This window comes from Rhinolophus sinicus, chromosome 12 (assembly GCF_057876585.1).
Source record: "Rhinolophus sinicus isolate RSI-liver-muscle chromosome 12, RSI-T2T, whole genome shotgun sequence".
NCBI classification, from domain to species: domain Eukaryota; kingdom Metazoa; phylum Chordata; class Mammalia; order Chiroptera; family Rhinolophidae; genus Rhinolophus; species Rhinolophus sinicus.
The window spans coordinates 37,492,046-37,561,768 of NC_142512.1; the positions used below are offsets into that span (position 1 = coordinate 37,492,046).

At 50.1% G+C, this 69,723-nt stretch overlaps 2 protein-coding genes and 1 long non-coding RNA gene across 6 annotated transcripts; 1 reads left to right on the top strand and 2 right to left on the bottom strand.

The window, feature by feature from the left end:
• Nucleotides 1-1,196: 1,196 nt before the first annotated feature.
• Nucleotides 1,197-7,880, bottom strand: PNPO (pyridoxamine 5'-phosphate oxidase). Of its 3 annotated transcripts, XM_019740603.3 has the most exons (8): nt 7,595-7,880; nt 6,527-6,651; nt 5,236-5,335; nt 4,312-4,365; nt 3,933-4,061; nt 3,539-3,609; nt 3,118-3,323; nt 1,197-1,756 (listed from the first exon to the last, which is right to left on the bottom strand). In XM_019740603.3, exons 1-7 carry the CDS (start codon nt 7,730-7,732, stop codon nt 3,155-3,157), a joined length of 786 nt encoding a protein of 261 aa, XP_019596162.1. In that variant the 5' UTR covers nt 7,733-7,880; the 3' UTR covers nt 1,197-1,756; nt 3,118-3,154. The 3 variants fall into 3 exon arrangements, with proteins under 3 accessions (XP_019596162.1, XP_074176697.1, XP_074176698.1); XM_074320596.2 differs by having other exon boundaries at nt 1,197-3,323; XM_074320597.2 differs by lacking the exon at nt 4,312-4,365 and having other exon boundaries at nt 1,197-3,323.
• A 53-nt stretch (nt 7,881-7,933) lies between these two features.
• LOC109451972 (uncharacterized) lies at nt 7,934-33,250 on the top strand. 2 transcript variants are annotated; one of them, XR_002138068.3, is made up of 5 exons: nt 7,934-8,052; nt 8,745-8,950; nt 18,475-18,697; nt 22,819-22,932; nt 29,552-33,250. It is a non-coding gene; the product is annotated as an uncharacterized LOC109451972 (long non-coding RNA). The 2 variants fall into 2 exon arrangements; XR_002138067.3 differs by lacking the exon at nt 18,475-18,697.
• On the bottom strand, nt 14,536-39,724 carry SP2 (Sp2 transcription factor). Its single transcript, XM_019740602.3, has 7 exons — nt 39,607-39,724; nt 25,714-25,790; nt 23,952-24,926; nt 18,815-19,127; nt 17,540-17,714; nt 17,114-17,307; nt 14,536-15,761 (listed from the first exon to the last, which is right to left on the bottom strand). The coding sequence occupies exons 1-7, from the start codon at nt 39,611-39,613 to the stop codon at nt 15,661-15,663; spliced, it is 1,842 nt and encodes a 613-aa protein (XP_019596161.2). The 5' UTR covers nt 39,614-39,724; the 3' UTR covers nt 14,536-15,660.
• Between the last annotated feature and the right edge of the window lie 29,999 nt (nt 39,725-69,723).

The following is a 69,723-nucleotide window of genomic DNA, read 5'->3' on the forward strand; positions in this document are numbered from 1 at the left end:
GAACTTTCTAGGGTCCCAACAATTACCCAGTCCATAAAGCCTCCCATGGAAGAGCAGACTTTCCCCATACTCCAGCCCTAACCATTGTCAAAAGCTGATGTTGACAGAGGGTTTACAAGGGGCCAGGCCCTGCTGTAAGTACTCCCTGAGGCTCCTCATTTAATCCTCTCATCCCCCAGAGACTTGGACTATCATTATCCCCATTTTCCAGGTGAGTTAGCTGAGGCTTGCAGGGGTTAAGTCACTCCCACTAGGTCAGGCGCTTGCAGTGGCCGAGCTGGGACTGAAGCCAGAGCTGTCCTGTGCATGTGACCACTGTACCACACAGCCCCTTCCACTCTTGATTTTCATCTGCTTGGGGGATGGGCAACTGAGGCTCAGGACAAAGAAAGGAACACCTTCTGCTGAAGCGGCGCTAGTGTGAGAGAGGACAAGGCCTGGACCTTGGGATCCTGGGAAGTGAGCACCATTTGAGGGTGCTGGACGGACTCTGGGACCAATGGGGAAAAGCCAACCAGCTTTCAGGCTTAGCGTACCCCGAGACTCCATATCGTAGGGACCTCCCACTTCAGCCCACCCTGAGCTTCCCTGAGGCTAGGGTGAGGGATGAGGCTGGGCCCTGGGGCAGGGACCCTACCAGTGGCCTAATGCTAACCTACAGGGTAACAACGCTGGCACCCCATTACCTCCTCTCAGGTGAGAGGGTCTGCGGGCCCCTTTGCCCCATGCATGCTACTCTACTCCACAGCCCCAAAGCGATGTCTGCAGAAATCTTCCAGGGAAATACTATATACCCCTAAGCTGGGTATTGGTGGATGGGTGAGGAGGTATGGTGGGTACCTAGGAAGATCTGGCTGCCCAGGGATTCAGAGCCCAGGCAGCTGCAAGTTTTCACGAGGCCGGAGGAGGAGGAACCGAGAGTGCAAATATGTGCAGGAGCCGGGAGAGGCTACGGGTTATCGACCACAGTTTCACTGGGACGCTACCCAAGGGGGGAAGGAAGGGGGAGGCAGGAAGGGCCGGCTAGAACTGGCCTGCGCTTCCCAGAAGGGGCCAACCCTGAGCAGCGGGCTCCCCCTGCTGGACTCCCAACCTCCCAAAAAAAGAGAAGCGAGGTGGGATAGTCGCTTAAATTCCCCAACTCCCCTCCTTCCAGGGGTGGTGGTGACCAGGCCAGACTGAAAATCAACACCACACATGTTCGATGAGTTTTTATTACAGACTTGGCAAAGTGATTGTCCGACAGAACAGGAAAGAAACAGCTGAGACCAGGCTCAAAGCTGGGGGATACACAGCTTCCGGTAACACAAACAGGACAAGGTAGGGGAAGGCACTCTACCCCTCTCTCCTGTAGGTGGCTGCAGGATTCGCTTTGTGCCTTCCTGCACTCAGGCTTAACGGGGGGTCAACACCAAGAAGGTGGCCCTTGGGGGAATTGGTCAATAATAGAGACATTGAAGCACACACCCACTACAGTGGAATGAATCACAGTTTAGAGTGGAAAGTTCAATGCCAACGTGCACAAATAAGTTCTCTAATCCTGGCTTAGTCACAGCAAACATTTATCCAGCCTGACTCCTCTCTGCAGCCTGTAGGCCACTCATCCAGGCTGTCTCCGGTCACCAGACTTGTGTTCAAGGAAAGCAAACACAGTTCAACACAGGCCTCAGCCAAGGGTTATTGAAGAATCCAATTGTGAGGGTGGGAGGCCGTTGGTTTAGAGGTTGAGGCCAGTGCATCCAGTCACCTAGGGGTCCTGTTAAATGCAAGAGGAGATCCAGTGGGTCTGGGGTGGGCGCCCAAGTGATGCTAATGCTGCCCGCCTAAGGCCACTATGAGTAGCAAAGATCTAGACCAAGGGGTCTCAACCTTGACTGCACAGAGTTCCCTGGGGAGCTTTTAAATTTCCTAAAGCCCAGGCTTCACTCGTATGGGTTAAATCATCTCTAAGGGTGGGACCCAGGCATCAGGATTTTTAAGGCTCCCCAGATAATTCCAGCATGGATGAAAACCACTGATGTGGGAGCCATAATCAGTAGAGATAGGGAGTAGGGGAAGGGGATGTGTGAGTAGTTAGAAAGGCATAGTCTCTATAAAAATTTTATACCTAGAAAGTGAAATAAATAAATAAATAAATAAATAAATAAATAAATAAATACTGCTGTTCATAAGTAAACATGGAAAGTAAAGCTTGATTAAAATTTTCCTGGCCTGTAGGTACCAGCAAACAAATCCTTCTACAAAACTCCTGACTGTATCGAATACTTCCAGTAAGAGTACACTTACTACCTAACAGGTAGCCCACTCCCTGTTAGGCAGCCCCGATTGCTTGAAATCTTTCCCCATATCGAGATGAAATTTCCCCATATCGAAATTTCTGTGTAATATCCACCTATGGGTCCTTTGGAGCTACCGAGAATAAATTTAATGTCTTTTTTCACATTGCTGTGCTTCAGATAATGGAAGGCAGCTATCAGTAGGGTAAGAGCTGTAAAAATATCTATTAATAAATTAGTTAAGGTTCTTTTATTTGTGAGCAACAGAAATTGATTCTGTTAGCTCATGTCAAAAAAATTTTTTTTTTTTTTTTTTTTTTTTTTGAGACAGTGGGTGTTTGAAGCAGGAAGAGGAACTGCGCAGTCCAGACATGAAAAGGAGGGATCCAGGGCCGCTCAGGGAATTCCAAGCAGCAGCCAGGGCCTATTACTTCTTGGCCGCCATTAATGACTTGGCTACCATGACTCCCGCTCTCTGGGTCTCTCCATTTCAAATTTGAAATCATTGGCAAGAAAAACTGATTGGCTAGATTGGCTCAGGGACTCACGTGGTAACAGACAGGGTTGCTGGGGAACCACCCTGTGTTACCAGAAAAGGGACTCATACCCGCTGCTACCCCTAGAGGGAGCTATTCCAATAAATTGTTAAAATCAAGAAAATCATCACGGGATTATTTTCCATTTGTGATTCTCCATGCCACCATTACAGTCCACTAGACAACTTGTTGAGAGCCAACTGTGAGAACCTGGAGGATGAACTCTGAAGAACCCTAATATAAGGGGTAGGGAGGGAAATGGGTTGAGTGTAGAAGGGCCTGGATCCCATATCCTCTCTCAGCACCTAGCCCCAGCTCCAGTGGACTCCGACAGACTGGGAGTCAGGGCGCAAGTCTCTCATAGACCCAGTCTTCCTCCCCGCGGTGGGTCATAGGTCCCAAAGGGGAGTCTCCTGTTGGGAGGCCCCGCCGAAAGACGATCCGGTCATGCAAACGGTTGGTTTGGCCTTGCCAGAACTCCATCACCTGCGGGTATAGAATGTAGCCACCCCTACAAAGACAAACAGAGGTTTCAGTGCTCTGTGCATTTTTCCAGCCATGTCACCCCGCCCCCAACCACATCCCAGGGCCCCCTGAAGGAAGTTGCTGGGATGTATGTGATGAGGGATGACAAGCAGGAGATCTGTAATTCCATAGACAGGGTGCCTTCAAGTAAACACGAGGGTCCTGGTGTCCCTTTCTAGATGACTACTAGGTATCACTCACCAGTATTTTGGCTTCGGCACCTCTTGTTCCTGGTAGAGCTTCTCCAGTTCCTGATTTTTCTTTCTCAGATACTGTCCAGGGGAAGGAGATGGAGGAGGGCCAGGCCCAATCAATGATTCATTTAATAACGATTTACTGAGCGTGTGTGCTGAGCCAAGCGCTGGGGACACAGGTGACCAAGGCAGGCTGGCCTCTGATCTCCGGGAACACAGTCCAACGGGAGGGTCAGATAGACAGAGGAGTCCCCTATCCGCATTCCCCATCCCCATTCCCCCAGGGAGACCCTCCTTTTCACTTTGCTGGAGAGAGAAGGCCCTGGCATCCCCTGGAGACAGCCTCTGGGGATAAAACCAGGCCCTCACCACCTGGAGGACTAAGAGGGAGACCCACTCACCTCTCGATCGGGGATCACAGAGCTCTGGTGACTGACCACAGCCCCAATCTGGCTGCTCTTGGGGCGGGAGTGGAAGTAGCATGCAGTCTCCTCCTCTGGCAGCTTCTTCACGGAACCCTCCACACGCACCTGCTCAAGGATGGCCCAGGCTACATGGCATTCAATGCCACCTGCCCTCCCCACAGCACAAGCACCACTCCTCTCTGTCGTCTCCTTATCCACTGCCCCACCACTGTTGGCTTCAACTAGACCAGCTAATTGAGAGCAATTTGAGAGGCAGGATGTTTGCTCAGCCTGAGGACCTCCACTGGGCTCATCAATAAACTCAGGCCTCTCCCACCCCAGCCCACCCCAGGCTGTCCTGGGAATGCTCACTCACCTGGCGGTTTAGGGGTTCCCAGTAGAAGACAAGAGAAGCAAAGGGATTAGAGTCCTGGAAATGAAAAAGAATCCATAGATAGCCATCAGGACAGTGGGGAAGATGCCTTAAGCATGCAGGGGAAAGGCAGGAAGTCTGCAGCGTGCAGGCCCACAGCAGAGGAATTCAATGTAGTATCTCCTTTAAACCCTCAAAGGTAGGCCTACTTTTACAGGTGTGGAGACAGGCTCAGAGAGGTTAAGTAACATGCCCAAGTTCACACAGCAAGTGGCAGAGCTATGCTGGAAACCTAAGCCAGTTGGACCCCAAAGTGAGGCTTGCCATTTCTCAAACCCATAGATTTGCAAGTCCTCAGAAGTGCAAGTTTGGCTGACCTGGACTCAGGGAGGGTTACTCATTTGGATTTATGAATTGAATGCATACAAAGTGCCAACTCTGCGCTTGACACCAGGAGAGGTCCTGGGGGTATAACAGAGATACCACAGATGCAGCCTCTGCCCCCACAAAGCTTACCATGTAGCAGAGGACACAAACATTAACCACATAATCACATACATAAATGTAGTGAGAAACTGAAAAATGGCAAACAGGAAAGTTGCAAGTTATAATGACAGCGAACAGCATGAGTGGCTGACTCAGTGTAGGAGCTGAGGAAGGCTTTCCTGCAGAGGTAACACTGGAGCTGAGACTGAAGGGACAGGAGTCACTTAGGTAAGCAGGTGACAGAGGTGGCGGTGGTTGGAGAGACCACTCATTCACAGATAAGAAAATGCAAGTGCAAAGGCCCACAGGCAGGGCAGCAGCTGAGCACAGATCAAAAGAGGGTTGGGGTGGGGTAGCATGAGAAGGTGACCGGGGGTTGCATGAGAAGGAGACCGAGGCAGCGAGAACTGGACTCTGCAGCCCTAGGAAGGATTTACTCACCAGCTCTTTTCCCTTTCGACTCTCAAAGTTAGTGAAGAAGCGGAAGCCATCCTTGCCAAAGCCCTTTAGCAGCACCATGCGGGCAGAGGGCTTCCCATCTCTGGGACAAGGAGCAGAGCGCTGAGGTCAGAGCCCACTTCAATGTCCTCACTGCTGCCCCTCCACACAGGATGTCTGAGCAACCCTACAGCTGGGCCCCTTTATTCTGCACTGTCTGGGCACTCAGGCCACCCATTCCCACTTGCCCCTGGGGATTTGTCCTGCAGGTATAATATGATATTGTTGCCTGGGGCCATTAGGGAATGAACTGGGTCCCCCCTAAAATTCTATAGTGAAGCCCTAACTCCCAAATGTACTTGGAGATAGGATCTTTAGGGAAGTAAGTAAGGTAAACAAGGTCATAAGGGTGGGACTCTAATCCAAAAGGACTGGTGTCCTTATAAGGAGAGGAAGAGACACCAGAGACCTCTCACTCACTCTCTGCACGCACAAAGGAAAGGCCATGTGAGGACACAGAAAAAAGGTAGCCGTCTACAAGTCATGAAGAGAGGCCTCATGACTGCATCCTGATCTTGGACTTCTAGCTTCCAGAACTGTGAGAAAATAAATTTCGGTTGTTTAAACTACCTCATCAGTGGTATTTTGTTTTGGCAGCCGTAGCAAAGTAACAAGGCTCTAAGGGCAGCAACCAAGAACAATGCAATCGGCCAGTGCTTAGAGATCACAGAAGTTGTAGTTACATCACACCATCTGCTCAGGGCTCTGGGGGATGGATACCGAGGGCACAGCACAAGAGCCCTGCCTTCAAGGCCTTACATTTTAGTGAGGGGGGACAAGAAGAGCTAGATAAGAGGCTAATACAAGTAATGTCTCAAGGAGTATACGATTGATTATCAAATGAATGGTATAGTCGAGCACTGTGCTAGGTTTCGAGAGAAAGAGAGAGAGAGCATCATGGAGAGGTCCCAGGAGATATAGCTCATAAAGGGCTGCTGGGAATAGGGTAGATGGGGAAATAAGGGAGGCAAAGGGGTGTGTGGGGGGGGTACATCAAGGACGCAGATGAATGAGGCATTGAATTTCATCACTGAAATGGAATTGAGTGAAGTCTGATCTTTGGTTTACAGGTAAGGACTCTGAGGCCCAGAAACGACAAGTAACTTGCCTGAGGCCACACAGCATGTTAATAACAGAGCTGGAACCATAAAGTTGTCATCCATCAAATTGAGAGCTTTCTAAGTTTCCTATTTCATCTGTACCCACCCACAGAAGGGCCCACAGCTATGCCTACCTGGTGCAGGTAGCCAGACACATGGCATTGGCTTCCCCTATGTCAGGACACTGAACAGCCTCTTCGAACCAGGCAGCAAACTGCTTCATGGGGTCCAAGGAGGACAGTTGAGCTTCCTCAAATGCCTGGGAAGGGCGTTTCATTTTATTTAATAAACACATATAGTGCTTACTGTGTACGAAATACTGTTTTAAGCACTTTTCAAATATTAGCTAACTTAGTCCTCATAACGATCTCATAACAAAAAACAGTACCCAGGAAGTAGGTTCTGTTAGCCCTGTATTACAGGTGAGGACATGGGCATAAAAAAGTGGCTTAACTTGCTGGGTTCCACAGTTAGTGATGGATGAATCAGGGTTTCATGTCATGGATGTCAAACCTATCACTTGGGGAGGCTTTAAAAAAAAGACAGATTCTGGGCTCCCCCCTTGTAAATACTCAGTAGGACTAAAGCTCAATGAAAAAACTGCACGTATAACAAGAATTTCCCTGGAAATGCTCACATTCAACCAGAGGCTCTGGGCCCCGATTCCAAGACAGTTCTCTTGAATCCTCTTCTGAGGCGGGAAAAGGAAAAGAACTCCCAGTGGTAATGAAGGGACTGAAGGCAGTAAGGAGTTAGGAGCATCCCCCTCCCCCATGTTTTACTTATTTATGAAACATTTATACACCGATTATCACTGTTCTAAGCATTTCACAAACATCTGTGTCTATCCTATCACTTCACAAGTGAGGAAACCGAAGCCCAGAGAGGTTAAGTAAACTGCCTAAGGTGACGTACCCCGTGAACGGCAGGATTCCAGCCCAGACAGGCTCCAGAGTCCGTACCCTTATCCACTACCACAAGCTTCCTCCTGAACCCATCTTCGTTCTGGCTTCCCCAGAACCTCTTTCCAGTTGGTTAACTTTAAACCCTCTTCTCCCACGGGGAGACCCCCCAAGTCCCCTCGCCCCACGGGGTGGCCCCTGAAACCCCGTGGGGTTCCTCCTACTCCCCCTCTCCTCCACAAATGACTCAGGACCCCCTGTTGCCCCGCCGCTGCGGGAGACCCCTCCCGGGGACGGCACCTCTCGGTCTCCGCGGTAACTCTTGCGCATCGGTCCCAGGTCCATGACTGCTCCGCGGCCGCACAGGTGACGAAGGTAGTGGGGCCACTCGGCCGGTCGCCAGAACGTCACGGTGACGCCCCGCAGCCCGCACGTCATGGGGCCGCCGGCCACGTGACCCGGCGTCGCCCGGCGCGGGGTTCCGTTGGGTTCGGAACCACTTTCTCAGCCCGGGATTCTACCCCGGAGAGGGAATAATTTGTCCGTCGCCTAGCCCAGCTACCTTAAGTCCTTGGAGCCAATGGGAGCCCAGGGTCGGAGGAGGGAGACAGCCGCTGAGAGGCCATTGGTCAGAGTTACACGGAGCGAGGCCAATTAAAGCGAGAAGAGAGGAACCCAGCGACCAATGGGCAGCGCCTCCGGGGGCGGTAGCAGGGAGACAAGGAAATGCTGTCACCGCCGTTAACACGCACGTGGAGGTTTGTTAAAGATGTAGGGACTCCTGTGGCCCGGGCCGGGGGCGGGGGATGAGCCGCTAGGGGCTTCAGGGGAGTGGTCAGTATTAAGTGACTGGCCCCTAGTAGGTGCCTGAAGGCGAGCCTAGTGCAGGAAGTAACCCCTGGGGGGAGGCTGGTGGCCTGGGAAACGACAAATGGAAAAATGGAATTAGGGGTCAGACCCTGAAGCACGGTAATGGGGAGACACAGAGGAAGGGGCCATCTGGTTGAGGGAAGAAATTGGGGCTTGAGAGTGGGAGGTTGAAGTGACTTGTGATCGCTCCAGATAGGTGCTGGGTAGTGTGTATGTTTTGTTGGGGTGGGGGGATACGGGGGGGGGGGGGCAGAAAGACTGTGGGGTGAGAAGGAAGACAGCTGAATGGGAAAGGGGAAGAGGAAAATTTGGGATCAAGCCATCCCAGGCCAGAGCCATCTTTCCCATCCAACTCTGAACCCGCCCCTCCCTCCCCCCCACCCCCATCCCCCTCATTTCTTTAACCCTGGGTCACAGCCTGCTGCTCCCTTTGCTCATGGCATCCCCTTTCATGGTGCAGTGGAGTTCACACTAGCCAGTGTTCAGGTAGATGGAAAGGTTGCCACTGCCCGACCTCTCCTGGGCCTCCCTCCTCTTTGCCAAGTTTCCCCCTTTTCACATTTTGCCCGTCCCGTCCTAGGTAGTTGGAGTCTGGCTCCTAGGCCAATGCCAGCCATAGCTGAGGGCACAGGAGAGCAGGTGGCTGTGCAAAGCCACTTCCAGGCTGTGGACGCAGGGCTGAGAAATGGGAAACCTGCTGGTGCCCATCCAGTCTTGACCTGGCTAGGGCAGCCTTGGGTCAAGGCCGCTCTAATCCTGGTTTCCATCATCATCAGGATGTGCCAGGTAAGGGAACTTCCTGTCTTACCCAGATGTCTGCATTACAGCCAAGCTTCATAAGTCCCTACATAGGTACCTATCATCCTGTATCATGTGCATGTAGCTTGAGTCAAATAGAATCTGCAAGATAAATTTGCAGCAAAGAAATAATACATATCTCAAGACTTAATAATGTTGATCTATGAATTCTCCACTAGTTGGAAATTTTTTTTTGCTACATCATTTTTCCTCCCTCAACATGATTGAGAGAGAGTTGACTGGACTTTCTTTCTTGTTGAGGTTGTCTTTCCACATATATGAACATTGCTGTCCTCCCCTCCTCCCAAGCACCTGCACTTGAACGCATGTAAGCAGTAACTAGTGCCCTTCAACTCAGACGGTTTTGTTCATGGGTCCATACTCAGCATTCCTGGGTTATGCTATCCTGGATCTGGGATTCTATGGCACCAAGACTAGGATCATTTAAATCCTAGTCTTCAAAGCCAAGAGCTCAGTACAACTGACCCTTGAACAACACAGGGGTTAGGGCCGCTGACCCCCCCCACTCCACCCCGCACAGTTGAAAATCCACATATAGCTTTTGACTCTCTAAAAACTTAACTATCGACTGGAAGCCTTACCAATAATATAAATAGTCAACTAACACCTATTTTGTATGTTATATGTATTATATACTGTATTTTTACAATAAAGCTAGAGAAAAGAGAGTGTTATTGAAAAAATCATAGGAAAATCAACAGTATTTATTGAAAAAAAAATCCATGTGTAAATAGACCTGTGCCATTCAAAGCCATGCTGTTCAAGGGTCAACTGTATAGATAATATATTCATTCAGGAGACATTTGTTAAAGACTTCCTTTGGACCAAGTACTGAGCTAGGTCTGAACATACTAAGATGAAGATAACATGGTTCCTGCCCACAGGGGTTTGTAGTCTATAGGGGGAATCAGATCTGTAAGCTGAACAGGTACAGGTACTTCTGTGAGGAAAGGAACAAAAAGGAGGAAGTGGTTTCCAGGGGTCCAACAGTCAGGAAAGGCTTGGTAAAGGGAGCAGACATTTGATTTGTCTTAATGAGTAAGTGTGTGCCAGATGGACGATGGAATGGGTATACCAGAAAGAGGAAACAACATGAGTAAAGGTTGTGTGCGTTGAGAAACTTGGAGCTGTGTGATCCTACTCGAGTAGGTAGTGAGAACACGGGGCTGCACACACAGGCAGGCAGGGGCTCCGCGTGCCTACAGATGGGGCAGGTGGTGCAGGCCAGGCTTTTAGACAACGATTCTTTCTTACCCCGTGCTGTTGTCAAACCAAAGTATTTAATTCCTATTTTTTAAATTAAAGACCAGGTAGGGAGAAAAAGTACTAGATTCTAACAGCCTCTCCCGCTCTTGGCGATGAGTGAGGAAGCTCGCAACTGGTTGCCTTTTTATATTTTCCCCTTTGTCTTGAGATAACAAATAGGCTTGTGTTGTGCTTTTCTGCCTAGTGGGATTTGGTGTCTGGATCACAAAGCAACCCTGCTGTGCAAAAAGGAGAGGGGAACTACACCCTCTGGCTGTGCTTCTATTGCTGCAACGCCAGCAAGGGTTTTGCCTGCGTGGGAGAAATGAATTTTTTATTGTTACTGCTTTTTATTAAATACTTTGCCACCCTCCTCCCCCCCAACTTTGTAAATTTATTAATCTTTTCTCAAGAGAGTCTTAAATGAATAGAAAATATATTGGGACCGGCCCGGTGGCTCAGGCGGAAGAAAGGGGGGGAATATATATATATATATATATATATATATATATATATATATATATATATATATATAGCAGTATTTCATTGTACAGAGGCACACTGTTTTCTCCGCATGAAACAGAAAGGCTACATATGGGTTTGGGGACTATGCCTTGCCTATTTTCTTCTGATGCTTTTGCATTTATGTTCTGAAATCATCTTTTAGTCTGTTTGAATTAATGAATTTTAATTATAGCTTAGTGGTTGTGTTTTGCTACCTGGCTCCGGTGATCAAGTGGATGGTGGGTGAGGGAGGTCAAGATGCTGCAGTGTTGTCTAAGCGGAAGTGGGAGCCTGGTGCCTGAGTATGGGGGCGGGGTGGAGAGGAGGGAATTGACTCACCAGGATGACTTTAGGCGACATGGATAGTGCTATTCATTGAAGTGGCGCATGTTGGAGGAGGAGGTGCAGGGGAGAAATCAGACCTGTTGAGTGTGAGGGTTTATCAGACACCCACATCTATTGGGTTGAATAATCAAGTCTGGAGATTAGGGAAGAGGTCTAGGCTGATGAGACCGGTTTAAGTGTCATGAGCCACCAAGGTGGCACTTGAAGCCCTGGGAAGGATGAGAATGTCTGAGAAGGAAAGAGAGCCTGCGAGGGTTAAGGACAGTAAGGAAGGAGAGAGGCCCAGGAAGATGGAAATGATGCTGGTGAAATAGTGCCCAGCTTTGCAGGAGGCTGATGGCACACTCAAGGGTGTGTGTATTGGGGGCCCTAAGCTCAGGGATTCTTGGGCCCAGCCTTGTGGTGAACTCAGGACACACAGAACGGAGGGTACTTGGTACTCTGCTACAAGATGCCCCGAGTATGGTCCTCAGAGACTTGTGGTGGGACACAGAAAAGGTTGACTCTCACCCAAGTGTCCTGCCTGTGTTATGTGGTTGACTCACACCATGTGCTCACAGGTCACTTCCCAAATACATCCAGTAGTTTTTGTATGTGTTCCCCTTTAGAAGCTCCTTCATGGGATGGACCGCGTCACTTACTTTCTCTAGCTCCTTCTCCAAGTGCCAGCCAGGAAATGCTAATCTGTCATGTTTATGCATAACTGTTTTGTTAAACCTCTCAGTACCTGGGTGCTAGGCACGGTGAGTGGTGCTTTGGTGCGAGGTTGGCAGCTGGTGGGAGCCAGGCCGAGTGTCTTTGTTGGCTAGAGGGATGTTAAGTTTTCCCAGGCTGAGTGAGGTCGTAGGGCATCAGTCTCAGGCCTGGCACTGGCTGCCTTGGTCAGTAGTGTGTGGGCCACAGGTAGAGGGAGGAGGCCTGATGGCAGGTTCCCAGGCTGGCCCAAAGGATATGACCTGGCAGCTTCTTAGTTTCATTGAGAAATCCTGGTTGCTCCTTGCTTTTGGCCTGCCCTGTGGCCATTTCTCATTTCCTCTCGGACGGATATCCCCATGAGCAGATGTTTGACTCTCCTCTCCAGCCCCTATTCTCTGCCATTTCCCACCATGGTTTGCTTTCTTTTCACCCACACCCCTGCTGTTTATTCCATCTCCCCAGGCTCACTTCCTGCCTCTTCTACTCCCTGAAGACCCCTTCTGAGGAAACCCAGCTGCCACCTGTCCTGAGATTACTATAGTTACTTTAGTAGCTTCATCCCAGCCCCCAAGACCATGGTCAGGTCTCTGTCCTGAAACAGTGTCTCACTCGGCGTTAGATTCCCAGAGTCGACCATCACATATATCAGCCAGGATGGATGCAGGGCCCTGAGATGCTACAGGTCCCTCCCATCATCAAACTCAAGTGGGGGGCCTCAAAGGGCCCTCAAAAGGTGATTGTGAAAGTGGACTGAGTAGCTTGAAGGAAGCCTGGGTTTTATTTGCTGGTTTGATTTTTTTTTTTAAAGGTACTTTGCCTGGATTTGCTTTCAGGATGGGGGGAACCTTCCCCAGCCCCCTTTTCTTTCCGGCTTATAATCCTAGGATCTGGGATCAAAGAGCTGCTGTGTTGAGCATCACTGAGCAGACAGGAAGGGGCAGGGAGGGGTGGCTGTGGTGCAGATGACCCTAAAAAGGGAAGGGGCAGAGGAGGGAACTTGGGCAGCATGGCCCCCACTCTTGAGCTGCTGGGGATGGCCTGCCCCCAGGTTTTCAACCCGGTGTCTTGGGGAGGCCTCTAGCCTGGGGTGAGCTTGGGCTGCACCGCAGCAGCAGTCCCCACCCCTTGCAACTCGAAGGTAATTAAGGGGTGGGTTACAGCAGATGAGAGCTAATTTGCTACCAGGTCTCTCCATTCTGTCCTCATGCCATCACCTGGGTTGGGCAGAAGACATTCTCTTGCTCCCTTTCTAACTCAGGCATCCCATGGGAGGCAGAGATGGCCCGTGCCTCCCATGTGTCTCCCTGGAGAAGGGAAATCCCAAGTGTCAGCATGCAGTTCTGCCCGCTGGGAGCTGGCACCCTCATTTCCAAAGGATGCAGAGGAGTCAGGTCAGTTTCCGCACTTGAAGTGTAAAAGCAGATGACTTGGAATCAGCTCTCGGGAAAGGATAATTAATTATTTGTGCCTGAGAGCAAAGCCAATAGGGAACATGTGGCAGAAAGAGGTCAATTTCTTAATATTCTCCTCTCCACCAATCCTGACTCAGAACACAAGGCAGTTTTCCAGTCATACAAGCCATGCGTGAGGAAGAGAGAAAAATACCTTCCAACTTCCTCCTGCCAGTACAGCGATAAGATGTAGGGCTGATGGGCTCGTTAAGAGGCTTCTGTGCCAGAGTAGATTCAGCTGTTGGTCTGGTATCGCCCAAAGGACTTAAGTATGAGTAGGACGGGTCTCTCTGCCTGTTAATCAGGGAGAGAGAACCTGTGATCCATCTGAGAGCCATCTCCCTTTTGTTTCTCTGGCTGATGTGAGTCAGAAAGGACTGGCTCTAAGGAAAAGCTGTTTGCTTGCAAATGCAGGCGGCTGGTGACAAAGGAGTGTAGGGGAATGGATAGCTCTAAAGGAGCCTTGCCACTCCTGCACAGAACCACCACCTTGGCTGTGTGCTTTAAGGGTGAGTAAAAGGCACCGTCGTTATAAGGAGACAGCATACTATTCTCTGAGAACCACTCGCCTCTGCCTTCAGCCCAGATGCTCGCAGGCCCCTGCCAGTGCCCTGAGCTAGCTCCCGTCTCAATCTGCACAGCCTCACAACCCACATCTCCTTAATAGCTCTCTGCTCCCCCCAAAACCCCCCACCAAAATTTCAGATCTGCAGCACTTGCTAAAACCAAAATAAGCTCACTGCCCTCCTTGGTGCTGGGGTGAGGGGATAGAAGAAAAGCAGAATCTGTGGCCCTGGTCCTCTCTTGGACAGAGGTGGGCTCCGGCATGGTCCTCCACCCTGGGAAGGGATCCTGGCCTTAGGGAATTTTCTCCAGACTCTTTAGCCCTCTGGAAGTGACTGGCCTCTTTGGCTCTGTCTCACATGCTTCTTATTAGCAGGCTCTGAGACCAAAGCCTTTGTCTGGGAGTGAGAGTTGAGTGGACGAAGTAGCGTGCTGGTAAGGAAGGTATTGCTGTGACTTCAATCTGGACAGAGTGTGCCTGCTTTGATCTGGGCAAAACTGGCTTATAGAAGAGAACAAAGCGGAACACCTACACTAGGTCCTGCCCCCCTGGAGGTCCCACCCAGGTGCTCAGGGCGCTCATGCCAATGCCACAAGGTCTGTGTGGCCGCAGCCCTTTTCGGGTCAGGAGAGCAAGGTCCTACCTTCATTCCAGTGTGGAATGCTCTGGGAGACCCAGGTTCCCTCCTGTGAGTCTTCTCTCTGAGCTCTCTGAGGTGAAAGACAAAGGAAGCTGTACTGCCAAGCTGCAGATTTTGCCTCAGGCAACTAAATTTATTAGCAAGAGAAAAATTTTTATCAGCCCAGTGCTGAGCAACAAAGTACATCGTTAATAAAGGATAACAAATCCATCACTGAATTCATAAAACATACCTCAAGCAGTTACAACTAAAAATAAAGTTGGATTTTGTTTAATTTAAAAGCCTCAAAAATAACAAGCAATATGTTTTTAAACATGTAGTAGACACAATTGTCTATTATACAATATACACTGTACATAGTAGAGCTTGGGCAGGTAGGGGTGGGTGAGATGAGAGGAAAGGAGAGCGGTTCAGGCTGTGACGTTTTTATCTGAATCCAGATTCGAGTTGAAATGCTGTGTCATTTAGAAAAGAGAATTGCTAGAGTGAGAAAAATATTAATATGCTCATCATTGCCCCCCAAAACCCTAAACTGAAAGCAGGCATGAGGGGTGAGTAACAAGGACAGGAAGAAGGGAGCAATTAAATAAAACTTTTAAAGCACACACAATACACAGTGTTCATCATCTGAAGTAGAGTATAAGGCAACGTTCTCCTTAGAAAAAGGGGGATCAGGGAGTCTGTGGGTAGCTTTACTTTTTAAATAGAAAGTTGGAATGTGCTGGAGTAGAGTTGTGGCAGGGCTGGGGCATGTGGAGTAGAGGCGGCCTCTTGAGCCTCTCTGGAGGTGGATGCCAGTGGTGCCCTAGGTGCAGGGCCTGGGGCGTCCGACATGGCCGGGGGGCCAGGGAGGTACAGGAGAGAGGGGCATGGCACGATGATGCGACTCCGGCAGTGTTGGGGGGTGGAGGGGGCTCACTTTGCTCCTCGACGGAGTGAAATTTGTTTTTCCTTTGGAAATAAGGGTTCCCACTCGTCCTGGTTTAGAACGTCTCATTGGGCATGGCCAGTGTCCACGGTCTGGTGAGAGGAAAGCGCCAGGGCAGAGCCAACAGGCTTCAGAAGGAGGCGAGTATGGGGCAGCAGAGCCCCGTCCTGTGGGGACAGTCGCAGAACAGGAGGGAGGGGTTGGGGGAGGACCCAGTACAGCCATGGGCCTCTTTTCCACCAGGGGCCCAGGCAGGACACAGACGGGGGATTGCATCTTCAGGGCTTCCTGCCTCAGTTGGCCTTACAAGTTCTTCGTGACCAGGTGGGTCTTGTAATGCTTGGTGAGATGGTCACTCCTCATGAAGCGCTTCTGACACTGGGCACACTCGAAGCGTTTGTCCCCTGGGAAGAGGAGATGCCCATCACTCACAGAGCCCATGTGCAGACACTGTCCCAGCCCCGAAAAAGGAGGGGCACCCTGTAAAGCTGATGTCACCTTGTCACCACACTTGGCCCACTTCCTGCTCACATGTTTGCTCCCTATGCTCTACTGATCTGAAGTCTCTGGTCGGTTCTCATTTGCCCCACCCCCCGTTTGACGTCACTCTCCAGTCTACCTGTTCCCATGCATCCCGTGCCTGAAGCGCTGTACTTGTGCCCCTGCACCCAGGCCTCTTCCCTTGTGAGCTGTCACCTGCTTTCTTCTGATCTGCGTCCCTGACTCCCTCTGGCTCCAAGTCTTCCCTCTGGCAGGAAAACCCTCTACTCTGACCTGCCAGCCCCCAGCACTTACTTAGTCCAAACCACACTGACCGGGCTAGGTCAGCTGCTGTTCTGAGTGTTTATTCTTCAGAGTATTTATTCTGAGGGGTGGGCATGACCCACACCGCCACACTGGCCAGGAACTGGAGCTTTGGGTCCCGTGTCCCCATCCCCCATTCCAGGACAGGGGTCAGCTCACTGGGAGCAATCACTATAGCAGCCGTTCTCAAAGCACATGCTGTGTGTGGACCACTGGAGATACCCAAGACAATTTTAGGTGGTAGATGGATGAACATTTTCACTTTTATAGTTTTGTATTTATTTGCCAGTGCATTAAAACATGTAACTTTGAGATCAACATTGTGATGTCAAAAAATAATAGTGATTGGACATCAATGAGTAAAAATAGTAAAACAATGTCAGGAAAATCAGTAAGTAGTTGTAGGAAAGGCAGTGTGGGGTAGTGAGTAAGAGTGTGGAAGTGGGAGTCAGAAGGCCTGCGTCTGAACCCAGCTCCACCCGTCACTAGCTGTGTGACCTGGCCTCAGTAAAACGGGCATAATCCAAGTTCCCTCCCATAGAATCACTGTGAGGATGAAATCAGTCAGTCTGCAAAGTGAGCAGTCCAGTGCCTGGCACGCTACGTCAGTGCTTGTTAAATAAGTACCTATGCAGCTATGGCAGAAGTCAGCAAGGCTACGTAACGCAAAGGACATACATCACTTGGGGAAACACTGTGGATAGAATGGCTTGCAAATATTTCCTGGGCAGTCCTGGAACCCTGAGAACCCTGAGCTACAGGCAGTCTGTAGCTCTCGCTCAGTGTGGCAATTCCTTGGCAGGGCCAGGAATCTTGATGTCACTGAGGGCCATGGAATGGGGGGGTGCAAGGCCAGGAGCAGACCCCTGTGGGTGCAGGCGTGCCAGGGGAGGGGCGGGGGGTGAGGAGCCCCGTGTGGGCAGGTGTATACCACTGCGGAGGGGAAGCAGACCTGTGTGGGTACGGGCATGCCGCTGGAGTTCGTCACTCCGCGTGAACCTCTTCCCACAGAAGAACCAGTTGCAGACAAAGGGCCGCTCGCCGGTGTGCAGGCGCACGTGGGCACGCAGCAAGGACGTCTTCCGGAAAGTCTTGCCACAGTCGGGGATATGGCACACGTGCTTCTTCTTGCCCTGCTCTCCAGACCTGAGGATGGACGGTGGGGTAGAGGGAAAGGGAAGAGGAGTAAGGGAGGAGGTAGAAGGTGGGGGCAGGACAGGATGGAGAGGATGAGTCCGGCCAGAGAGCACAGGAGAAGGGGAGGGGGCCAGGTGGTATGGAGCCGCTACCTGGTACCCTCTCGGTCCGTGTCCCAGGGAGAGGCCTGGGGAACAGGGCACCTGCCAGGCTGGCAGTCTGGCTCCTGCCCTCCTATTACCTCTTGTCCCCGTCCTTGCAGTTGGGACATGTGCAAGCCATGCGGCGCCGCTTCTCGCCGGGCTGGGCCTCTCCAGACAGGGCCTGCTCCATCTGCAGCTGGATCTGGGTGGGGCTCAGCCCACTTATGGTCAGGTTGTTCCCAGAAACATTCTGCACTGTCAGCTGCTGCTGCCCTATGGGAGAAGGAGGGCAAGGTTCCGGGTGAGGAAGCCTGAAGGGGCAGAAGAGGAAGCCTGACACCCTTCTTCCCTTCTGCACATGATAGGAGGATAATCACAGCAGCAATATTTTCGAGAGCCTGTTATATACCAGATACCGTTTTAGACTCCTTAAATGTATTAACTCATTTAACTTTCATAATCCTATGAAGTAGGTACATCATCCCCCTTTCACAGTTGAAGAAACTGAGGCTCAATAACATATCAAGGTCACACAGCTAGTAAGTGGGACAACCGGGATCTGAACCCAGTGGTCAACTTCAGAGTCAATGCCCTGACCACTACACCACACAGACCGAATCCACTTCCAGACACTGCCCACATATTTCAGTTGGGAAGGGTCTTCTCTTGGAGTGTTTCTTCCAGAATCTCCTCCAGCATTAGGCCTTTGTGAGATACCAACTCTGCTCTCAGGAAAGTGTCCAGGATTTTTGTTAATAAGAGTAAGGAAGCAGTTCTAGTGTTCTAGGACTTGCAGAAAGCCAGTCAAAGCAGGGGAGTATCGCTGACCTATTGCTGGTGTTAAGGTGCCACCACCCTGAAAAGAGCCCTTCCCCAGCTAAAGACAAGGAATCATTTTTGTTAGGTAGCTAAATGTCCCTTTGATGATTTGCAAGGCGGCTTTCACACTGTAATTACCAAATAGTTCCTCTCAACAGAAGTGCAGCACCAGCCACTCCTTCCCACCTTAACTCAAGGCTTTCTTCCTTTCTAGAAGCCTTCAAATTTCTTAACCTGGGGCCTCTCTTGAACATCATCTTTGATCTGGACAAAACTAAGTGTGTTTGTGTTAGTTGGAGAGTTTTCCGGAGTGGATCTTATTTTCTCCACCACATTCAAGGCCTTCAGCTGTCAGGTGGGGCCAGCATGCATTTTAACCTATCTCACGGGGCTGCGTAAGGACCAAGTGGACATGCTTTTAAGCTGGAAGGGATGAGGTGAGTGTCCGGAAGTATCCTCGCAGTGGCTATTGGGAAGCCCGGGGCTGGCCCCCAGTTCCCGCGTGCAGGGGAACAGGCGTACTGCCCACTCCCGGCCCTGGGGCCTTTCCTCACCTCCAGTGTTGGTGATGGTGACCGGCACGCCCTGGACCTGGACCCCGTTGATGTTAATGGTCTGCATGGCCTGGGCCGCTGCGGCCAGCTGGGCTGCGTTCAGGCTGATGATGCTCCCAGCAGGTGCGATCTTTGGCAGCGGCCGCTCTTTCCGGAGAATTGCGGCGGAGTGTTTTTTGCTGGTTCCGCTCTGATGGGGAGCACGGGACGCAGGGCTGCTACAAGTGGTGGTAGCGGTGGTCGCAGCTGTTGCTGGGGTGCTGTCCTGGACAAGGACCGTCTGCACCTCACCGTTAGGCGTCCGGATGTAGACCTGGGAGGGGCCAGAGAGAAGAAGTCAGTGCACCAGGACAGACCGCGCTTGCCGCTTTCAGGGCAGTGTCATCTCCCTGATCGCGTTGAGAACTGGGAGTCCACCCAAGTCTTCTCCAACTAAACAGACCCTACTTCCGTACACAGCTGACACCCATAGGGCTGCTAAGCTGGCAAATGGTGACTGCTGGTTTGAAACCAAACATTTAATTTACTTAGCATGGAAAAACAGAATTGCCAATTCTCAGAACTGGAGAATTAGAAGGCAACTAAATGGTGACTTCACAAAAGATGCACTTTGAATGACCATCAAACAAATGAAAACAGCTCATAGGAGGCACAATTAATGAAGAACGGTTTTTTTCCAATTCAGATTGGCAATGCTCATTGCTGGTGAGACAGCAGGAAAATAGGCACTCACTCACACAGTATGACTGAGAGTGTGAAGTGGTCTAGATTTGCTGGAGGGAAATTTGGGAATATGTATCAAAAGGCTTAAAAATACGCATGTTAGAGCTTGATGGGACGAGGAGGGCATTTGAGGGGGAGTGGCAGTAGCAGCCTGGTCTGGGTGTTAGAGCCCCCGCAGGCTGAGGTGTCCATATGGGAAAGCTGAGACAGCTGTGGGAGACCGGTTATGTACACGGGATGGACTCAGACAGGAAATATATTACGGATAATGGAAGTGAGGATTCTCACTGTCAGAGAAGGGAGTTATAAATATGGAAAGGGGGAAAACTAGAAGGAACCCTATGGGAATTAGAGGTATTAGTAGAAACTCAGGTTTTCATATCAATAGATACATAGATACATATAAATGTATGTGTGTATACACGTATGTGCATGCAAATATCTTTATCTAGGTAATACATACGTATACATATGTATGTATATTTATAGATACTTCTTAGCTCTGTCGACTGAGAAGGGCTGTGAGCAACAACACTACAGGAACAAGGAGCTCACCCAGCACCCAGGTTTTAGCTCCCAGTCCCATGCTCTACTCAAAGGAACCAGGTCTCCTTGGAAGAATAGCTGAGTCCAGGATTGGGGGCAAAGAAGAGCTTGGAAAAACTGTTGTACCAGAAAGTAAGGAAGTGTTTAAAGAATGGCGGTGACATGTGAAAAGGACACAAGAGCCAACCTGAAAGGGCTCCCACTGGCCAATTATGGGACAATTTGAACATCAAAAAAAAAAAAAAATACAAATGGATTTTAGCCCATCGAATAAAATAGGAATCTGTAAGTCCATATAGACATAAATAAACAAATGGAGGAGAAGAGAATGACAATTAAAAATCTGCTATCACATCCTTCAATAAGATGAACCAGGACTCCGAGGAAAAGTGGTTGATCCCAGGGCTGGGGCTGGAAAAATACAAGGAATGAAGGACTGACACATGTTACAACATGGATGAACCTCAAAAACATCATACTAAGTGAAAGAAGCCAGACACAAGAGATTACTTATTGTATGATTCCATTTACGTATAAGAAATGTCCAGAATATGCAAATCCATAGAAATAGAAAATGGATTAGTGGGTACCAGGGGTTGGGGAGAGGGGGAAACAGGGAGTGACCATTAAATTCAAGGTTTCTTTCTGTGGTGATGAAAATGTTCTAAAATTAGATAGTGGTGATGGCTGCACAACTCTGTGAATATACTAAAAACCCCTGAGTTGTACACTTTAAAAGGGCGAATTTTATGATATGTGAGTATCTCAATAAAGCTTATTTTTTTTAAAAAAAAAAAGAGACTGAGAGTATGTCCTAGGGATACAGGAGACAAACTGAAAGAGCTCCAAATGGCCAAAGCTGGAACAACGTGAGCAACAAAATAAACAGTATTAAATTATAACCTTTAGTATAAAATAAATATATGAGTCCATACTGATATAAATGATTGAATAGAGAAATACATGTAGAAGAGACAAATCTGCCTTACAGAAGAATTCCAAATAATATTATGCAGGTACTTTCCCTTCAAGGATGTACAGCTTAATTCTCAGCCCCTACTCCCACCTAAGAAGGTGGGAGACTTAGTGACTAGTTTCCAAAGAAGAGAGAAAGGAAAAAGCAGCAACTTACAATGAAGAAACATGCAAACACCACGTTAACCAAGTGATAAAGGTTCGCCTCAGGGGTGTCGTGTGGACACCATGTACCCCTCGTATAATGTAATGAGAGGGGCATTTTGCCTCTGTGCTATTCTTTCCAAAAACCCCTAACCCCAGACGGGGACACTCGATAGGATACCTGACCAACGTGCCTCAAGACTATCCAGATCATGGAAAACAAAGACTGAGAAGCTATCAGACCAGAGGGGCATAGGGAGACATGCCATCCACGTGTAATGTGGCATCTGGACTGATTCCTGAAACAGAAAGGATATTCATGGAAAAACTGGTAACATCCAAATCAAGTCTGGACTTTAGTTAACAGTAATGTACCAATGTCAGTTTCTTAGTTTTGACAAATATACCCTAGTAATTAAAATGTTTAATAATGGGGGAAGCCAGGTGAGAAGTGCACTGTACTACCTTTGCAAACTTTCTATAAATACAGAGGGTGCCCAAAAAATGTACACATTTTGAGAAAGGAAAAAACTGTGTTAAAATTGTAATACTCAATATATACTAATAACAAAAGATGAATACAAATCATGTGTATACATTTGTTTGTCATACAGTCATGAGGAAACATCATACAAACCTACACTGAGGAACATTCTACAAAATACATGGCCTGTAGCCTTCAAAAAAGTCAAAGACTGAGGCACTGTTCCATAGCGAAAGAGACTAGGGAGACGTGACAACTCAATGCGATGTATTATACTGGATGGGAACCTTTTGCCACAAAGGAATTATTGGGGCAAGTGGTGAGACTTGAACAGGGTCTCTGAATGAGACATTAGTGTGTTTCATTGCTGGTTTCCTAGGTTTGATGGTTGCCTTGTTATGTAGAATGCCCTTGTGTGGATGAATTACACTTTCTATAAAGCATTTGGAAGTGATAGGGGATCATGGTGGCAACTTATGCTCCAATGATTCAGGGGAAAAAATTCTTTGTAAAAAAAAAAAAAAAAAATCCTGCTGTGATCATGACTGGGGTTATTTTTGATCCCCTGGATTACTTACGACTGTGTTTCTCAGTTAAAGGGAAGCAAACAAACTTCGTGTCATCTCCTAATAAACACACAAATTTCATTTCCAATTTTGTGGTATGTGTCCCTTTTGCAAATCGTTGCTGTTTTCTGTGCATCTGAAGTTTTCTGTTACTAGAACATTTTTTGTTCATAACGTAGAGCAGGGATCAGCAAACTTTTTCTGTAAAGGGCAGATGTTAAATATTTCTCAGCTTTGCAGACCACGAGGTCTGTCTTGTAGTGCAAATGCAGCACAAATGGGCATGTCTGTGTTCCAATTAAACTTTATTTACAAAAACAGATGGATGGGCTAGCTTTGACCTGAGGCCCACGGATTGACAAACTCTGATACAGAATACATTTTTTGAAAATATGCATATCCTTTAACCCACTTTAGGAATTTATTTCGCTCTAAGGTTGGAAAGAGCCTAGATATATAGTTAACAGGGTATTAGTTGTATAGTAGATAGCACCTCCAGATAATGGAAAAATATGTTGTTATTAAGAAAGCTGAATCTTTCTGCATGTGTATGATTATTTCCTTAGAAAGACCTGCCTCCATCAATCTCAAGATATGGAACCTCAGGGAACGGAGGAGAGGCACTGCTGAGGATGTCTGCACCTGTGCAGGTATCTTCACCCAGTTCTTCACCTTTTAAGGTACGTGTGATAATGGAACCTCACAGATATTGTAATAAGTAAGTGAAACAATTTAGAGAAAATCACTGGGCAATACATAACGTGCTGGCAGGGAGAAGGCATTCAAGGGCAGGCCCTTATGACTTACACGTCTGCAGCTCAAACTCAAGGGCACTTCTCCACCCTGCAGATCGCCCACCTTCCTACTGTCACTCATTGTGATGCCTTGGTTCTCTATAGAAAACTAGATTATAAATTCCTTAATAGAAAGAGGTTTGTTTAATATTAAAAAAGAAATCCTTGTCCTGAATTTTAATTGAAGCACCTGCCACACATTAGACATGAGTCCAGGTGAAAAACGAAGTGTGGGGTTTGAAATTTGAGTTGAACCCTGGCTCTTGTCATCTATGTACCATGAGATCTGGATACTTTATAACTTCTCTGAGTGCCAGGTGCTCCGTCTGAACCATGGGCATAATCTCTGGCATTTGATAGGCATACACAAAGAATAAAACCTGCCTCACAGAGCCAAGTAGATCAATATCCCAGATGAATCTAGCCTAAGTGTTCCTATATCAAGGTAGGCACCTGCTCCCTGGTTTTTTCTTGTCATTTTTCTCATTAATTGTCTTACTTTGTATCAAATTCTATGGTTCTGACCATAATTGTTTCATTCTTGCTACTGTTCTGAGTATATAATTCTATAATTTAAAAAAAAATTATTAAAAAGTAGGTATTTGCCCCCTACATATCCCCTACAAAAGACTCCCATAAAGAAAAAGTGGGCCAAAATGTAGGTATATAGATATGTTTCATCTGATTTCTACAGATAAGCTGTACTTGGCCCTCTGAACTGAGGACAGCCCGGCTGTCAGGCTCAAGTAGCCACTTACTGCCCACCCCAAACATACTGACTCCCAACACTCAGATCAGATCAGGAGATGAGTCAGCATCGTTTTTGAAAGCAAGCTGAGAGGGATGGATCGCTAGCCAGGTAGTGCTAAGGACAGGAAAGCAGGTGCAGAGGGTGTGCGTGGTACCTGAGTAGACGTCGGCTCAGCTGCCTGGATCTGAAAGTTCTGGGAAGGCTTCTGGGGGACGGTGGGGAGGGTGGCAGATGCCGCCTGCACCACCCTCAGGGCCTGCTGGGGTATCTGCACCACCTGCTGCTGCTCGGCCTTGGGTGGCACCACCTGGACCTGCTGGACCACAGCCGGCTGGCCCCCGCCAGGGCTCTGAACGATGAGCAGGTTGTTTCCTGCCTGGATGATGTTGTCTGCCGTGGTCTCAATCAGCACCGTCTCCACCTGCTCAGCCACGGCCACAGAGGGCTGCGAGGCAGGAAGGCTCTTCTTCCTGGCTTTCTTATTAGTCTTGGACAGCGGGGTGGGGGGGCTCTCTGTGAGGAGCTGAGTGGGGGCAGCGGTGTCGCTGGTGTTCACAAGGTTGTTGACAGGCAGAGTAAGGGTCACGTTGCCACCTCCACCTGTCAGCTTCACCACATTGGCCCCACTCTGCACTGGGGTGGTGGTCGTACTCGACTTCTGGACAGGAGCTGGCTTGATGGGGACAGGCTTGTGACTGGACGGTGAGGGGGTGATGATGGCTTGGTTGGTACCAGGGATGATCTGGATCTGGTTGGTGAGACTGGGCTGTACTTGGATGGTCTGGGAACTGCTCGCCTGAATCTGAGGGACTGCCTGGTACTGGATATTGGCATTTGATCGGGTCCCTTTGTTGATCATGGTGGGATTCTGGATAGCGAACACCAGCTGCCCCCCAGGATAGGATGTGCTCAGTTGTGACCCCTGAATCTGAAGTATGTTTCCTTTGGAGGACAGGATTCCAAAGCTATTCTTGCCGGGACTGAGAGGGAGAGGGGCAGGTTTGATAGGGACGAGTTTCCGTGGTGTGGGCTGGGGAGGAGCAGGAGGTGTCACAGCAGCTTCAACAGCTGGAGGGCCAATTTTGCTACATGTCGCAGCAAGCAGGGCCAAGGGAGACGGCTGGGAGTCCTGCAGAAAAACCAAGTGGAGAAAAGGAGTGAGACACGAGAGCCTGAAGCCGGTTTTGATCCTGTCCTCTTGGCAGACTCCTCCCCGCCTCTGTGGCAGGCAGGGCGCCAGCATCCACTTCCTGCAGTGGTTCTGTCTCCCCTTCCCTGCTGCTTTCTCCATTGAGTAAGTAAGGAAGAAAGGGGGAAATGTCTTTTCAGGAAGGAGCTGCCCAGAAGCTCTTGGTGACAGGGTGAACGAACAGCGTGAGCTGACCAGTTACTCCCCACTGGCCAGTTTCTACAGGAACCACCCTCTGCTCTCAGGTGGAGTTCCTGTTGGCCACCGGGATTAGGGATCCCAATTCCTCAACGGAGGAAGGATTAAAGAAGGGAGGGAGGGAATGAGAAAGGGAGGGGCAACAGGAGGAATAAACCCTCTGTTGAAGTCTTTTCTAGTGCGGACATGACTTCATCCACTGGGGAGAGCTGCTCTTTGGAGGCTACAAGCAAAGAGCCTCCGGGGTGGAGGGACACAGTCTCTATTTTCCTCATATGATCACTGGGGTCCAGCAGAAGGACCTTGAGTCTAAGCCTGCTTTTCCGCCTGACCCAACTATGGCACCTCTGGTTAAGTGGCCGTGGTTTCTTAGTTCAAAAACAGTGATGACTGAACCTTGCCCTGCCTCCTACCCTCGGGTATTTGTAGTGAGCCAGTGTAGTGTTTTCAGTTGTGGTTTAATGGCAGCGTCAGTGAGTCCTTCCAGACGGATGTGCCCCCCCCCCCCCAGAGCCCACTGCCCACTCACCTGGGTGGTGGAGGCAGCGGGCTGCAGGTAGTCGCTGGGGCTGACAGCGGCAGTGGCAGCCATGCTGGTCTGTGGATCTGGTGGAAGAAAAGAGAGTCAGGCACAAGATGCCCATAAAGAACCCAAGCCCCCTCGCCTCAGACTTTCTTTTGGTCTCTATTCGCTGCTGCTTGTCCAAGAGATGTTCATGACCTTTCCCTATGCTTCCCCACTCAAGGTTAGCAACCCTACAGCTCTTTTCAGTAGATGCCCCTCGCTCTCCTCAGACTCAGCCGTCCAAGCCTGTGGACAGCTAATCCTACCTCCCCTGGACTATCCCCTCCAGCCACCATAAAGCCGAGGATAACACGAAGGTACCGAGACTATGCCAAGAGTGGCTTCAGTAATAAGCTGTGCCACCTAACGGAGGCCTCTCTGGGGGGCACTGCTGACTCTCCCTAGCGAGATCGGAACCCCTATATGGTGGGTGGGGGAACTCCCCCAGCGAATCCTCCACGCTTCCTGTTCACTGCTGCTATAGCCAGATGCCAAGCCAGCCTGGGAGAGAAGCTTTGCTCAGCCAGGATCCCTGACAGGGACACACGTGCTCCATGCTAAAGCCTTGGGTGCTCAGCCTTCACCACAAGGGCCCGGTGGTCCAGGTACTGATCTATAGCACATGGGGAACAGCTTTAGTGAATTTACACTTTTACGTAGGACAATAGGCATGGCACCACACTAGGTATCACCTAGCCGACCTCAGAGGTATCGCCAAGACTAGGAAGCTACTCACTGAATATAATGAGAATAAATTCTACTTTTGTTTAAATGTACATATTTCTACATATGAATATAGCAGGAAAAAGTCTGAAAAAAATGCTAAAATGTTAAAAGCCATTATCTCTTGGTGGTTGAATTTTGCTTGACTAACAAGAATTTTTCTCCTTGTTTTGCTGTATTTTGTCATTTTCCCACAATGAATACACTCTTCTATACTTTAAAAAAAAAAAAAAAGCATTGAGGAAGACAGGTAGAATGGAAATCATGAAATTTGGGGAAAAGAATCGAAGCAATCTCATAGTTCATAAATATTGAGGGAAAGGACACTGGGCAGAGTCAGGCTTGTATCCTAGACCTTTGCAAAGCAGATTTCGGGGAGTACAGAAACAAGAAGGGTATTACTTCAGAGACTTGAAAAGGCAGAATGGCTGAGGCATTGAGCCCCTGTTGGGCATCTGCGGAAAAGAGGACAGAGGTTGGGGAGAAAGTGGAACCATTCAATTTGTCTGGCCTCTGGCTTCTCTCTTTGGGAGAAAGATTCTTAATGGGAAAAGGTAAAGAGAAGGTGAAAGAACTGAATCCAGGCCCTAAATGGTTTCCAGACCCAAAGGCCACACAAACTGCACTCCAGAATAGGAGAGAATTTGCAGCACACTTGTAAATTGTGTGAGAGCTCTGGGCAAAATGCAGAGTATGGGTAGATCCTGAAATATTAGACACTGATCCTGGGCAAAATCCTAGAACAAATAAATGGCTGGACAGTACTACACTCATGGAGGTAAGGAAGCAGTGATCAGAAGGCAAAGGCACAGGGTTGCAAAAAAAACATGTCATGCTGAACAAACCTGTTCTGTGGGGTTTTGGATGGATACACTAGCAGAATGGTATAACCTGTGCATTTCCTTTCAACAAGGCACCTGACTGACATTTTCATAATATTCTTATGAACAAGAAGGGAAAAAACTGCAGGCAGGATGATAGTCTAGTTTGGGGGCTAAGCTGAACATGCCTCCACGTTAAGTGCTGAGATCCACACTATCCTGAGCAGTTTGGCTGCTGCAGGTCAACTGGGGTGTCTCCAACTAGGGGTGGGTCCCAGGGCCAGGGTCTGCAGGGTTTTCCTCAGAGGCTTATGCTTTCTCTACCAGAACGTTTCATTCTTATGTTTTCACTGTGAAGATCATCTTTTTAAAATGAACAAATACTACAGACTGCTGGGTGACTGCTGCTTACCCAAGATTTGCACATTTCAGGGCCTGTGAGTGTTACGGTGCCGCTTGGCACCACTAACTGCGTGGGCTAATCAGGACAACTTGATTCTGCCCATTTAACTCAGGATACATTTGCGCAAAATGAGGGGTGACAGCTCTTCAGAAACGTGGGAGGACTGTCGCTCGGCACTCGACACTGCAGGGTAGGCGTGAGGAACTCAGGCAGCTGGGTGTCGTCTGTGCCGTGCTTATGCTCATCCGGGTTCAACCAAATGTCGTCCTCCCAGAATGAGGCTGTGGATTTGAATTTTACTGGCTTTTCTGTAGTTATTAATTTTATAGGGGCTACATCAATGAGTTGATACACAGATTTGTGTGTGTAATTAAAGTTGTAGCATCTTGAAAACAATCCAAGTTGACTCAAAACATTTTTTCTTTAGAGCAGCAGTGTTCAAATTATTTAGACCGTAAACATTTATCAAAACAATTTACATCAAGACCCAGTGCGCATGTGCACCCACCCACACACACATAACACCCACACACTTCCCTGTCGTGTGCTCACACAATAAGAGTTTCCAGAAACAAAATCCGCCCTTAGTACCCGTGATAGACTTTGATATTTTTCTACTCTATTTCATACTGGTTGTGACTCATTAAATTGGTTTTGTGCCCTTAGAGGCTGGTAAACGCGGCTTTAGAGTAGCCTATCCATGTCCCAAGTTTGGAAAACCATGCAAAAAACTAGAAGGCAAGTTCAGCCTGCAGATGTCACAAGACCAAAAAGGGCTGTAAACGCAATGGGTGTCAGTATTAGCGTTCTTTAAAGAGATCTTTAAAAACTGGTCTGTGCATGAGGTCCCGCCCTAAATGAGAATTCGGACTGTGCTGCCATCAGTGGCGGCCTGGGGCAGTCCTCTCTCAGCACCACTGCGCCTTCTGTAGAACAGAGGTGACGTCATTCTCACGGGATTCCGGGAGGTGTCAGGAATTAATATAAAAAGCATTGAGCACATAGTGGGTAATCAGTGGTGGTTTAAACGTTGAAGTTCAGTAAATCCTGCACTTAGGTTAAAAACAAAAATCACATGTATACAGGATAGGAAGACAGAGCTTAATAGTGGGTCTCATGTGAAAAATCCTAGTGCTTTTGACTCAAAGCTAAATGGGAGCCAACAGAATCTAGATGCGGTTGCCAAAAAAGCTACTGCAACTTGGACTGCATTTCCAAAAGTTCAATCATAGAAGAAAAATAACAGTCCTAGTGTGTTCTGCCACTTGGGCCACATCTGGAGTGTCAGGTTTCATTCTCAGGGACATTTTGAAAGGGGTTTTGCAAAGGGAGCTGGTTCACAGGAGAGCAGCAATGGCTGTGACCAGGATGCCAGAGTAGCGACCCATCAGGGTATTTATTCCATCAGTGGGTTCAAAGGGTGGAACCAAGATTTCAGGGTGGAAATTTAAAGAAGGCAGATTTCAGATTAATAGAATGGGAAAACTTTCAAAAGGTAGAATCTTCCTTCTCTGGAATGGTTTAGCCAGAGGCAGGATGTTTCTGTTGGAGACAGGATGTCTAGATGGGGGTGGGAAGTTGGACTGAATAACCTTTAAGATTTTTATAATTCTCAAACCACGGTGCTGATAAAAACACAAGGTGAGTTCGTTGCTGGCAGGGCTGGGAAGGGAAGGCAGGGGCTTTCCCAGAAGGCTCGCTGGACTCAGGTTCACTTGGCTAAAACTGGTGAGTGAGTCTCCCTGAGACATCCTCCATTATGAAACGGAAGGACAGCAGAGCAGGATGGACAGAGTACAAATGAAATGAAAACTGGCCTAATGCTTCCTACTCATCTCCTTTTCTCCCTCTGCAGTTATTATTAACCTGGACCCAAACTGGCTGGAGACTGGGCAGGGCTCTGAGTGAGTCTTCAGCTAGGAAACTGCACCAGAATCTATGGAAGCAAGTTGCAGACTGCTGGTGCATGACGATGTTGCACCGTTTCAGTTTGGTTTCATTTTCCTCCCCAGCTGGCTCTTGAAATACTCCTCTAGATGCAAACCAATGTTTCTCCTAGCATCATTCAGAGCTTTGTGACCTCTGCCTGCAGATCTGGGCAACCAAAACAGAGACCAATCTCCCTGCCATTGCAGAATTATATCCTGAGATTAACCATGAAAGGGAAAAGAGAAGCATTTACAGTTGGTGTTTGGAAATGAGAAGTGGTTAAGAAGCAGCGTAGATGCGTAACTGTAAGACTATGATCAAAGTACTTCAGAACCTCATTAATTTGGAACCTTATACTGAAAATGTGTAATTTGGACATAAATTTGTGCTTAACCTTTCCTTCATACCATTCAAAGTGAGGCTAAACAGTGTATGAAGACTGCAAAGGGACACTTAGGCAGTTATGTAGTGATTTTATAGCATTCCCACCATTTTATTCGTGCTGTTTGCTTTTAACAGCAGTTTATATCCGATCACTGAAACCTACATTTAGCAACATTAGTAAGTGGGATTATTGCATAGTCTTGAAAGAAGAGGCTACATTTATTCAGAGTTCTGTCTTTCAGACTTTTCATTAGTTAAGGTTGGCTAAAACTTTCCCAACAGTCCCTTGTCTGGTGAAGTTTTTCAGTGTATTTATTATACACGCTCTCTTGGGCTCCAAGGAAAACTTCCAAGGACATCCAACAAGGCACCCAGTGCCCGATGGGACCACACCTGACTTTCCTTTCCCCTGATGGAAGTCAATTTAATTCCAAGAGCAGCAGAAAAGCATCCCCTGAGCATCCCAGGTCTTGATGTGCAGATCCTTTACCTCCACCGCTGGCCCCTCCAGCTCCAGCCGTCTTTTCCTCTCTCCTTGGCCAAACCTCCCTGTCCCCCTCCTTTCTCACGTGCTCATTTCCCTAGCAGTGGCACGGGGACTTCTACCCCAGCTCTCTGCTGACACTGCCCTTGCCCAAGTCACCGAGGACCTCCTCACTGCTAAATCCAAAAGACCCTCTTCAGTTCTTGACCTTTGACCGTTCCCACCTCCTTGAAATCCCCCGATTTTCTCCTACCTCTCTGACCGCCTCTTCCCCTTGTGGGCTCCTCTTCTGTTTGCCACCCCTTAAATACTGATGTTTCTCAGCATCTGTCCTTCTCAGCCAATAACTGTTCCATGGGTGACGGTGTCCACTCACGTGGCTCCAGGTACCTTCCACAGGCTGACGACGCCCAGGTCTGTCCTCCAAGCACAGACCAGTATGTCCAGCCCTCCACTGGGCTGCCCACAGAACTTCCAACACTGATCTGTCACCTTTGCCCATTCTCTCCCCCAGCTTTCTCATCCCCAGCCACCAAGGGCCTTCTTCCAGACCCGTGAAGAGCCTTCGTCTCTGCTGCTGCCCTTTCCTTGTTTAGAGCTCTTCTCTCATCACTAGCTAACACCTATCAGCCTTCAGGTCTTTTTCCTCAACAAAATGTCCTGAGAGCTCACTATGTAACTGGCACATCATTTCCTCAGAGAGGCCTTCCAGGACCCCTGAGATGACATTAATTCTTCTGGTAACACTCACCACCGTTACATAATCATGGGCTAATGTCTCCCTCTCAGTCATAGGAGGGCCCCCTGACGGGCCAGTCTGTTTTCACTGCCGCACCACTGCCCCAAGCCTGGTGAAGAGCCCAGCGACCCTTCAGTGCCTGCAGGTAGAGTAAACGTCTTTGGTGAAAGCAGCCTCTGCTGGTGTTTCCAACCACAGCAAAGCCTGAGCATCACCTTCATCGCCCGCCAATCAAGTCCTCCTGGGTCTACCTCCTAAATATCAATCTCTCTCCAGTCTACTCGTTGCTCCTAATCTCCATCACCATTATCCCAGGATCAAGCACCTTGAGCTCAGCCTGGAATACTGCCCAAAGCCTTCAAAACTGACCTCCCAGCTTCAGCCCCTCTTATCCAGGCTCCGCAATCTGGTCAGAAGAATTTTCTATAATACAAATCCCATCCAGCCACTCCCCTGATGAAACCCTTCAAGAGCTTCCAGTTGACCTTATGATAAGCTTACAGAGGCCAAAACAATCTGTTCCTTCCCTCCCCTCGCCCCCTACCTCTCCTATTTTATCTGTCACCCTTCAGCTCTCCCAGTCGCATATGTACTTCAGTTTCTTTCTTCCGTTTCTGGACGTACAACAGGCCCTCTCGCACTTGGAGCCTCAGTGTGCTCCCTCCCACTTGCCTATTCCTAGTCGGCCTCAGGCTCCTTTATAATTCACTTACTCAGGGAAAGTCTTTCCTGACCTCTTCCCTTCCATCCCCACAAGGTGTGGGGCAAGTGCCCCGCTATGTGCCAGGGTATAGGCCCCACAGCACCTTTCCCAGCACCTTCCCCCGCCACCTCAGGAGGAAGTGTGTCTGCCCTCGGGGTCTTTCCATGGGCAGATCAGGGAGCACTGCATAACAGAAAGAGGCCTCAGAGGGACCCAAGCCCTGGCCATCAGACTAGGGGCAGGCTGTTCCAGGGTCTTTCACTACTCTTGAGACCCAGGGAATGAGAGAGAAAATGAGCGCAAAGAAATACCGCAAGAGTAGGCTTGAGGACGCTCTTTTCCCTCTGGGGAAGAACTTGGCTCAAATTCCACAGCCAGGGCTTGTGGGGACTGAGCTTTTTTTGCCTCATGGGTTCCTACCATCCCAGCTATGGCTTTCTTGGCCTCCTGCTATGGTATTTTCCCCGGAGGAATTTCACTCCGCACAAACAGTCCTTCTGCTGTCTATTTTGGTCAGCCTTAGCTGGGCATAAAGCCAATAAAACAGTTTCTAAGCCTAGTCTTTCCCAGTTACCCAGCCTGGAAGAATTCAGAGCTGGTAAGGGAAAAGCAAGCCAGGCGGGTTTTACAGAACAAAGTTGGACCTCAAAGGGAGCTGATAAATGGGCTAAGAGAACCAGCTTGTGAATGACTTCAAATTGCACTGAACATTCCTGAGACATAAATCTCCAGCCATCATAATAACCATATAAAAAATCTCAATAACAACTAAAGGAATTTCTTTGACTTTGATTAAGAACAACTCTGGGCCATGGTTTGCTGCCACGGGCCAGACGAAGGTAAATAAAGAATGGAGATCTGGGCTCCCCCCCGACTCCTTAGAAGCCTTCCAGCCTTCCCTACTCCCAACTTTGACCCCAGCCTCAGCCCATGACCCTGACGTGTGTCCACAATTTCATCAAGAAATTAAAATTCCCTTCATGAGCTAAGATCCATTATTCTTTTTTTTCAAGCAGAACTTTCAAGAGTCACCTATTTTTGCTGACCCTAATTTCTCTCCTGCCAGTCTTTCTTGAACCTGTTCTAACCAGGCTGCTCCCTCCCCATCTATGCCACAAAAATTGCTCACGCGGGAGCAGCCAGTTAGCTCAGTTGGTTAGAGCGCGGTGCTCTTAACAATAAGGTTGTCGGTTCGATTCCCACATGGGCCACTGTGAGCTGCGCCCTCCACAACTAAATTGAAACTACTTGACTTGGAGCTGATGGGTCCTGGGAAAACACACTTAAAATAAATAAAAGTTTAAAAAAAAAAAAACTGCTCGCGCCACCAGTGACCACCACCTTGCTACCAGTTAATTCTAGACCTCATCTTCTGTATTGATCTGACAGTTAACCTTTCCTCCTTGAAACTTTCTCCACGACACACTTCCCGGTTGGCCTCCTGACCTCTCTGGCTACCTCTTCTAAGACTCCTTTGCTGGGTCCTCCCCACCTCTCAAATTCTAAATGGTTGGGCCACCCCAGGGCTCGGTCTTAGGACCTGTTTTTCTTCTGTCTACACCTATTTCCTGGGTGACTTCATCTAGTCTCATACCATGTTTCCTCGAAAATGAGATCTAACCAGATAATCAGCTCTAATGCGTCTTTTGGAGCAAAAATTAATATAAGAAACAGTATAGTATAGTGTAGTATAATATAATATAATATAATATAATATAATATAATATAATATAATATAATATAATATAATATAATATAATATAATATAATATAATATAATTAATATAATATAATATAATATAATACCAGGTCTTACATTAATTTTTGCTCCAAAAGACGCATTAGAGCTGATTGTCCGGCTAGGTCTTATTTTCGGGGAAACAGGGTAACTTTAAAAACCAATAACAGGTTCTATATAATGATGACTCAAATCTGTATCTTCAGACTCGTACATCTGACTGCCTACAAAAGTCTCCACTTGGCTGTATTAATAAGCATCTCAAATCTAACTAGGCCCAAGCAGGGCTACCAATATCGCCCTAATTCTGTGCCTGCTTCAGACTTCCCCACTGCAATGAATGGAACTCCATCCCTCCAGCTGCTCAGCCCTAAAACCTTTGGGGTCTTCCTCAACCCTTCTTTTTGTCCACACTCTGCATGTGAATGAGCAAACACTTTCAGCTCTACCTTCAAAATATACTCAGAATCTGAGTGCTTTCACCACCACCTCGTTATCACCCAGGTGCGGTCCATCTTCTCTTGCCTCGATAACTGCGAAGCCTCCTTCCTAGCTGGGCTTCTGACCTTGTCCCTGTGTCTCTTCTCAACAAGCACCCAGTGAGACCCATCACACTTACATCATGACGTTATTTCTCTGCTCAGAGCCCCCACAGCATCCCATCTCCCATTCAAAGAGCCAAAGTCCCCCCAGAGACACATAGGGCCCTATGTGACTTGTCTCCCATGACCTTTCTGACTTATCCCCTCTCAACTCTCCCTCTCTGCTTCAACCACAGGCCTGCCTGTGTTCCTGAACATACCAGGCATGACCCCTTCTCAGGGCCTTTGCATGTGCGGTTCTCTCTGCTTGAATTCTTGTTCTCTGCCCCGCACCCCAGGCTGAGCGTGGCTCTAATCTCTCCCCTCCTTCACGGTTTTACTCAAACGTCTCCTGCTCATGGAGACCTTCCCCGAGAGCCCTATATAAATTGCACCCCCTCACATTCTTCCTATCCTCTAATCTGTTTTTCTCCTTAGCACTTTTCATTGTCTAATATCTATTAGTTACTGTCTCCCACTATGATGTAAGCTTCCTAAAGGCATGGACTTCTTTAACCACTGATGTACCTCCCTACCTAGCACATAGTAGGTGCTTAATACACATTTGTTGAATGGATGAATGAATGAATCCTGGAGGCTGCAGAGTGGGAGAGCCTAAATGGAATTCAAGAACCAAAGGAGAAAACCTGCAGATTTGCGTATCCTGGCACTCCTCTGGGCTCTGGACTCATCTGTGATCTGCTCGCCAGCTCAGCTCAGCTGCTCTAGTCCCTGATGGAACTCTCAAGCCCACCAGTCACTTCACACTGGATAAACCTGGCTGTGGGCCGGCACAGTCCAGTCGTGATGCTGGACAAATAGCACAACGCATACACCTCATCACCACACCCCAGGCACTACATTTCCATGCTTCTTTCAATTAACATATATTAAAGGGAGTTCTTTTCCAAGTGAGTTAACATAATGAGGGTTCATGCTATACGAATACCTCTTATCTGTCTCTACCCTGAATTCCTCTCCCCAAAATGTGACTGTGTCATTAGCTAGTTTGCATGTTGCCTGGGTTAGTTGGTCACACTAGAAGGGACTCTGGAAGTGAGAGGGGACACGGGGCAGCAGGGGATGGTGAGAACTCTCCGTTCAGACAGAAGCAGTCCCAGGAAATGGTGCAAGAAAACTGGGACTCAGAATTCTGTCTTGGAGAACAGGAGGGAAAAAAAAAGAATCCAAATTATACTTTTCCCCCTAAAGAATATGATTATGTAAAAAAACACATGCTTTCTCTGCTTTGGCACTTTTATTTGTGAGTCAATCCCTGGGCTGGGATTGGCTTGTGAAACCAGTGGTGACTTCATTTCCCCTGGGAAGAGAGGGCTGGCTTACCAATTATTTTTTTGAAGGCTGGGAAATGTTTTGGTCTGTTTTCAGGCTAATCTGAAACTTCCAATTAGAGATTGACCAAGAGCAGAAATACTCCCAATCACACGCTTCTGCCTGCTGTCTCTTTTCATCATTCACATTCTTTGAGAGGACACTGTGACTCCACCAAGTCCCATAGGAGAGGTAATAAATACCCCAAGAGGAAGCTCTAGAAAGAGGACATTTGGAAATGTGCAGCCAGGTGCCTTTTGGTTCCTGAGCCATTTTCACTCCGGGGCTGAAATGAAACAGGCCACCTAACAGCCTAGGGACAAACTGGAATCTCAGAGCCCTTAGCATCAAAAATAACAGTCATCCACACGAAATCTCTGCATTGTGATGTGCGGGGGCTTCTGGCCAGGTACAGCATGCAATTCTGATGTTGTAGCTAGGGAATGAGAGGTCCAAAGAAAGAATTCAAACAGTTGGTCTGTAAGCATGCTCTTCCTGTGACACAAACAGCCTTGACCTGTCAACGCTGCTCAGAGCTGCTCACTGTGGGCCAACTGAGAAACATCTGAAACTGCGCACTTCGCCCTTTCATACTCCATCGCTCCTGAGCAGAGCTCATCAATCTAGAAATGCCAGTCCAAAGCCCACCCTGATGAGAAGCACAGTGATTCCCTGTACCAGTGGCAGCTTCAGAGAATCTGGAAAAAGCACTTCCTAGACTGAAGTGGGAGCCACGGCTTCCCCCAGGCTGGGAGCACTGACTCTGGGCTTGCTCTTCAGCAGCAGAAAATCAGTTTTCCACTGTGGAATCCTGTCAACTGGAACAAATCCATTAGTACTACCTGGGAGCAATTCCTCAAGGGCACGCTCTAATCCCTGTCCTATTTAGGCTGACAATGCCCTTGAGTTAGTAATGCCCCAAGTTTTTACCTTCTTCTTTTCCCCCAGTTCCAACTGATAACTGACAGAAAAGTGAGACCTCCCTACCCTGAGGCCTCTTAAGAGAATGCTGTCAGCCAAAAAAAAACAACAAAAAAAACAACAAAAAAAAAACCTGCTGATAATTGAGGAAGAACTTTCAACTGCATTTCAGAAATGAACTTCTTAAGAGAGAGACTTTCAACTGCATTTCAGAAATACAAAGATCTAAGCACTGGTTCTATGAAGAAAAGAGAAACCTTTCCCCCACTCCTTCAACAGGCCTAGAATTCACACAATGAGTTGCATGTGGATCCAAACCAAAACAAGCAAAAACCAAATAAGCAAAAACATCAACAAATGCATTCCATAATGATGTCCATTTCTCAGCCCAGCTTGCACTAGTTTGGTCTAGCATGTAAGCCAAAATGTTCCTGGTTTAGAACTTGCTGAGAAGTTCACAAACTCAGTTAAGATATCCAAAGGGACACTCCAGAGCTTCCCAAAAAACTGCTAAGAAAGTATCAGAGCTTCTCCAAATAGATTTTACTCAAGTCCGCAGCCCACAAAGCTTCAGATTGAACCGTGTAACTGTTTAAAGCCAGAAGTGTTCATACCACCACATCTACACACACTGTAAAGTAGCGTTTACATATTCTACACACACTGTAAAGTAGCGTTTCTCTGCATCTTTCATTCTGTGGCCATTGCCCACTCCCTCCAAAATAATTCCTAAACTTTTCAATCTTTGGAAGTGAGGCTTCCAATTTGTGTGTATACAGAGAACAGAGGGAGTGAAGATAAGCCTTTGAAGAATGTGCTAGTTTCCATCACAGAAATGGGGGTGAGCAAGGTCTGAAGACTGCTGAACCAAGTCAATACCAGGGTCTACTGGTTGGCTGCAACAAGCTTATAAGTCTTCACTGAGCCCTCAGGCAATACTTGCTTAAAGGAAGCTTGAGAATTTTCACATACCTATGGCAAAGGACTGTTCAGGCTACAAGGAACACTGTAACTTCTCCAAAAAGGCTACTATTAATCAACAGGAGAAAGAGGAAGTCCAAAGCAAAGATATCAAAATGAACTACCCTATCTGCTGTTACGCCATGAGGTTCCTTTACCCAAACATTTGCCAAATTCTTCTTACAGCTTCTCCTGACAGGGCTCCAGAGGCCCAAACTGTTATAGAATCTAAGGGGGGAAAAAGCTGGCCAGTTTATGTGCTATCAACAGTGATGCCAAACTCTCCTTCTGGAGCCAGTTCTCTCCCTCCTAGGCAGTCACGTGAGGATCTGATTATGAACTAACTGTACTTGGGTCTCCTTGGCAAAGAGACTGTATCTTAACAGCCTAGCTCAGGGGGTTCGTAATTATGTCAGACTAGCTTTTTTGTTGTTGCTGCTGCTGCTTTTAAACAAAGAGGTTAAGCCTCTGTACAACCAAGTGGAAGAACCAGAATTAGAAAACTTACCAATCACCCCAGCCAATGAGAATCCATTTCCAGCAAGTATTAATGCCTGTTAGAAGCCACTGGAACACTGACATCATCTGCCCAACTGATAGGATGACAGATTTGCCCCCTTCATCACACATAAGAGTTTAAAACAAAACAAGTCACTACAGTTATATTCATTATTGCAGACAACAGGTTTCTTTGTGTTATTAAAATTACTCCTATGGTGTAGACTCCATCATTCCTTTCCCAGGCTCTCTGTGAGCTGGCCACACCCTAAACTTCCTAGCCCTAAAAATCTTATCCAAAATACCAACTCAACACTTAGCCCTCCACTGGATTCATAATGCCTTCTGGGGTACAACATGCGAGTTTTAGACAGTGCATGTTAGTGTACCTTGAAAAAATTATTACCCTTCTAGCTGCAATGAAATCGGTCTAATGATGGACCACGGACCAATTCATTGCTTAAGGTATGTCTACTGGCTCTTTCCTTTCTCTAGGAAACAAATAAATGAGCAACATGTAACCTCTGAAAAAGAAACAAAGTGTGGGAAAATGTGTACTGAAAAAAGCCAGACTGAGTTCCTCTGGATAAAGTTAATTAAGAAACAATTAAGACAGTATATTGGAATCAAAACTAAGTAATGCAGTGAAGACAGGTTTCTCTATTGCCCAAAGACACAGTTCTTTTTCAACTAAAATTAGAAAGCCACGAGAGAACGTAAGCCAAGAAGCACGGGTAAGAGGCGGAGATCCTTAAGTCAGCAATGGGGATAGAGGCGGGGTGGATTGAAAGTAAGTATCCATTTTGTTTATTTCTTCTGTTCATGCTTAGGTTTGTGCCTGGCCCATTTGGGATTCAGCAGTTCCCTCCAGAGGACTTGAGGTAATAGAAGCTCTGTCAACAAGTTCTTAACCATCTCACAATTCTGCTAAGAGCTTGCAGATATCTAGCTGGAAGCTCAAGGAGCCAAGTGAACACAAGTGAACACATTAAAAGGTTTTGCCCACTCGCAGTCTAAGGCGAGAGGTCATCGGCCTAGGGAGTGCCCTCGTGTCCTGACACCATCTCTAGATTGGGATACATCGGTAAGGAGGTTGGCTTCTATACCCAGCAGTGCCCACATGGTTGGCGCTGTCTGAATTTGAAGCATTCCCTTGCCCCTCTCTGCACTCGGGAGAATCCTGAATGGATGGTGAGCACCTAGAGTTAAGAGTGCAGGAAGGTCGGCCGAACACAGTGCGAGCGTGAGGGGCATCGGCCGCCTCTTCGGAGCAGACCCAGCCAATATCCACCTGCCGGACAGCGCTGAGACAGGTCGGCAACCGGGCGGAGGGGGTACCAGGCCGGCCCCAGGTGCCCGCTCCTCTCGCCAGCCCTCGGAAGCGCCGCACTCCCGCCCAGCGGGCTCCGAGGGGGCGGGGAGTCGAACGCCCCCTTCCGGGTGCCTCCGCCCGGCTGGCCAGCCCCGCTCCTCCTCCGGGCGGGAATCCTCCCTCCCCCGCCCCTCCCGGAGCCGGGCCCCGGCGCCAGGCCCGGCCCCAAGGGGCAACCCCCGGCCCCAGTTTCCCCTCCCTGCGGCCTCTGCCCGTCTTCCCGACCCTTGGGGGCCGGAAAGACCCCGCCGGCAGCGGCCAAGACCCACCGCTCATTACGACATCTTCCTCCCTGGCCTCCGCCGCCTCCGCCGCCACCGAGAGCCTGACACCGCCCGCCTAGCACCCGCCAATCCCGGAGCCCGCCACCGCCCGAGCGACGGCAGCGTTCACCAATAAGAGGTCTGTACATTGGGGACCGACAGCACTACTAACCAATCAAAGAGAGGTATCGAGAGCGACGTTGGTTTGGCCAATAGGTCTGTGAAATGTCACTGATGGACGGTAGAGGGCACCAACCGGATACCCATTGAAGAGTGAACGACATGTTCACCAGCCAACTGGCGGGAGGCAAAGTCCCGCCCACGAGTTGGTTGATGGACAGCAACAGGAAGCTAAATGGGCAGGGTCTTACTTGAGGACTGGTTTTGTATTGGTTGTGGTTGACCTTCCACCCACCTCTAACCCAGAAGATGAGTGATAGATCTGCCCTAAAGCCAATCAGAAGTCCTCAGGGTGAGGCCATGAAAAGCCCTGTAAATAGCATATACATTACGCCTCAATCCAGTGTCGCCCTGGTGTGACAGGGGCTTTCTCCTCTTCGGCCACTCAACCTCATACCTGGTGAGCCACCAGCCTTTTATTAAGTCCCTCTCCTTTCTCCCCGGGAGAGGGAAATGAGCCCCCAGGCTACTTTGTACAACGAGGCATTGGAGTTCGACACGATAGCGGGAGTTGGGGCTACGTGACTTCTAAGAGAAGGGATTGTTTTCACCGTCTCAGTTCAAGCCCCTGACTTGTAATCCTCACCTGGTTGTTGCAGTGACCCCCTAACTGATGGTTCCCAATCGTGGGCATCAGAATCACCTTAAGCTTTCTAAAAATAAATTTTCCGTGCAGCCTCTCTTAATCCTGTTGTGTACTTCTGGGACCCTCCTGGAATATGCACTCTAACCAGGACCTCGGGTGGACAGTTGGTGTCTGCCCCCACTTCCCTGTTTGAAAGAGGTGCTGTGAGTAAAGCATATGGCAGGTGCTACCCGTATTGGTTTATCTTTCTCTCCCAGCTCTTTCCTGTAGACGCATAACTTGGGAAGTCTACCTGACATTAGTGAGAAGGAATCCACTCTGGCTCCAGACCAGCCTGGGCTCGAAACTTACACATCCCACTTGCAGAGAGGCAGGTACCGAAACTGAGCCTGTGTCCTCATCTATGAAACGAGGCTAATCACACCTACACCTTAGAACAGTGGCTTTCCTTTTTTTTTTTTTTTTTAAACCATAACCCACAGTGAGAAATACATTTGCATCCGGCCCAGTACACTTACACTCTTATGAGTGTATAACAGTTTCTGAAAACAATACTTACCCCTTACTACCTGTGATGCACAGATATTTTCTATCCTACCCTAATCTTTCTCTCTTTTTTCGTGTCCTTTTCTTTCATTCCTGGCAGTTTGAAAAACACTGTCATAAAGGGTTCGTGTGATAAAAATTATATAAAATACTGAGCAGAATGCCCAATGCACAGTAATTGCTGAATAAATGTTAATAGTCTCTTCCAGTCTACCCCTCTCAGCCTTAGCCTTTGAAAACTAAGACTTTAGAAAGATATCAGTCCTCTAGTTAAGATCCTTCATTGGTTCCCTATGCCTTTCTGGGTAAAAAGTCCAAACTCCTTTTTAGGTAAACAAGGTCCTTCACACTCTTTATTTGTGTATCTTTCATGCTTTATCTCCCTTCTCCACACCATTCCCTTCCTATAAATCCTCTCCTTTTGCCTCAAGGAAAGATTTCACAGTTCCTGAACACTTACGCTTCCCTCTACTATTTTCCTTCCTACCTCATCTTTCTTTTGGTAAACTCCTATGCATCCTTCAAGACCCTACTCAAAGTCTGCACACCGAACTCCTACCCAGCCATAGCTTTTTCCTTCTCTGGACTGTTCTTGGAACATGCAAAGGGCTTCACTCACTGCGTAAGTATGAGTAAATTACACAGTTATTTTTACTTCTGATTCCCTGCTAGACCAAGCTACAGTGGAAGGATTGGGGTGAGGCGAGTACACAGAGGACTGGCAGGAAATGTATGCTGAGTTAAAGAATGAACATTTGCATACAATTACATCTACATATGACTTGTTTATATAGACCATACATTCTGTTCCCAGGCCATTTTTCAAGTTAAGATTGCTTCACTGTCAAGCTAAGAACTCCACCCAGGTTCAGTGACTCAGGGTTTTGTGGGGGGAGGTGGGGTTGAATATCCTGCTGGGCCACTGCCAAACCTCTTGTGGTAACAAAAGCTGGGGGCAGCTGTGCTTCTCTCACCCTAGGCGCCCAATCATGAAGTCAGCAAAAGTGGGGGGGGGTGCATATGTGTAGGTGGGAAGACAGGGTGCAAAAACTTAGAAGAATTTAGCAGCAGTTTTGAGTTAACTTGAATGGTTCTTCCCTCTTGAAGGCCGCCATTTTCTTGTTGTTTTTTTTCTTTATTTCTATCCTATATAGCTCCACTCTTACTACAGTCACAACCAAGAAAGGGGGCACTTTCTAAGGGGAGGACCACCTTACACTTTTGTCAGGACCGTTGGAGTCTTTGAGCCTCATGTACAACTCCCCAAAATCACGTCACAACTTCTGTTCCCACATATTGCTTCTTTCAAGATGGCCCCATCTTCAACAGAGAGGAAGGAGGCCAGGCAGCCAGCCTCTAAATGCTCGCTTTCTCCTGATTGCACTTTAGACTCAACAAATAGCTTTTAATAAATTCTGAAGTCTAAATCCCATCCCAGGCCAAGGAAACAGAATCTCTAGTATTGGGACCCTGATGACAGCATTAAGTTCCTCAGGTGAGTCCAGAGGGCAGCCAAATGTTGAGAACCACTCCTTAGTCCAAGATATCTTCCCACTGGGGGTGCCCTAGTAAAAAACACTATGAACAGACTGTACCCTCCACCCCCACCCACTCCTGTCCCTCCCCTTTCTGAATTTCTCCCCTTCCCCACCCTACCTGCCTCTGTCTGCAGAGCCAGAGCTGATAAGTGGTTCCTGCTGTGTCTCAACATCAGTCGGTCAGATCTCTCTTCCCTGGTGCATCTGGGGCAGGTTCTTCGTGATGTTCTCTTGTTTCCAACGGCTTTCAGCCTCTTCCTGCTCTAAGTTGTCACTTTTTCTCCTTTTCTAATTTACAAAGCTACCTATTCTCCACCCTTAAGAGCCCCATGTTTCTCTTGTCCACTACTGCACCTTCCATGCCCAGCACATTGCTCAATATATAGTAGGAGCACAGTAGATGTTTGTTGACTGACTGACTGACGGTATCCTCCTAACACTTTTCATGGATTTATGCCCTTCTGTTCCAGACCCAGCTTCCTCCACCTCCGTTTCACTTTTCCTTCTTGTCTGCTTTTTAACCCCTTTTCTTCTTCATTTCCCCATACTTTTCCTGCTTCCTGACATCCTCCTTGTTCTCTTCTGCATATGGCTGCCCCCATCTAATTCATTAGTACCAAAGAGTGAATGTCTATCCCCAAGGATGCTGAGGGCACCAGAGGGAGAGATGGATGGATGCAGAACCACAGTCTCTGCCCTTAAAAAACTCCAAATTCCTCTGAGGCCTCCTATAAAAGAAACCACATGTTCCAGCTGCTGCTGGATGTCCAGAAACTAAAAGAATATCAACGTCCCAGCCTTTGACTATCTGTTGGTCCTCACTCATAGCTACAACCCAAGCTTTAATCTTTATTTTTGAAGAGTGACAGCCAACTCAGCCTTCTATAGGCTGCTCATTCTGCCTTAAGGATTTTCCCAGGAGCCTTTGCTTCTCTCCTTTACCTCCTCTGGTTTTCTACATTCTCCTCTCTTTCCACCTACAGAGAAATCAAGGTTGCAGACGTTTCAAACCATTCCTGACATTCACATGCCCAGAGAGAGATTTGATGGGACAAACACCTAATTTAAATAAATTATGGCTACTTTTTTCCTCCCAGGTCCATCTATGATTTCAATTATCCAGGTGTCCTCAGTCTTCTGTGAGCATGAGAAATGGACAGAGGCTGTAAAATGCATCTCCCTGTTCTACTTCGGCAGCTACCTGACTCCACACCCCAGATGCACACACACAGCCACCCCTCTTTCTCCACTGCCCAGAGAGGCCCCTCCAGACCCCCACACCCTGACTCATCAACTCCCTCTACCCACTGGTTCTCCTGCCCAGACCGATGGCTGTCCAACTGCCATGGAATCTTCCAGCAAAAGCATTCCACCCATCCTTCCCCACAGGGTTCTTCCTTCTTCTCTGGTTCTTCTTACTCTCAGTCCCCTGAGCATGAGGTCTGTGGAGCTAAGGAAGAAAGGGCAGCCCCCACCCCTAACCTAAGTAGGGAGAAGGAGCCGTTCAGGGTGGAAAGCACTGGTGCCTCCTCGGCGTTTGTGTGTCACCACCAGGGGGAGCCCAAGGCATTTCCAAAAGCCGGCGTGGGTTTTGTTTCTGTTTTTGGAAGTATAATTAAAATATAACATTATATTAGTTTCAGTGTACAGCATAATGATTTGATATTTGTATATATTGTGAAATGATCACCACAACAGGTCTAGTTGCCATCTGTCACCCTACAACATTACCTTTTTTTTCTTGTGATGAGAACCTTCAAGATCCATTCTCCCAGCAACTCTCAAATATGCAATACATAGGGGTTTTTAACCTTACAGGAAGGAAAGGCAGGCATAGAAATTCCGCTTAACAAGCATGCATTGAGTGCCTACTGTTTGCCAGATCTAGCCCTTACAAAGTCTCCTCGTAAGGAGCAGTTCGCCTCTTCAAGGAATCATTTCCTACCTAACCAGCTCATTTTACTGATTCTGGTAACAACATACTCTCTCCACTTCAGCCTCTCCCCTGCACTCAGCCCTTTCCACCCCTCCTAACCCCTACCACCACAGCTCCATGTCTGCTTCTCTGAGTCCACGCTTCCCACAGCAATCTGGAAACGTCCCTGGGGAGAAAAGGGGGTTGTGAATTTCCCTGAGCAGGCACTGTCTCCCTCTCTCTTCTGTGTGGCCCTGACCCCCTTCTGTCTAAGCCCCATCTCTAAGTTGCCATCACAAGTTTCCTGACGGTTCCCCAGAAACCTTGAGTGTGGAGGGTGTGGATATAGTGAGGCCAGTGGCTGGGATGCTGAGCTCAGGAGCCTAACTTCTTCCCCTGGAAGCGCCAACCCAGCTGGCAGAGACTCAGGAAGTGGGCGATGGTGGCGATAACAATAACAATAATAATATTAATAATAACATTGGGGCTCACAAAACAGCTGTGAAATACCCTATAATGATTCCTTATATTTATAGATCTCCTTCTCTTCCTAGACACTTCAGAGCCATTGCCCAATTAACCCTCCCAGCTTCGCTAGGAGGGACAATTAACCCCATATTTTATGGCCTGGGGAAACCAAAGGAGGTGATAAAGTTGGCTAAGGTCACACCGTATATTAGTGACAGCAGAATGTAGAGTAGCATTCTCCCCTTCCTTTCCTCTCTCTCCAGACCCACCCACCTAGGTGTGTGTACCCATGAACATACACATACTCGCTCACACACGTACATGCTCCCTGCCCATCCCAAATCTACCTTGCCAGGGACCTCAACATCTGGGAGAAGCTAGAACTGTGGTAAAGGATGGTTGCGTGGTGGTACAGGGAGGGACCTCCCAGTTATCCCTGAGGAAGCCTTCGCAGGGCCAGCCAAAGCTCCGGGAAAATCTTTCTCTGTTCTGTTGGACACTCATGTCGGGCATTGTGCCAGTCAGGACTAAGCCTCTCCTGACTTCGGGACTCGTGAGGAAAGAAATGTGGGGCGTCTGGGGCCCTCATACTCTATGTCCCCCACTGATAGTGCCAGACCCATGTACATTCTGAAAGCCAGTGTGAAGAACCCTATTAGCAACGTGATTCCGAGCAGGAAAAGAGGTGGGACAGCCCTGGGGAGGAAGGAGAGGGCCTTCCCAATAGCGAGAATGGCAATTGTTTGGCCTACACAAGAAGACACTGAGGACAGGAGCAGGGGGAAGAGGGGAGAGATGGTGCTGGGGCATAGGACTCAATCTCAGCTTCCAGTCTTCACCGGGAAAGTATAACAAAAACAAGGAGAAGCTTTTTTCTAGTCTACACTCAGGTACGGAAAGGGGGAATGTGCTTTTGTTTACAGCAGGAGGGAGCAAAGTTATCTCATCTAAGAGCTTCCTGCTTATACAAAGTAATGCCCTGGAGCAGGTGACAGCCCAGGCCTGCGAGGTAAAGGTGGGATGACATTTAGCTAATGTAGACTCCTCTTCCAATTGGCTAGGACACTGGGATTGCGAGAGTTACACTTGGGTGGGTCCATGTTTGGAGAGAACAGCAGTAGAAACCAATTTATGGCAGCCTTGACTAGATTCTTCAAGTCACTGATCTTTCTTGACTGGCCCCCACCCCCAGCTCCACTCCTGACTCTTCTCAAGCCTCTGAACCCCTGACCCCTGAAGCCAGGGCCTGGGACTGTCCCTCCCCCAGCTCCTGGTTTCCCTGGCTGAAACTCCCAGGCTCCACATTGCTGAGATTTTACTAGGGCTCCCAGCTGGGTCCCACCTTTGATCTGGCTTCAAAAAATAAAAAGCAGTACCAGGAGAGTAATTTTCCCCGACCTGCTGGGGAGGAAAGCAGGCTGGAGGCAGGTCCTGACCAGCCCGGCCCACTCTTCCTTGAGCCTGCAGTCTGAAGCTGGTGACAGGAAGGTTGGGGGCCAAGGAAGCAAAGCCATTTTTCCTCTCCGGCTTCCTCCCCTCCCTGCTAGAGCACTGACCTCAAGTTAGTCTTCCATCCCTACCCGTCAATCAGCAGGAGAAAGGATGAAAGGACAGACAGAACAGCCGCTTGCCTGACCAACTTCCCCAATACTGGGCTCCTCGCCCCAACCTCTTGCCTATTGGGCTGGATTAGAGCAGTGCCCTGCTTGGAAGGGCAGTGTCTCAGTCCCCTTCCCCACTGTGCCCCTGGCCTGTTCCTGAGGAGTCCTGACCGACCACTCAGGGTGGGGCCCGGCAATGGGCAAGCCTGTGCCCACCTGGCTGGGCACCAGAGACATTACTCAGTTGGCTGTCTCAGTGCCAGCTCTGGTCTTGGGAGGGTGGACTAAGGGGTGGGGAGGAGAAAGTCAGGCTGGAGAGAGGGTGGGTCAGCCTTTTATGGTGCTTCCTCCCTATCCCTCTCCCTACAGTGCTACAAGGCCCAGGCCCAGGATTTCCATCTTCCGGCAGCAGCCCCGCCCCCCTCCCAGTTCAAAGGCTCTGGCTCCTCACCTGTCCCAGATGCTTACCGGCCCTTTTAAGTGGTTAGCAGTACACCCCTCCCCCACACAGCTGAGGATCAGGGCTCCTCCATGCTGGTGTAGGGGACCTGGGGTGCAGAGTCCAGAGTCTGGGAGGAGGCAGAAACACACCCTTAAACCAGCTGAGCTGCCCCCAGAGATGTCAAGCCCGAGACATTGGCCACTAGATAATCCTTCCATGGGTGAGGAAGGAGCCAGGGGTCCTGCCCAAGGGAAAACTGGCAGCTGGTTTGGTTGGCAAGAGCTGAGGCTATGGAGCTGGGGCCCAGTCACCTTCCGCTCCTGAGAGTCCCAGCTCAGCCTTTTGGCTCATTGGCTGAAATAAGAGATGGCCACCAAGCACAGAGACTTCCTGAGTTTCTGCAGCCTTATTGTGCCATCTTCGTCTCCCTTCAGGTAAGACTCCTACCCTACATACACACTCTGAAAGTACTCCCTCAATATTGAAACTCTTCCAGAACTGGCCAGAAGTCACACTCCTGTTCCCACTGCCAGGCCACTGTGGCTCTTTCCTTGTCTGGGAAAACGGACCACCAGGAGCAGAGCCCCACTGTCTCCAGAAGAAGGCCCCTTCTGGAGGTTTCCTCCCTCGACTCCCCCTATCTTGCCCCAGGCACCTCTCTCTGACCTGGGGGCAGAGAGGAGAATCCAGGGTGGGGGAGGAAGTTGGGAGTCACCTAGTCTCCAACTGGGGCTGGATCCCCACAGCGATAACCATCTTTCTGGCAGCTCCAACCTGTTCTATTGGTGAGTAATTTTTTTTCCTAGAGAAAGGTGAAGGCCGTGGTGGGGAGTTATTCTGGCTCTGAAGTGTCCTTGCAGCTCCCCAGGCCCCTTCCAGGCCTTGTGCAAGAGCTATAAATCTCTAACCACCCGCAGGCCTGGGGGGGCTGCTGCCTGACTTTCATGTCGGGAGGTTTTATGCGTTTGCTCCTCTGTCAGGCTCCACAGCGCCTGCCTGGGGCCCCTCCCCAGCCTGTAAAAATCCAGTCCCATAAATCTCGGCGGCCCCCCTAGGGGCCAAGCAGCGTTCCTCCCACTCCACCTCCCACCCATAAGCATCTCTCCCCCCAAGAAATAGCAGATAGCAGAGCAGTAGCAGAGAACAGAAGCAAAAGGATTTCTGAGAAGGGCCGCAGTTGGGTGGGGGCTTTCTGGGGCCTGCCTCACCCTTATTCCTCTGCCATCAGCCGCCGCCTGGCTATGTTTGGACCCTGTAACTGAAAGGTCTGCTGCAGCAGCTTCCAGTGCTGGAGGGGTTTCTGGGGGGTCTCTGGTTGGGAGGCCCTTGGCCTCCATGGCCTGCCAGCATCCACCTGAGCCTCCTGAGACAGGTGGCTGTCTGTCTGCCAAGCCCCCAGGTGCAATCAGGAGTGGCAGGCAGCCCAGTGACTATGCTGCTTTCCTGGATCAAAATGGGGAGCCTGAGGAATGGGAATGGGAGAAATAGTGGCTGAAACCTGGAGGGGTCAAAGGATCACTTTTAGGGTCCAGTGGATTCAGTGGTAAAACACAGTTCTTAACTTCCCGGTCTGATAGGGAAGATTGGACTCACCCTGGACCAGGCCAGAGAGAAGGGGGTCAGCTTGCAGGCCCTGAGGTGAGTCTCAGGGCTGGGGCAGGAGGAGGAGGTTTGGGCTTATGTCTGGGATCCTCTGGATGGAGAAGGGAGCACAGGACTGGTTCAGGAAGGAGGACAAGGTGAGAGCAGCAGAGGACAGGGCGTCTCCGGTGGAGGGAACAGTCTGTTCGAAGTTTCCCAGGGGGGAGAGGATGCAGGCGAGGCGGGGGAAATGAGCAGGTTTGCCAGGAAGGAGAGAAGCCTGTGGTTGGCTCTGCCCTTCTGGAATCGAGGTGAAGCTGAAGGTTGGGAGAGGCAAGGTGGGCCGTGGGGGAGAGGGCTCCACCGTAGAATGGAACGCAGACTCGCAGGCAGGAGAACTTCCCACTCCAGGGTTGGCTGACCCCCTCCCGCCCCCCCCCCCAGGCTTTCGCTTCCAGAAGAGAGGACATCAGGAAACCCATGCTATCTGTGATGCAAGTCATCTCACCCACCCCTCCCCCATCCTGCCATGTCCAGATTCAGCCAGACTTACATTCTATCTCCCCACTCTCACTGCCAGGCAAGAGAGTGCTAGTGGCGACCATTTATTGAGCACTTTCCACTTGCCAGGCATTTTACATACCCTTACCCCCTAAGCACTTTACATACACTTACCCACACTTTACAGATGAGAAAGTTGAGGCACAGTGAGCTTAAGTAACTTGCCCAAAATCACCCAGCTGGGTAATGGCACAGTTAGGATCCCAACCCAGGCAGGCTGGCTCTGGAGCCCAGTGTTCTTCACCTCTGCCCTCTACTGTGGAAGTAAGTGGTGCCATCGCTGAGGCCAGGGCCAAGAGCATACTCTGTACCAACTCCCGACTCCCACTGAGGCCAACGGGGGGTATTGTCCTCTTTCCTCAGGAAAGGAGCAGTGTGGCCTAACATTCTCATCCTCTCTGGGGGCCCTTTGCCTCCCGGGGATTACCCACCTCTAAAACAGCATCAGGAACTAGCTGCTGACTCCTACTGGGTGCCCTGCTTCCGCTAGCACCCAGCAGCCATCGGGAAACAGGGCAATAGCAAAAGTGAAACTGACTCAGCTGGTTTCTTGCCCCCACCTAGGGAAATGGGAAGCAGGCTCAGCTGGACAACACCCAATTAGGCACTTTTTATTGCCCACACCGTCATAATCCTCAGAGCTTGGCCAGGATGTAGAGGAAGTGGGATAATATGGAATTCCAGAGTCCATCCCAGCCATCCCCCTACTTCCGGATGGGAGAGCCCAAATGCCATCCAGGAGAACTTTCCTCCAAGTGAGGCCACAGCCCTAGAATCAATAGGTCTTTGTGTCTCCCAAGTCTTTCAGCCTCAGAAAGGGGTTTCTCTAGTCCTTTGCTCCAGCAACTCAGGGGAGAGTTTGTTCGTTCCCAGGACAGGGTTGGCAGGGAGCTAGGGCACCAACACGGTTGTGGAGGCCTCTGCTTGGTATGCCCTGGGCGTTGGCTCAGGAGTCAGGGAATGACTGATTTTTCAAGTACAATCTGACTTCTCTCTCAGACCCATAGCTCCCAGAGGACACTGGTCTTGACTCCTCCATCAGACTGAACACTCCTTGAGAAGGTGTCTTCCCAAAAGAGGGCCATGCCTCATTTGTCCCCTGTCCCTTCCCTCAGTGTCCCAGGGCAGAGCTTTGTCCACAGCTGCTGTCCATAGAACAGTGATTCTGGCTTTGACCCAAAAAGGGCTGCATTCTGGTTAGGAAGTGCCACTGCAGCTTTTCAGAGTTTCCATTTCCTCATCTGTAAAATGGGGTAATACGGTCATAGAACCCACCTCAGGGGTCGTTGTGAAGATTAAATAAAGTCTGGCCCACAGTAAGGGCTCAGTGAGTGAAAGCTCTTATTAGCTCTTTGGGAAACTGGCAAAAGGGAAGAGACTCCTTCCTGGGCAGCAGCTTTCTGCCCATCAGAAATCAGAATGGGACTCCAACATCCCAGGCCTAGCCGGATAACCCTCAGAATGGGAGTGGCGGAGGACAGCTGGCCTGGTGGCTCTGTGCGGGTCTCTGGCTGGACCGATCAAGTCCATCATCTCCGGGAGGGAGCAAGGGGAGCTGTGATCAGCATGGGCAACCTCGGAGGCCTGGAGCAGAGAGTACAGCAATAAAGATGTTTATCACGTTAGGACCCAGCAGCGTGGAGAGAGAGGGCTGTGAGTTTCATCGCTTCAAAGACCAGGAAGGAATATAGTGGCTTCTTCACCAGGGTGGCAGTGGCCTCAAACCCAACAGAGATGTGTGGATGGTTGGGCATGGGCAGGGGGCTAGACACAATGACCTCTCCCAGATCATGGATTTTCCAAAATCTCCTAAAGGAGGGGGGCAGACAGAAGGAGGTGAAAACACATGGAAGCAGAGCACACATCCACCTCTTCTGTCATGGTTAGAGACATACCCCTGAGTTCAGAGTGGTCCACAAGCTGCTTCACATGTCCACACTGCCTCTCCTGGGCGGGGGGGGGCACTGGGAGGGGGGTTCAGGCTTGGCAGCTGCTTTGAGAAAGAAGAGGCACTGCCTCCCCAGCGGGTTCTGCCCTGAATAAGGACCCTGGGTGGGGCTGAACACATTGACACTTGGCCTGGAGCCAGGGCCCTCAGGTGGGTGGGGCAGGCAAGGCCGAGAGGCCGAGGGAGCACCATGACATTACAAAAGAGATGGGACAGACCTCACTGCCTTCTGTCTTGCTCAGCCAAGGAAGAAGCAAGCTGGAATGGGAGGTGGGGTGGAAGGAGGGGCTCTGAAGCTCTTGGGAATCTCTTGAAGGAAAATGCTCTCTCTTCTTCCTTCTTTTCAGTTTCAACTTAAAAGTTGCCTCCACTGGGAAGCCTCTTCATATGCTCCCATCACTCCCTGAGCTTAGCTTTGGATTTGTTTACAGGGGTGGAGAAATGAATGTGCCTCCCCTACCCCCCCCTTCCCCTCTCCTTTGCTGTTGGCTACTCTTGTCAGTGCTTAGGGTCCTGTGCCCAAGCTGGGAGCAGGTCCAGATAGAGACCCTTTCAGGAAGCCCTTGGTCAGATAGGAGAGACACAGTTCTTGACCACAGAGATTTCCCAGTCTGATGGGGAAGACAGAATGCATTCCTGATTCATCATCAGAGTCCAGAAACAAGGACAGATAGCAAATGAGTGGAATTCTTGGGGTGGTGCTAGAAGAAAGGGAAAAACATCTAGGGACAGGGCTGAGTGCAATCACTGGGGAAAGCTTCCTAGAGGAGAACGTGAAATAGATTTAGGGAGAGAGGCCAGTAAGTGAAATAGATTTAGGGAGAGAGGCCAGTAAATGCCATTTATCCTTAAGCTATGTCCATTTATCCGAAGAAGAAACTGCCTGAAACAATAAATCTGAGCCAGGATTCCAAATCCCCCCCTTTCCTCAGGCTTCGGGGAGAGCTCTACAATAAGGTGCAGAAGAAAGAGGAGGCAGGGAGGGGGGAGTGGGCGGGGGAGCTTGTCATTTTGGTAAAGTTCCTCCCTGGCCTATGGATGACCCAAAATCACTTAAATGAAAAGGAGAGAGAGGCCAGTTGAACAGGTCCCGGTGGTGGTGGTGGTGGTGGCCGGTGTAGCCACAGTGAGTCAGGGAGCCAGCGTCTGATCCTCGGAGCCAAATCTCTGACTCTCTGAGGCCTTAAAGGCTCCTTGTGTTTGGCCACCTCCAGGTAGGGCTCTGCCCCCTCCCTCTTATCCTCCTCCTCCTGCCCTTCTGCTGCTCTCTGACCTCCAACCCCAGGGCCTGAAAGACCCATTTTCCCTGGAAGGCTGAGTTACCTCTCCCCCTACCCAGGTTTGGGGTAGACCTGGACAAAAATGGCAGGATGAAGGGACTGTGCAGCTGGGCACAGGGCAGGGGGGCAGAGAAATCCATGCTGTCCAGCTGCTAGGAGGTCTGGCCACTGCTGGCCCCCACTCCATTAGCCACAGCGGAACTTAGCGCTTTGTGAGAGGTTGCCAGGCGTAGGTATGTTTAGTGTGGGTGGGTGGGGAGAAGGTGAAGGTGCAAAGGAGGAGGAATTAACATGGGTCCTCAGAGCCCCCTTTATGTGGGTGCTAATTGCCATTAGATGGAGTTCGTCAGAAGGAAACTCTGCAGGGGGCAGGACCCTTCGCTCTGGGTCTGACCCTGGAGGAGCATCAGGGAATCAACCCCCATCAGCTTCTGCTCTCAATAGGCCCATGTCCACGTCATGGACTTCCAAGTCAAGACACTTGAACTGTCCAACCTCTCAGTAGGACGGACCTAAAGTACCTAGGCTCGCCTGTCCCCAAACACATCCATGGGGGTGGGTCTCCTTGGCAGAGCCAAAGGCTCTGCTAGCCTTTGACATTCAAGACAAGGGGGGACATGGGGATAGGGGCATGGAGCGGGATGCGTGGTGCCCATTTTGTTGGGGAAGAGGAATGGAGGGGGTGTCTCTTGAGCCCCTGGACACTCTCCCTGAGCCCACAAACACTGGCACCACAGGCCTGTGCCTGACTGACTGGGGAGGCTCAGAGCCTGGCTGAGCCCCAGTCTTAGGAGGGAGGGAAGACAGTGGCGGTGGCGAGGGGGTGGGATGTCTCTTCCGCCTGGTAGATTAGTGACTCTGAGACAGGAGAGGGCCTGTCACCAGGCCCATAAATAAAGCAGCTGAGTCTCTCCCTCCATCTGTGTTTATCTGTCTGGCCTCCAGTTTCCGGGAGAGGAGATGTCTCAGCAACCCCCAGCATCAAACGCCAGGCGCTGGGAGGGAGGCGGGGCAGCCTCCCTCTGTTGGCCTCCTCTCTCAACCTCTATTTCTGCTTCCTCAAATCTCTTCCTCTCAGTCTCTCTCCCTTCAGCCTGGTCACTGATTCCAGGAGGCACTCCGGGACCAGCGGGGGAGGGACAGGGAGTGTAGGGAGTGTGGCCTGGTATCTGTCAAACCGCTCTGCCATCTCTTCCTATTGGTGCTCACCCTTCGTGAACTCCAGAGAAGGTGCCCTGGGTCCCAAGGGAGGTGAAGGGTAGGAATCCACAGGGTGCTTGGAAGCCTGAGCATCTGCTAGGAGCAAAGAGTGGCACCACGAGAAGGGCTATCAGGCCGAGAGCCAGCCTGGTGGAGCCCCATCTTCTCCCAGGATGTGGTCCTGGGGTGAAGACCCTGCCTCTCCCCTCCTACTCCAGCTGACTCTTTCTCACAGCACCCTCCTCCTCTCTCTTTGCTTCCCTGGGACCCTGAAACTCTCAGCTTTTTATAGTGTGGTCCCCAGACCACTTACATCGACATCACTGGGAAAGGGAAGGGGGAATGATTGTCTGGGCCCCATAGACTTACTGAGTCAAGAGGGGCTGGGGCGCTTACATTTTAATGAGCATCCCAGGTGATGCTGGTGTAATTCAAGCTAGAGGCCACCCCCTTGTGCTGTATGAGGGCAGGCTCTCGTTCTCCACCACATCCTCAGGGCCTGGAACATATTAGGTTGGTGCAAAAGTAATTGCGTTTTAAAAGGTTAAAAACAATTGCAAAAACCGCAATTACTTTCTTTTTTTTAAAGATTTTATTGGGGAAGGGGAACAGGACTTTATTGGGGAACAGTGTGTACTTCCAGGCCTTTTTTCCAAGCGCAATTACCTTTGTACCAACCTAATAGTAAGTGTTCAATAAACATCTGTTGATTGAATGCATTTCTCGACAGTGAATGCCCCTCCTTTCCCCCCAGGCCTTCGTCCCTGGCCTCTCCAACAACCCCAATCTATGGAGAGGGAGAGTCTCAAGTTCTTGCTTTCTGCTGAGGTGGTAATGCCAGAATATTTCAGCCAGACCCCCTGCACTGTCACATGTCTTTAAACAGAAGGCATCTGCATACGTCACTGGCACTCACAGAAACACTCTAATGGTAGGGATTTTAGGTACCAGGGCAGGTTGGTGGGCAGCTCTCCCTGGGGCAGGTGAGGCCCCTCAGCTCTGCTCAGATTACACATGAGGAACCACCTCTGCCATCCATCCACAAGGAGCTATGGTGGGGTGCAAGGCAAGGAATGGCAGGAGCCTGGGAAGGGGGAAATCAGAGAGAAGGGAAATTACCGCAACTGCGTGAAACAGCCACAGCTGGATGAGGTCTAAGGAAGAGAAGAGCACATTTGTTGCACAACTCAAGTCAGTGGCCCCAGGAATTTTCCAAAGGACCAGGCATCCCAGCCAGGAATGCATGAAATCAGTCACTTTTCCTCTCTAAGCCTTAGTTTTCCTGAATGTCAAATTACCACCTCTGGAAAGAGAACAGAGGCTCGTGCACGCACATGTGGAGTCCTGTCCTTGTGTCAGGGCCATCCAGTCTCACTGCCTCTTTGCATCTGGTTTGCATTGTATTTGCATTAATCTGCTTGGGCAGGACCAATAAATGTAGTATGCAAATTAATAGAAAGTGGTGGGTTCCAAGGTAAGGAGTCTCCCTGAGGTGAAGACAAAGAAGATGTTGAGGAGGGAAGCACAGGAAGGTGCCTTGCAGCTATAATGGGACCCCCAGGCCTACTCTGACAGCCTTTCCAGCTCCAAGCAGAGTGGCTAGTCTCGGACTTTAGGAGCCCTGGCATTGCAGGCCCCAGAAAGCTTCGGAGAGGTGGGAGCAAGCAACCCACGTGTTCTGGGGCTGGTGAAGGCAGCCCTGGTGGAAGAGGGCTACCAAGCAGGGGTCCCAGGGTCCCAGTAGCAGCAGGGAGCTTGGGAGCCAGACCCAGGAATGCAGGTGGCAAATACTTGCCCTGAGGCCCTAGACAGGAGTGAGGGAGGCTGGAGGCTGGGACAGGAGGAGTAGGAAGAGGAAGAGGCAGATGCCAGGACAGAGTTTCCTGAGGAAGGAAGAGGCAGAATCACTCCTGGGCAGGAAAGGGAGGCAGCAAAAGCTGCCACCCTGGCTGTGGCTGCGGGTTGAAGGCAAAGCTGAGAAATCAGCTTGTGAAGACCGGAGAGGCTGGCTGTCCAGGACTCTTCCCCCTGTACAATGACTCCTGCTGAACCCAGGCTTGGACCCTGATGGGGGCTCTCTCTCTGTCCCAAGGACACAGCCCAAGTCCTTGGGAAGCCCTGGTCTAATGGAGGAGACAGCCCTGAGTGGGGGTGTGGAGGCACAAAGGGATACTATATACACATTCTCAAAATGACTTAGGAGCTCTTTCAGCAACATATAAGCAAGGGGACAAATTGAGCCTTTCACAGATGGAAGGACCCCAACATAAAGTAGCAATCAGCTGAGTAGGGTTAATCAGGGGAGGCTTCCTGCAGTGGATTTTGAGTGGTTTTGAAGATGGAAAAAGACGGGGGTTAGGGGTTCATCCTCCATTCGCCTGGAGCAGGGAGGGGTGAGAGCTAGTGAGGGTGAAGAGGGGGACAGTTGGCTCAAAGGCTCTGGACAGCAACTCTGATGGCCTGGTGTAAGGGGACCCCAGGTCTAAAAGAGTCTTTTTTCCAGAGATGGTCTTTTGACATTCAGGGAAACTGAGGCTTAGAGAGGAGGGACTTGATCAAGATTAGGGGCCAAGCTGAGACCAGAGACCAGATTTTAGAGTTCCTAGTCCTGTATTCTTTCCCCTCCCCCAGCTGGCATGCTGACAACCTAGGGCTGTTGTCAGAAGGCTCCAGGAAGAGCCCTGCCATCCTCCAGGTGGGCTGTTAGAACAGGGGAAAGTACCTGAATTTCTTCAGGCCTCTTTTTCCCCGTCTGTACTTTGGGTTCTTTCATCTAAGAAGGGGAAAGTCCTTTGCAGGAAGGTTCCAAATGAATCCAAGTTCTTTGTAGGACTTGCTAACGGTTTTCCTGTAACAAACATGGGTGAATGGAACAGGAGAAGGAGGCCAACAGAGGCTGGGGTACCCGCAGCTGATCGGGCAAGTTCTAGTATCAAAAGGGTCAGATCTGTTGATTTTTGAGGGGAATAAAAGTTGACACATTTGCATTTATTTGCATATCAATTGTGTGAATTCCAGGCCTGGCCACGCGCTCTGCGCTCTGGAATCTCCCTGGCTCCTGCTCCCTCCTCTGTGGTTTCCCCACCTGTCTGAGGGCCTCCTGGTGCCAGTTGTGTGGCCACAGCTGGGGAAGGGGGGTTCAGATGTTGGCCACTGGCTTCCCCAAGACCAACAAAAGGCCTTCAAGCCCACCCCAGGCCCTAATCGCCTCACTCCTGTGGGGTACCCTGGACGCCTCCCCTGAGGCCTTGTGGAAGGCTCCGGGCTGGCTGAGGGCCTCCCACCGCTCTGCCTTCCCAAACCGGGACCCCCTCTGAGGGGAACCCAGCGGGAGTCCCTCGGGCCGTCCCTCGCCCGCTGGGGCTGGTGAGAGTGGTCCGGGCACCCCCACCCTTCTGCCCTCAGCAGAGGCCGGGGCCTCAGCGGCAGTGGGCCGGCAAAGGGCTGTCCCCTCCCACTGGAGCCAAATAATTGCCTCCTGCTTTGTTGTGTGGTGTCTGGGGCCCGGGGCCTCTCATTTGTGGGGACGTGCTGTGGCGAGAGCCTCCCAGCGTAATTACCCTCCTCCCCATCGCCGCCGCCGCCGCCACTGAGCCTCCTGCGTCCGCTGGGCCTTACTCACCCCGCCGGCCTGCAGCTCCCCCCACGGCCCAGACGCAGGGAACTCCCCTCCCCGTCCCAAACTGTCCTTTCCCGGCAAACAACCTTTGCCTCCCCCCTACTCCCTGGAGCCGGGTGAGGAGGAGCAGACACGGCCGGGTCCGTCGCTGGGACAGGGACCTGAAAGGCTATTTCTGGTCTGAATGCATTCCCCCTGACCCCCCCCCCCCCCCCCCCCCCCGCCGCTCCTGACCCGGGGAACTGCACTCAGGACGGGACTCTGGGCACGTGCCTCTCATTGCGCAACATCTGGACAGGACAGGCACCTGTAGGGACTCGTTTCCAGTTAGGGCTGGAGCTACCTGCGACCCTGATACCTGAGAGAAAACACTCCACTCAACCTTCTTCTTTTGTTTTTTTTTTTTTTTCCTTTTCCCATTTCTCAATCACCAGTTTACACATTTGTTGTAAAGGAAAGGAAGAAGAGAGAGAGAATGAGAGAGGGAGCTGCGTGCCTGAGACACACTCACACACGAGGAAGAAACAGAGAGACTCCAGCAAGGAAACAGACACAGAGGAGCTACAGAGACGGCTACACGGAGAGCCAGAGGCACACAGCTGACAGAGTGACCGAGAAATGGAGAGGTTTTCACGTCTCTCAAATGGAGACAAAGGAAGAAATAGAATGGACAAATATAATTAGAAAAGCAAGATATTTATTAAATCTTGGGTAACTCTTGGAGAATAGACCATTGAAGCTGAATGAAGACTGGACTTGGAGACCGAGGGGGACAGTGAGAGACATTGGGATAAGCCAAGACTCTTCAATTATGAAGATATAGTCACATATCACAAAGTTTTGCACATAGTAGGTATTCAATCAGTCATAATTGATGGCAGATGACCCCTCTCTTCTGAGACTAGAATAATTGAAAATGTAAATGGCAGCAATAGGAATGTCAGAAGGACTTCTGGAGGAGGGGCTTTCCAAGCATAAGAACCATCCAACATTCATCATCCAACAAATATATACAGAGGTCCTACTATGTGCCAGACACTATTTGGGGTGTTTCTGATACAATTGGTGAACAAAAACAAAGATCCTTGAGAATACTTGAGAAAGTTATGGACTCTGCATGCTGGAAGGAAAAGCCAGAAAAGTAAATTCCTCTTCTCAGTGTGTTTTAGGGATGCCACTTAGATAAGATGTGCTCAGGGGGTGGTGGGATTTGCCAGAAAACTAGGGAAGGTGAGCACTAGGCTCCAGGTTATAGAGACCATCACACCAAAAGAGGCCAGGTTGCCAGTGGTACAACCAATGAGCTTAGAGCAGGGAAGAGTGGATCTCTCCTGAGGTAACACAGCACAGGCAGAGTTTCAGTGTCTGGTATGGCTGTGGGTTCTGAGGTACCAAATAAGAAACCCAGACATTGGGGATCTCTTCCCAGCCAGATATGAGATGTCCGGAGCAAGACCCTTCATTGTGTTCATGCTTGCATGGGGGGATTCTTGCAGTGGAAACCCAGCAAGCTGAGGACCCTGTAAGGTGATCTCATTTCTCCCTCTGTCTCTAGAAAGGTCAGTCTTCAAAGAAATCTTCATTGCCCTCCTGGTTATTTTCGCACTATCTCCAAGGACTTCTAGCCACCCCAGCTATCAGGAAGCTGTCCCAAAGATCCAGTTCCAAGCCCTCTCCCGCAGTGGCAGTGGAGGAAAGCAGTGCCTCCTGCCCTTTTCCAGGGTGGAGGAAGGACAAAGGAGCAAAGATGTCATTTGATGAGGTGGGGAACAAAGGCTCCTCCACAAACACCCTTCCACCTCTCCCCAGCTACCTCTTTTAGGCCCTAAAGCAGAGGAGGGAGATGAAAGGGACAGAGCTGACCTTGAGGGGGAAGAGCGGGTGGGACCTTCCTGGGAACAGATTTCAGGAGCAGATAGAGAGGATGGGGAAGAGGAGAGCAGGGATTCTGGCAATCTCATTGGTTCCCTTGACACCAAAGCATCCACTGGTTTCAGCAAAGTAGAACCTACTCATGTGTATGTGTTGAGTATTGGGGTGGTGATGTTAGGGAATGGGGTACAGGATCCTATACTGTGTTGACTGCACAGCTTCATATCCCCGTTTCTTACCCACACGCAGTCAAGAAATTCTCTAGAATCTGGCCTTACCTGGTCTTCATTCTGGAGACCCTGTGATCTTCCAGCTAAGGAAAGAGATATCTGAGAGCCCCTTAAAGAAATTATAAAACAAAGTTTGGGCCTGTCAAACAAAAATGTTTTAATGTAAGTGTTTATTAACTATGACACACATATAGAAAAGTGTCATAAGCATATGACATAAGTAAATCATAAGTAAAACATGGACTGAGTTTTCACCAAGTGAACACACCCAGGTGCCCAGCATGCAGCTCAAGGAACAGAACAGAACATAACGCTACCCCAAAGCCCTCCATGTGCCCTCTTCTGGTTACTAAACCCCCCAAGGGTAACAGAATTGCTAGTCTGACTTCAAAGGGCATAGATCTTTTTTTTGCCTGTTTTCGACTTTCCTATAAGTGGAGTCATATCCTGTGTACTCTTGTATCCAGCTTCTTTCACTCCATAGGTTCGTGAGATTCACCCTTTTCTTGAGTTTGAACCCATCTGTGAGGGGAGGGATGGGATGTATCAATTATCCCCTTTGGGTCTCAAACTCAAGCTCCCCTGAGATCCCTTTCAGCCCCCTTTCAGAGTTTGGTGTCAGCACCCCCACTTTGCTGGTTCTCTTAGACTCCCAGTTTCCAAGCAGGATGAGCATTCTGGAAGACCTTGTCCTCTCAGGGCTCCTATCCAGCTGGGATCTGGGAACTGCTCGTCCCAGACCACACCCCTCCAAAGGGACTCTAGAGGAAGTCCCCGACTTAGGTGGGGTAAATTAGATGGCGCTTTGAGATCTCAGGATGAAAGGACCGCCTAGAGCCATTGTCCTTGGCCTCCTGTCCAGCGTGGCGGGGGAGGGGAGTATCCTGCCCCCTCAGGCTCCAGGGATGGGCATCAGCCTATTGTGATTGGGATTGCCAGGCTCAGGAGGTTCTGAGAAACTCCTGCCCAAAGAGGCAGGGAACTCAGGCCTGAGATATTGGGGAGTGGGGAGTCAAGGGCCCAGGCCCCTGGGTCTGCCCCCTACCTCCCGGGCAGCACCCAGACAGCCAGGCTCTGGTGCCGTGTGTGGTTTCAGGATAAGCTGCCGATGCCACCCAGAGCGCCCTGCTGACAGACAAGGATCTCGCCCGCTTTCAAAGACGCCCTTTCATCTGCCAGGGCTAATTACACCTGCAGAGCGGAGGAGAGGGCACTGGAGCCAGCCCCCTCCCTCTTCCCCCGTCCCAGCTCCCAAGCCCCCTGCCTCAGGAACCCTTCTACTCCCTCCTTTCTGCTTGTTCTAAAGCTCTGGCGGCAGCCTCAGCACCTGCCAATTATGGCTCCTCTAGTGACAAGTGGCCCTGTCTTCTGGGAGAGAAGCATGTAAGAGCAGAGGGCTAGAAGGTGGGCCTGTACATGTACATGAGGATCAGGGTTTGGAGGGTCTGGGTGGCATCAGGAGGGTTACTGAGAGGCACTAGGGAGTAGGTGAGGGCCTCCCCTACTGTGAAAGTTCAAGTCTGTGATGGAGGCAGTTCAATGGGGGCCATGAGCACTTGGACTCTGATTTAGGCAGCTGTGTCAGAATCTGTGTTTCATTACTTTATTAGCTGCATGACTGCTTCTCACGTATTTGAGCCTCAGTTTTCTCTCCTGTAAAATGGGGACATTAGTGCCTACCTCATGGGATGGTTGTGAAGAATAGATGAGACAATGCATATAAAGGCTTAGCCTTTAACAGAGGTTTATTTGAGCATGGGAGGGATGCCACTTTATGTGGGAAGGCTCCTTTGGACCCCCAAGACTGGGTTGACCATGGTACTCCATGCTTACTCCTCTTCCAGCACTTAATACACTGCTTTGCAACAAACTGTTTATTAGTGCGAGTCTGCTATCACCTTGCAAACAAATTCCTTGAGGTGCCCTGTCGTATCTGTTTTCAGCCTAGTGCCCAGAACATGGCAGGTGCTCACTGCACAGACTGCTGGTGAGGCCGTGGAGCGTGTGATGGAGACACATGAATGAAGGGCTCCTCTGGAGTGTGCGAGGGTCTCCAGATCAGCATGAGAGTGTGTGTGGCTGCTGTGCACCACAGTGAGAGGGGGAATGTGTGTGTGCACAAGTGGTCACTGTGGGCTTATGAGGAGCAGAGTGACTCTGCAGCGTCTGTCTGAGTTCAGGTCTGAATGAGCCTCTCAGTAAACGATGACTTATGAGGGTGTGTGGCTGAGTGAAAGGGTGCGTGTGTGTGTGTGTGTGTGTGTGTGTGTGTGTGTGGTGGCAGAGGATCTATGTGTATGATTGCATGTGACACTGAGCAGGAGGAGCTGAATCCATCTTTGTCTGGGGTGTCGGGGTGGGGCACATGCAAGCGTGGCTGTACCTAAGGGTCTATTTAGGGCTTCCAGTGTGCTGAGCTCTTTAGAGGAGCTAATAAGATCTCCAACCAGGGGCCTTCTTCCTTCCCAGGCCCCTCACCATAAGGCTGGAAAGAAAAAGAGTAAGGGCCCACTCCTTCCCAGAGTGGGCAAGTGGCAGGCAGCCATCACCCCAACACTGTCCTCCACTCCCACCTGGTCCAAGGGAGCAAGTGAGGTGCTGGCAGTGGGTTTCTTTGGGAGGCCCAGGAAGCTGGGTGGGTCCAGGGAAGCTGGGGGTGGGAGAGTCAGACCCACCCCCCAACACACACACACTGGCTGTGTAGTCAAGTGGTGATTCGCCCTTGAATGAAAGGCATGATTCCACACTTCCTGTGTTGGCTGTGGGGTTCTGCACTCAGCCCCTTCATGGTCCTTCTACCCCAAAGCAAGGAAGTTCTTGGTGTCTAACCGAAATCCTCTATACTCCAGGCCAACTCAGGCCCTGCTCTCCCATTGTCAGAATCCTTACATAGACATGAACCATTGATCATGAGGACTCTGAATCCTCAAGTTGGGGGCGCTGATGTCGTGGTTTCCCCACTTTCCTTCTAAGCCTCATCATTTATCTTCACATTCCCACAATCCCCCCTCCAACCCTGTCCATCTCAGGAAAGGTCATTCCCCAAGCTCATCATCACCGCAGGTCCTTCTGGAGTCTAACCGACTTCTCTCATATTCTCAGGCACTGTTTGGGGGCTGGGTGCAGGGGACCCCACTGGATCAGTGCAATGAGATGGGGTCTGACAGCCCGGCTGAGGTCACCGGCCGCTGAAGTACGTCAGCGGTGGGTGTGTATGTCCCAACCAGCTGCACAGCCTCCCTTTCATCCTTTGTTCCTGCCAGCCCGGCCCATTCCCACCACGGATTCTCGGATTCCCAGCGTGGCGTGTCCGATGAGCCAGAGTCTTCGCCCGGACACGATCTTCTCCCAGCCCTGCCCTCTGCTCATCTCCTCCTCCCTGTCTCCCTCCCAGCCTTGGTGAAACCACTTTCGGGTGGTGGAGGGGCAGTTGCTTGCAGTCTCCCTCCTGCCCGTCTCCTTGCCAAGCTGCTACTGGCCACCAAGGGAACTGTGGTCGGACACAAGGAAGAACTTTTAGTGGTGTTATCAAGTGAGGAACTTGGGCAGGTGGTAGGCCCCACTATCCCTGGGAGCAAAAGAGTTTGGGAGGGAAAGGAGTATGTGTGCCTGGGGGCAGAGAGGTAGGTAGAGTGACTTCTTCAGTCTGCCTTCTGTGCTCGGATGCCATCCCCAACCCTTTGTTCCCCACAGATGTCTGGCTGCTCCAGTCTGTCAGCCAATCCCCAAATATTTCTCCATTCACCCTGGCTTAGAACTGGGTTTCCACATCACTGGAAATGGCTGCTCCACTCGACCCCTCCCAGTTGCCTGGTTGACCCTGTGTCTGGGCTCCCAACCCTATCCCGGCCATCACAATGCCTCCCCAACCTGGGCCAATCTTCCTCCACATCTCCAAGAATTCTGTGGTTTGGATTTTCCACTCCAAACACCTCCTTACATCTCCCTCCCGTTCCTTCTCCAGGAAGCCCTCTCCTGGCCTTGCTTCTTCCTTCCTGCCCTCTCTCCCCACTCCTGATGCCCACCCCCATTCCTTCAGTCGGAGTCTGCCAGTGTCTCTCGTAAGCCAGGGATTCCCTGAGGATGGGACCTGGATCACCCCCAGGGATAGGAACCTTTGTATTTTCCCAATTCCCAGCAAAGCCCATGAAAACAGAGCTTGAAGAAGTGAGGGAGGGGATGAGGGTAATTATCAGGGGAAGTAATGAGAAAGAACTGGCAAAAGTTGAAGCATAAATAAGAACTGTGTCTCCCCTGAGCTCTGGCCCAGGGAACAGGGCAGAGAAGAGAAAAGAAGTGTTATGAAAATTTAGTGGGGAGGGGTGGGGCAGGAAGAGAGAAAGTCCTGATGGCTCCTCTGGTGGGTCTGTTGGGAGGTTCCCCGAAAGAGTTTCCCAAAGCAAAGGCCGGGAGAGGTGACAGTCCTTCCTATAGGGGCAGGCAGGCATGGTGGAGGCCAGCTTTGGGGGCCACTTGTTAAGGACAGAGGGAACCCATTCCATCGGTCTTCTCTTTCTTGAGCCCCACATTACTCGCAGTAGTGTTTGGGTGCTGTGGGCTCACTGCAGCAATCCAAAGTCATAAAAAGTGCTAACAAAAGCCCGCAGGCATCCTCCAGTCTTGGCCTGGAAGAGAACCCATTGGGTTCTAATCCTGGATCTGCCGTTAATTAATTTGCTGAGTGATCTCTGGCAAGTTCCTCAACTTCTCTGGGCCTCCCTTTCCTGTCCCCGCCCCTCCACCCCATGAACAGGTGCCTGAGGGAGGAGGTGGAGCCTCCTCCAGGCTGGCTCTGAGGCAGGAGGATGGATGAGATGACCTCTGCAGAGGCCCTTTCGGTGCTGGTGGCCACGGCCAATGGTTTGGTCCCAGACCCTTTCTCTGGTCAGTGGAGGAGGTTGACATAGTGCTGTCCCACTCCTGCGGGGAACACTAATCTCTGCACTCCTTCTTCCCCACCCTCCTCAGGGTGCCTCCTGTGAATCCCCTCCTGGGCCCTGGGCCTCCTCCCTTGACCCTCCCCATCTCCCTGCCCACATGGGGCCCTGCACGGAGCAGAAGCAAACCCTCAGGAGAGAGAGGAGCCCAGCACTCCTGATGAGCAATAATTTGTTTTATGACAGAAAAGGAAATTGTCTTCAGTTTCACAAGAGTGAAACGAATTCGTTTGAAGTAGTTTGCCCTGCGGCAGGCAGGAGAAGCTTTCTCTCCTGAGCTTGCCTTCCCTCTCCTTCTCTCCCCCTCTCTCCCTCTTCCCTTCTAATTACTGCAGCTTCCAAGCTGTTGGCATGAGTTGATGCCAGGCTGTCAGATGCCAACTGCCCCAGGATCTCACCTCTTGGGTGTGGATGGGGGGATGGAGCCACAGGAACAAGGTGGGGTGTCTTGGTTCAGCCCCTGCCATACCCGAAGCCTTACTTGGCACCAACACGGAGGGAGGAGGGCCGGGGCAGAGGGCGACTCATCAGGGCCCAGGAGAGCAGTCAGCTCTGGAGACTTGGGAGACCACTAGCTCCCTGAGGCCCCAGGAGAGGCCTGTCCTGGCCTCGTGTGCTTTCTTCCATGGACGGTCCATGTTTCTTGATCAGCCCTCTTTCCTCACCCTCTCTGATAGCATCCTAGAAGCTGAACTCCATGGTGGCATCTAGACAAGAAAATGAGCCGCCTACTGGTGTCAAGACTCAAAGATTCGTTTGGGGTGGACAGGATGGGGAGAAAAGCCCCTGGGGATAATCAATGCTATCATTAAGAAGTCCAGTGGACTGAAAAATCATGGGACCCTCCTATGCCCATTCTAAAGGCCCCTTCCCCCCTCCCTCCATCCCTTCCACCTAGCCAGCCTTCCATTCATCTATTCCACAAACATATAAAGCCCTTGAATGCCAGGTACCATTCCAAGCACTGGGAGTGGAGAATGCACAAAAACCCTGCCTCCATGGAGCTTACAGTCTAGTGGGTAGTGTGTTAGCCACAGGGGGAAAGGGCTATCCCTAGCACGTACCTGGAATAGAGTAGGCACTTAAAAATATTTGCTGAATGAGTGACTAAGTGCCGAGTCTGAATCAGAGGTGATACTACAAAAATTTAACTGGTGAAGGAAAAAAAGAATCACTTGCTTAACGCCTTCTCTGCCATGCTCCACCCTGCTTCCCTCCCTCTCCAGGGAACTCTCCTGCCATGGTCCTAAGTGAGGGTGTGAAGGGGAAGCTGGCTGCATGGAAAGCAGGCAGACGCCAGGCTCCAGGGCTGCCAACCTGGCACCGCTGCTTGGCGCTGGGCGCCCTCTAAAACAACAAACCTTATGTCTCTAATTGGGTACTTCCTGTTTGTCTTGATATTATCTCTTGTCCTTGAAGCCCACAGGCCCAATCAGAGATGGGGCAAAGGGTCAGGGTCGGAGCTTTGGGGATTCAGAGAGAAGGCGAGGCAAGGGTGCCCTTTCCTGTAGGTTTCCTGGCTCCGTCCAAGGGCACTGGGCAGACGTCTGAGGTCTAATGCTCCAGAGCACTCAGTGAGGAGCCTGAGCCCCTCGGCCCCACACTACAGGAAGTTCCTGGGTTCTGGGTTCTGGTCATTGCAGGTTCTTGTATCAATGACACACCTTCCCCTTTATGAGTCTTGGTTTTCTAAGGCTGCAGAATAGAGCGTAATTCAGGGTGGGAATCACCAAGCTTCACTGTCCTCTCCCTGTCTCAATCCCAACATGGCTGGGAAGTTCTTCTTGATATCTAACTTCAGTATCTTTCACTAGCCGTTGGGGAGTGGCTCCAGCCTTGAGTGCTTTAGCTCCCAAGTCTTATCTGTCTTAGTTTCTCGAATCAATACTGTAGGTGCTTTACAGATGAAGCTTCTTCTAGACTTTGAAGTCCCCCTGGGACCAGCTGTCTCCCATAAAACTAGCCCCCCACTGTGTTAGTGTGTCCACCATGCTAGGCATCAAGATGGCTGCCCTGTGGGTGGCAGGATCAGGGCAAATTCCAGACAGGCCCCCACCCTGGCCAGAGGGGCAGCCTCTGCCACCCCCAGAACTCCAGGTAATAACCTAGGGGCCACGCCAGGCTCGCCAGCACCTGAGCCACCGGCAGCAGATAATGACGGGGGAGCTGGGCAGGGAGAGCCAACCCCTCAATCAGGAAGCAAATTAAAAAGGGGAGGAATCTCCCAGACAGACCACAACAATGAGACCGGCCCCCTTTCCAGGGCACTGGCCGCCTTACCCCCCACCCGCTCTATTTTGCCTGCCAGATCCTGGTACCCAGCCCTCCCTTCTAATTCCCTTCTCGTGGGATCCAGCTAGAGGTTCTCTGGTTGACTCTGGCTGCAGGTTGGTGGCAGTGCCCAGCTGGCCAGGACACAGGATCCTGGGCCTCTCAGGGAGCCTCACCTGCCAGGCTGATCTTGGATTCCTGATAGGGCACTGGGCACTGGGGGGGGGGGGTGAAAGAGGAAGGGCAGGGCATGCTTCTAGTGCAGCATCTTGCTGCCCATGAGGCAAACTCTGGATGGCTGTGATAAAGGGATTTATAGAAAACCCACCATCCTCTGGCCTGGCAACCCCCTCTCCTCTGTAAAGGGTGCAATTCAATCCATTGCAACATATATTTATTGCAAACTCAGTACCATATGAGATGTTGGGGAGATACAAAAAGGAACAGAGAAAATTCCAATCTTTCAAGGAGCTCATGATCTGACACATACACAACTAATGATATCACCATTAGACAGTGTTAAAACCTCTGCATTTTAGGACTCTGGGAACACAGAAGAGGGTTCCCTGGAGAACTGGAGAAGGCTTCACAGAGGAGGGGGGCATATGAGTTGGGCTTCAAAGGATCATACAAGCTCACAGGCAGAGAATGGGGAAGAGCATTTCAGAGCAGGAACAGTATGGGGCATGAAAAGATGTGGACAATAATGACGAGTAGAAGCCCCTTGTGGCTGGAACCTGGGGAGTGACAGGGATAAAACGGGAAAGGTAGGCTGAGACCAGATGGGGTGTAGGGCTTCAACTCCAGGCCAAATGGTGTGGATTTTCTCCTGTAGGTAATGGGGACCTATCGAATGTTTTTGAGCTGAGGCATGACATGATCAGAATGCTGCCACCTTGGTAAGAAGAATTTTAACTGCCCAGAGAGTAACAAAGGGGATTCTGCTTTTTCTGCCTCTGCTTTTCTCCATGGCTGCTATCTAGCCAGCCCTTTCTCCCAGCTCCCACTCACTGCCCTTGCTCCTTTTGTCCCAAACCTCCAACTCATTGTTCCAGGCAAGCTGACAGGGCAGAGTGTGTCACCCTTCCCCAGCTCTCACCCCAACCCTATAGATCCCAGATATCCTGATGGGTCCTTCCACCTTCATCACACAACCAGGGCCAGTGTGGGAGGTAGGGGGACAGGGGGATGAGTGGGCAGGGAAGGGGTGGCAGGGAAGCTGGGCCCATTTGCTTTATGGATCTTTGGGTCTCGAGGCCTCTGTTGTGTCCTCCCATCTGACCTAGGCTATTGCCTTCACTGCTACCCTCCCCAGCTGAGGAGCTTCTAGAAGCTTTGATTCTAGGAAAACATTTTTCTAATTCTCTCAGCTGTGGCTTATCCAACCCCTTCTCAAAGAAAGTCACTGGGTTGAGGATGGTATGGCATGACAAAACACATAGCCCCTTCCCTTCAGAAGCCTACTGACTAGTAGGGAACTAAGAAGACAGCTCCATGGAGATAGGTCATGTAGCACTAAGTACAGGGAAGTTCAAAGCAGCAAGCCAGTGATGGGCTGATAAGAGAAGGCTTCATAGAGAAAGCAGTCTTTGAGCCAGGAGCTTGAAGGATGATAAACTTTCCTGAGGTAGAGATGCGGTGGAAGGGTGGAAATAATTGGAGTGAAAGTAGGAAGGCTAGACATGTTTGGTGAACACTGAGTCCAGTGGGCTGGGCTGGGTTGGAGGATTTGTACAAGGACCAATGGAAGCGAAGATTGCAGAAGTGATGGAGGCCAAGTAGGAGAGTCTTGAACGCCCTGGTTAGCAGTGCAGGGGGACCGGGGTGGTCACTGGATGTGTTTGAGATGGAGAGTTCCAAGATGGAGTGGCATTTCAGGATGATTAATCTGTTATTGGTCTGCAGGACAAATTAGGTGGCTGGGCACAAAAGTGGCAGAAAGCCTAGAGGAGATCTGAAAAATAATCCAGACGAGAAGTAATTCCTGTCACCAAGTGGGCACTTCTGCAGGATTTTCACAGACCAGTTCCCATTTCTAATTCATTAATTCAAAAATTTTTATTAAGCCCTTGCTAAGTACCGGGAACCATTTTAGGTTCTTTTTGCATTCCCCAACTCACTGCTGACTTTTGGATTTGAAGACAAAGGTAAACTCCTACCCACATTCACCTGAGGACCTTAGCCCAGTCTCCCCCCACCGCCCCATCCCAAGCTAATCCAGTAGCTTCTGTCTTTGGAGTAGGTATATGGGGGAAAAAATTAGAGAACATATTCAGTAAGGATTTGAGGGATAGCATGAAAGAGGGACATTTGAGAGGGAGGGTAAGCAGCTTGGGCAGCAGAGAGCTGTTGATGGGAGGGAAAAGCTGACAGCTGAGGGAGGGGGGAACTGGGATCCTCTGCGGGAAGGGAGGCTGAAGAAGGAGGAGAAAGATGGAGAGAAGAGTAGGAGACATCTGGGTGAGGATGGGGGCCAGGAGACAGGGAGGGACAAATTAGAGAGCTGGAGAAGGAAGTAGAGTCTTAGCAGCGAGAAGAGGTGGGGGACTGGGAGGCGAGGGCAGAGGAAATGGGCCCAGGCACTGGAGACAAAAGTCTGGGAGTCTGAGCCTCTGAGGAGCCACCTGGAAGGTGCAGGCAGCGGCAACATCAAACTTGGGATCGAGGGTTGGCTCTAGGAGTGAGCTGGAGTTGGAGGGGGGGTGGGTGTCTCCAGGGGGAGCTGAGAGCAAAAGAGAGGGGCTTGAATCTACCATTAACCCTGCTGGGTCTTCAGCCTCACCCAGCACCGTAATCCCACCCTCCACGTGTAGCTCTAGGCCCCACTGCACCCACCCCCGGCTTTCCTACCTCATCATTGGTGGTGGGAAAGCATGTCGTTAAGGTGCAAATGGAGAAGGAAAGGGGGTCTCCTGCCAAATAGGGTCCGGGTTGTGTTAATAGCTCCCCTCTCCACAAACCAGTCAGAGTCTCCATATACCCTTTACTGATCCAAAACTGGGGTAAGGGGTGTGGGCCAGTAGGGCCAGCCCAAGAGCTGTCTTTTTTCCTCCCCCCCATCTCCCCCACCTCAAGATTCTCCCATCTTTTGGACTGGACCTGCTACCTAAGCATATGGAACCGATTGAAAGAATTTGTATGCTCACCTTATAATTTATGCAAATCAACTCTGTAATTAACTATAATTTGGAGGCATCCTTTGGTATTTGAGACATTTATCCATGAGGAAATGCCCTAGTGATAATGCTCCCGTATTAACATTATTTACTCCACCTGTGTGGTCTTCTCCTTGTTTCCCCCCTCACTTCAACTTTCTGGGCTGGAAGGTGGGGAGGGACAGGGAAGCCC

What these genes read in the sequence shown, in the direction of transcription:
- PNPO (XM_019740603.3), bottom strand. Translation starts at nt 7,732, where the DNA reads ATGACGTGCGGGCTGCGGGGCGTCACCGTGACGTTCTGGCGACCGGCC. An exon ending in GTTACCGCGGAGACCGAGAG is followed by an intron (nt 6,652 to 7,594) that starts GTGCCGTCCCCG and finishes CGCCCTTCCCAG; the next exon opens with GCATTTGAGGAAGCTCAACT. An exon ending in CTGTGATCCCCGATCGAGAG is followed by an intron (nt 3,610 to 3,932) that starts GTGAGTGGGTCT and finishes TCCCCTGGACAG; the next exon opens with TATCTGAGAAAGAAAAATCA.
- SP2 (XM_019740602.3), bottom strand. An exon ending in CCGCTGCCTCCACCACCCAG is followed by an intron (nt 24,927 to 25,713) that starts GTGAGTGGGCAG and finishes GTTTTTCTGCAG; the next exon opens with GACTCCCAGCCGTCTCCCTT. An exon ending in CACCATCACCAACACTGGAG is followed by an intron (nt 17,715 to 18,814) that starts GTGAGGAAAGGC and finishes CTTCTCCCATAG; the next exon opens with GGCAGCAGCAGCTGACAGTG.